This window comes from Schistocerca gregaria, chromosome 4 (genome assembly GCF_023897955.1).
Source record: "Schistocerca gregaria isolate iqSchGreg1 chromosome 4, iqSchGreg1.2, whole genome shotgun sequence".
NCBI classification, from domain to species: domain Eukaryota; kingdom Metazoa; phylum Arthropoda; class Insecta; order Orthoptera; family Acrididae; genus Schistocerca; species Schistocerca gregaria.
The window spans coordinates 450,356,438-450,428,526 of NC_064923.1; the positions used below are offsets into that span (position 1 = coordinate 450,356,438).

Here is a 72,089-nt window from a genome sequence, read left to right on the forward strand (position 1 = left end):
AAGTCAGCACAGTTGGCGCGTTGGGCCGTCAACATCCCGAGCTGGTTGGAGGGCCTTGTTCATAATACACTACTGGCCATTAAAATTGCTACACCAAGAAGAAATGCAGATGATAAACGGGTATTCATTGGACAAATATATTACACTAGAACTGATATGTGATTACATTTTCACGCAATTTGGGTACATAGATCCTGAGAAATCAGTACCCAGAACAACCACCTCTGGCCGTAATAACGGCCTCGATACGTCTCGGCATTGAGTCAAAAAGAACTTGGATGGTGTATACAGGTATAGCTGCCCATACAGCTTCAAGACAATACCACAGTTCATCGAGAGAAGTGACTGGCGTGTTGTGACGAGGCAGTTGCTCGGCCACCATTGATCAGATGTTTTCAGTTGGTGAGAGATCTGGAGAATGTGCTGGCCAGGGCAGCAGTCGAACATTTTCTGTATCCAGAAAGGCCCCTACAGGACTTTCAACATGCGATCCTGCATTATCCTGCTGAAATGTAGGGTTTCGCAGGTATCGAATGAATGGTAGAGCCACGGGTCGTAACACATCTGTAATGTAACCTCCATCGTTCAAAGTGCCGTCAATCCGAAAAAGAGGAGAGACGTGTAACCAATGGCACCCCTTACCATCACGCCGAATGATATGCCAGTAAGGCGATGACGAATACACACTTCCAATGTGCGTTCACCGCGATATAGACAAACACTGATGCGACCATCATGATTCTGTAAACAGAACCTGTATTTATCCAGAAAAACGACTTTTTGCCATTCGTGCACCCAGGTTCGTCGTTGAGTACACCATCGCGGACGCTCCTCTCTGACGCAGCGTCAAGGGTAACCGCAGCAATGGTCTCCGAGCTGATAGTCCATGCTGCTGCAAACGTCGTCAAACTGTTCGTGCAGATGGTTGTTGTCTTGCAAACGTCCCCATCTGTTGACTCATGGATCGAGACGTGGCTTCACGATCCGTTACAGCCATGCGGATAAGATGCCTGTCATCTCGACTGCTGGTGATACGAGGCCGTTGGGATCCAGCACGGCGTTCCGTATTACCCTCCTGAACCCACCGATTCCATATTCTGTTAACAGTCATTGAATATCGACCAACGCGAGTAGCAATGTCGCGATACGATAAACCGCAATCGCGATAAGCTACAATCCGACCTTTATCAAAGTCGGAAACGTGATGGTACGCATTTCTCCTCCTTACACGAGGCATCACAACAACGTTTCACCAGGCAACGCCGGTCAACTGCTGTTTGTGTATGAGAAATCGGTTGGAAACGTTCCTCATGTCAGCACGTTGTAGGTGTCGCCACCAGCGCCAACCTGGTGTGAATGCTCTGAAAAGCTAATCATTTGCGTATCACAGCATCTTCTTCCTGTCAGTTAAATTTCGAGCCTGTAGCATGTCATCTTCGTGGAGTGCAATTTTTATGGGCGGTAGTGTACTTCGAACGTTCTCAGTTCGGTTCAAAATGGCTCTAAGCACTATGGGACTTAACATCTGAGGTCATCAGTCCCCTACAGTTAGAACTACTTAAAACTAAGTAACCTAATGGCATCACACACATCAATGCCCGAGGCAGGACTCGAACCTGCGACCTTATCAGCAGCATGGTTTCAGACTGAAGCGCCTAGAAGCGCTCGGCCACAGTGGCCGGCGTTCTGAGTTGGGGAGAGATTCGGCGACCTTCTCGGACCTGCAGCTTCGGCAAGCACGAAGACAAGCAGTAGGAACTCTTGCCGTGTACGGATGAGCGTTATCTTGTTGAAATGTAAGCCCAGAATGGCTTGCCATGGAAGGCAACAAAACTGGGCATAAAATACCATCGACTGTGCCTTAAGGGCGCCGCGAATGACAGTCAAAGACCTCCTACTATGAGACCATCACTCCAGATTGTAGGGCCGTACGGCCGATGTCATTCAGGTTGGTATCACACCACTGTCTGGGGTGTTCCAGCCACGTCTTCGGCCTGGAATCCCATTGACTTGAGTAGAATTGTCTTCAGTGATGAGTCCCGCTTCGAACTCAACCCCGATGATCTGCATAGACGCGTCTGTGACGCCCAGGACAGCGGTGGGGTACGAACCTGACTGTCGCCCGCTATACGCCGCGACCACCAGGAGTGACTGTCTGTGGTGCCATTTCCTGTCGTCGCAGGACCCCTTTGGTTGTCATACTCAGCACCATTATGGCACAGCGGTACGTCGACAATATTCTGTTCTTGTTTTGTTGCCCTTCATGGCAAGCTATCTGGGCTTACACTTCAGCAAGATAATGCCCGTCCACACACGGCTAGAGTTTCTACTTGACAAGCCCTACCTTGGCCAGAAAGGTCGCCGGATCTCTCCCCATTGAGAACGTTTGGAGCGTTATGAACGAAGCCCTCCAACCATCTCGGGATATTGACTGTCTAAAGCGCCAAATGGACATAATTCGACACGATATCCCTCAGGAGGACAAAAAACAACTTTGTCAATGAATGGCAAGCCAAATGACTGCTTGCGTAACAGCCAACGGTGTTCCAAAGCGTTACTGAGCTGCTCATTTTACGGAGCTCTTTCAGTTGAAAAAATGATCCAATTTTTCTGAAAATTGAAAATGTAATCATTTGTTTGTCTTTGCATGTACATCACATCTATCCCATTCGTCTAATTCCTTCGCGGTGCTTTGTTTTTTTGTCTTAGTGTGTATAACCCATTTATTTTTATTTTTTGTATTTCCATCCCTTTAGCAGGACGTCTCTGGGACGACGGCTGTTTACAATCGCGACAATAAGTAAAACACCTACAGCCGTCTTTATGAAGCGTCGAAACTGGTAGCGACAAAATAAAAAAAAATCATAAGGGCGGCTGTAGCGGTTTTTATTTTTTGTCACGAATTTATTTTTGTGTCTTCATGCTGACGTTTAAGGACTGTCTGTGTCGTTTTTGTAATTTCCCTCTTGGTGGAAAGAAGCACTCCGTCGTCAGGCCACGAGTGGCCTACCGGAACCATCCGACCGCCGTGTCATCCTCAGTGGAGGATGCGGATAGGAGGGGCGTCGAGTCGGTACACCGCTCTCCCAGTCGTTATGATGGTATTCTTGACCGAAGTCGCTACTATTCGGTCGAGTAGCTCCTCAATTGGCACCACGAAAAATGGGAACAGCGCACGGCGGCCTGGATGGTCACCCAGCCAAGTGCCGACCACGCCCGAAAGCGCTTAACTTCGGTGATCTCACGGGAACCGGTGTATCCACTGCGGCAAGGCGTTGGTGGAAAGAAGAAATAGATCAATTCATTTCACACTTAATTGCTGACAGTCGTCAGCTGCCTTTAGACACTGACATCTTCGCACCGTTACAGAAAACACGAAACTTCTGCGTTAGTAAATTGGCAGTTTCGCAATTCCTGGAATTGCAAGAAACTGTTGCCACTAACTTGCGGAACATACTGTACTTCTGGAAGTTGGCAATACTTTAGACTTTCTAGGGTTAGTTCCAGGTGAAGCAACCTGCAGGAGTGACTTCTAGAAGAGACTTGTGGAAGTTTACTTGCTAGTGAACACGCGTATTTACGAAGAAAAGAGTATACCAACGCCCTCAGATCTGTTAGCTGTCGACGAATGAACCTCGCGAGCGTGAATTCTCTGCCTTCGTTCGTGAATGCGACTATAGACGCTAATCGTTAGATGGCAGTGTCGTCTGCTCTGAAAACGTGCCTCTTTTTTTAAAAAAAAGAAAAGAAAAATGATAGATCGAAATTATCTCGTGACAACAGCTGAGTTCCGTCACTGGGGCTCGTCCTCACTCGCAGGGGAAGGCCGGGAACAGAGAGAGAGGAACGGAGACAGACAGACAGAGAGAGAGATGTGGAGAGGGGAGTGTCGGGGCACAGCTGCAGTGTCGAGCATACGGGCGGTCGGCGGGAAGGGAGGAAGCGGCGCAGGCACGCGCCGGAGACGTGACCGCCGCAGCGGCAGCTGGGAGAGAGCGAGGCGGTGGGAGGCGTCTGACGCTATATAGGCGGCGCGCGGCCCGGCGCCCGGCTAGTCGCTCACTGCTGCTGCTACTGCTGATAGCATGGCCGCCTGCAACGTGCATCTGCTGCTGTTTCTGCTGGTGGGAGCGCCTCTGGCGCCCGCCCAGGCCGCCCCAGAGCCAGGGCCGGAGGCGCCGCTGGACGTCGTCCTCTCGTCGACGCTGCGCGCCGGCGACGCCTCGCTGCCCGAGTACGTCGTCGTGCCGGAAGACGCCGCCTCTCAGCCGCCGCCGTCGCCGCCGGACCTGGCCGTGGAGGACGGGGACGCGGCGGCGCCGCCGCAGCTGCGCAAGCCGTCCGCCGACAAGGCGTGGAGCCTCGCCGAGCGCCGCGAGCAGCTCATGGCCGACCTCGACGACGGAGAGCCTGTCTACCCTAGAGGTGAGCTGCAGCAGTAACACTGTAAAGCAGTCTCTCTCTTGACGAAATTTTCTCGGGTTTTCTCTCAGCCGAGTCGCGTTGTCTCAGCGTTTCGACGAGTTTCCTACCCGTCATCTTCAGGCAAGTAAACTCGTCGAAACGTCGCGAAAACACCAAGTCACGTCTCGGCTGGTAACTCGGCAACATTTCATCAACTATAAAGAGTTTTTCCGTTAGTGCTGCTATAATTTGTATTTGTTCACGGACAGCCGGTTTCGTTCAACTGAGATCTCCGACTCGCGGTTTAACATCAGTTTAGAGGAGAGTTCCTTGACGTCTGCCAGAAAAAGTATCTAAAACGTTCGAAATTATGTGTAAAGCTGTTGGGAGTCGCTAAGTGTTCTCTGTCTCAGATGCTGGATTAATACAATGTGGGTAATTTGCGCGCGATGAATTGCGCTGTCTCAAAACATATACAAAGTTTCTAGATGTAATAATTGACTTATTGTGTTAAACCTTTAACGTAAGATTAATGAGTAGACCATCACAGTATTTTAAATGTTTAACTTTTACCAATAACTGTATAAAATACTGCAAACGAAATTTTTGTTGCACACCATGCCGTTAGAGCGGCACCCTGCAACTGGCAGCATAACTCAGTTTACAGGTTTAGTAATATAGATGTTATACTGAACTCAGAGAGTATTATTTTGTAACTATGAAAGTTATTACGTGGAATTGCGAGGCTTTACACACTCTATTCTGGAGGATTTAGTTTCTCCGTGTTTTCTCTTTCTCACTTTAGCTGAATGTTACAATGGTTCCTTCTGTAAGATCGTGGCTAATCTCCTTTCTCGTCCTAGCGTATCTGTCTTTTAGAGTTCCGTCTTTAATCACCTAAATGTCATGGAAACGATAAACATTATCTTCGCCTGATGTAATTTGGGGAAATTACTGAAAATGATAACAAGAGTGCAATGTCTTAAAACCAACGCCACTTTGGTTAGTACACGCGGTTATATGAATATAACCAACAAATTTTCACCATTGTTAATTGAGTGGTCTTATTTGACAAATTTAACAGACAATGTTTGTCCTTCTGACACAAGATATTTTCCAGATATCTCTCCACGACATATAGTCAACTTCTCAGTTCTCGACATGCGATTCACTAAACGTGTCTCAGAATTCGGCAGACAGAGACTTGTCCGTTGCGGACGTCCAACACCCAGCTGAACTTTTCCAACAGTGCATATGTTTCTCTGCATCGCTACATCTCATTATTGGCTACTTTTTCATTCATTCCAAAAGATTCCTGCATGGTGATGTAATTTTCACACAAATTATTGGTTATCTTTGACACAATAAAAAGTATCGTCTGCGACTCTGCCAGCTACACAATGATTAGTAAATCATAGATGCAGCCAAGGACCTAGAGCTAAGAGGTGGGAGCTAAATCTGATCTCACACTATTATATGGTAAACTCAGTACACTCATCCATTTTTTATTATTATTTTTTTTTAGTCACCAGCCTTTATCCTGCTTTGATGCTATGTACTACAACCAACGCTCCCTGCAAACCGTTGAAAAATATCTAAGCCTTGTTTTACCCTACAGTCTCTGCCTTCTGGTGATTCTACTTCTCCTTGTGCTAAGTTAACTGTTCCTTAGGCTAATGAGATGACTCACCAGTTTCTGCCAACTTTTTGCAAGAGTTTTCCATATACTTCTTCCGTAGGACATTCTTTTTCTGCATGTGCCTACATGTATACTCTACTGTGCCAGTTATTAGAGCTTCTTCTCCCTCCACTTACGTATGGAGCGCGGGATGAATGAGTGCTTAAACGCCTCTGTGTGCTCTGTAACTACCCTAATATTGTCTTCGCAACCCCTAGAAGGTTGAAGTATATTCCTAAATTCTTCCCTTGATAAAAGCGAAAGAAAGTCAACCAGCCAATTTTAACCACTAACGGTAACAATCATCCTTGAATGAATAAATAGGTTCAATAAATGATGTTGTCCGGCTCCCTATTGTTCTCAACGGACCTTTCTTTTGTGTTATTCGTCTGTATTTCGGCTCGTTTGAGCGTTTGCCTTACATCTTCCTATTCTGTGCCTATACCCTCCAGCCAAGCGCACATTACACGCGACGTGCTCTGCATTCGACTCTTCGTTTGTACGTGCCTCTACTTTTTCCAGTTCCCAGTTGTTTGTGGATACTTCCGCTCGATCACTGTATTATAGTACCCCATCGCCCTTGACGGGGATGAAAATCTTTGCATTCAGTTTCCGTGTAACTGAGGAGAGATCTGTGCTGAAACATTCACATTAATTTACAACGATCGGAAGCTGGAAGGGAAAAAAAAGTAAACCTCCTCCACTCCAGAGCCATATTCCTTCGTACGTCCTCATACAGATATACAAAAGGTTTTTGAGCGTTTGATCTTGTAAATGACCAATAAAAGCTGTGAATGTAAAGCAAATGCTATATGACGTATATAGTACTCTTAAAAATTTCCGTGGCCTTTTCTTTTCTTTTGTTCTTCCTAATAACTCTAATTTATGGTTTATCTACCCACTAAATGTTTCATATGATTCTCTAACACTTCGTCCAATACTACATTGCGCAATAGAGCTAAAGGATCACTTTTTCGAAACAGCGTAATTGCCATCAAATGCGACGTTTAAGTTTGAAATTTGGCTCAAAGGTGCGTACAATCTTTCCTTGTGCAAAAGCGCGGCACCCTGTGAACTCACCGTCGGCTTCGACGACGCTTCGTACAAGCTGTCGACGAATGCGCAGAAAGGAGGCTGTAGTTCAGGAGTACTTGTGACGCGTAAGGTGGGTTAATGATGTCACATTGTCAAACTTCACGACAGTTCTTCCCAACGGTATCGTAGACATTTCACACGATATGAAGATCGTCACACACCCTCTTACCTATATTTAACCCCTCCTTTTGAGGCCTCTGGAATGGAGGTCAGAACCGATACACCCAGCATTGAAATCACTCCGTTTTCTTATGTGTGGCCAAGGAAAACATTCCAGACACATCGTAGCTGAGAACCGGCTCGACAAGGTCGCAGGGGGTGGCATAAATTGCGCCAATGAAACCATCCCTTTCCCTTGGCCGCTGATACCCACACTTTTCGCCGTCGAAAACGACAGTTCGCAGAGCGATGAGTAACACGAAGACGTTCTTCACAACCTTTGACACTGGTAACATCCCCGGGCTTTTCAGACCTTCTCTAAGCACACTTCGGAGCTGCATCCCCATCGAACACCATCGTTTGGAGCGCAGCATGACCAAATTTTTGCTCTCGCGTACTGGTTGTAACCATGAGGGACAGTTAAAAACCATTCGACGAAATTTCAAGGTGATCCGAAGCTAAGGGTGCTTATGCTAAGGTTGCTCCAAAGGGGTCAGATCGTGTTTAACAGGAATGCAGCGCTAAAGTGCATTCGGGAGAGCGACTGTTCAAACCCGCGTCCACATTTAGGTTTCCGCGATTCCTCTAAATCGCTTCAGGTAACTGCCAGGATGGTTCTTTTGAAGGGGCTTGGCTGCTTTCCTTCCCCCTCCTCCCCTAATCCGAGCTTGCTCCGTCTCTAATGACCTTGCTGTCGACGGGACATTAATCTCTCCCTCCTGCTCCAGTGCCGCAGCGTCCTCAGAGAAGCGTTGAAACGTCCAAGGGTGTCAGCAGTGTCAAACGTTATCAAGAAACGTTGTGAATAATCACAACAAAAACCACCTGAGATTGCAAGAAAACTTTCACATACAAAGAGCCATTGCAACGGGAAAGAAGGTATTCAGCGACCAAATCCATTTAAGCAATAACTCTCTGACCTTGCTAGCCACCAAAATAATAACAAACTGAAATGTACCCAGGATAAAGAACTAAGGAATCTCCTCCTACCTCTCTCTCTCTCTCTCTCTCTCTCTCTCTCTCTCTCTCTCTCTCTTTGGGCGGCCGCTGTGGAAGAGCTGTTCTAGGCGCTTCAGTCCGGAACCGCGAGACTGCTACGGTCGTACCGTCGCAGGTTCGAATCATGCCTCGGGCATGGATGTGTGTAATGTCCTTAGGTTAGTTAGGTTTAAGTAGTTGTAGGGGACTGATGACCTCAGATGTTAAGTCCCATAGTGCTCAGAGCCATCTCTCTCTCTCTCTCTCTCTCTCTCTCTCTCTCTCTCTCTCTCTCTCTCTCTCTCTCTCCTCCCCCTGACACACGCACACACATAAACACACACATTTACACACAGAAAAATATACACACCCACCCATACATCCACAAAAAATCACTCTCTCAGGAAATAATTACACAGTCACACACAGGAAATACACACACACACACACACAACACAAACACACAACAAATGAAAAATATCAAACGGCAACACAACACAAACAAAACGCAGACAAACACACAACAACAGTTGGCAACACTACACACCGAAAACACACATATGTTGATCACAAAAATGGAAAGTGCAAGTGATATATGCGATGTGACAAATGTAGGTGAAAGAACGCCACAAACCGGCCAGCTGGAGAATAGAAACTAACGAATACATGTTCATGACGACACACATATCAGCGCTGGAAATAGTAAATAAAACCGACCAATAATTTCCATTAAGAACTTTGTGCCACAAAAGTTGATTTTAACCTAAAAACAAGAGAAAGACAGAACAAAATGTAATACAACAGCATATTATATCTCCCACATAATACGTCTATTTTGTCTACAAAAGGAAACTTGTATTACAGGCCACTGACGATGCTTCACAAATAAAAGAAGCGTAACGCGTATGGCAACAAACCAAACTGCCTTCAATTAGTTGCATAGACGGTACATACCTCCACGAAGTTGTCAAGAACGTCTTCCTGTTACCCATCGCACTGCCAACTGTCGTTTTCGGCCGCGAAATGTGAGGCAATAAAGCCTCCGGTAAAGGAATGGTTTAATTGACATCCTTTATGCCACACCCTGAGGCCTTTTCGTGCCGATTCTGAGCAGAAGTGTGTCTGGAATGTTTTTCTCGGCCACCAATGAGAGAGCAGCGTTGACTTCAACACTGGGGTTATAGGTTCCGACCTCCATCGCAGAGGTGTCAAAAAAAAAGGGGGGGGGGAGGAGAAATGTGAGTGACAGGGTTTGTGACGACTTTCCCATCGTGTGACAAGTCCACAGTGGCACTGGACAGAATTGCGGCGAAATTTGGTGCCAATGTGACATCAATAACCCACCTAAACACGTCACATGATCTACTGAGCTATTGTTCGAAGCGTCGGCGAGCCCGAGGAGCTGTCGCGGGGCCCCATGCTTTTGTAACATTACTGGGGAACGAGTGCACACCTTTGAGTCAAATTTCAGACTTAAGCATCGTTATGTGTGGGAACTGCAAGGTTTCTAAAATGTGATTCTTCAGTTCTGTTCCACAGTGTAGAAGGAAGCTACTGTATACTTTAGAAGCTGCGTGTATTTGACAGCAGCGCCTGACGTTATCGCCGCAGTGAGACGCCTAGCTTACTGTCTGCTCTTGGCCCGTGTGTTTATAACGCGTGAATCACGCGAGTGGCAGTTCCTTTGTTGTCCTAGAATACCGGCCGTCCCCGCCTAACCGTGGAAGACTTGAGGAAACGGAGGCTCCAGCCGCTTATAGCGGCGGCCGCCTGCTGCACCGCCCTTGGGCTATATATAGCACCCTCCCGGCCTCATCTGCTGTTTGCAAAGCGTGCGTTCCTCCTCTTTGTTCCAATCAGTCTATAGTGGACGCCAGAGACTTAACAGCCAAAATAAACAGATTTTCTATATGTTTAACTACTCGCTTCTTTTCCCTCAGATGTTCATTACTCAGTTTCAATGTTCTCGATTTTTTTTAGTTACCTCACCGTGGCTGGACTTTTTATAGGGTTCCAGCCAATCTTCGAACACATGATGCAAGCCATTCTTTGTCAGGTCCTCATTTTTCTCGAACACTGCTTCGGAGTTCTCAGATCAAAGGCTTTGCTTTTAGTGATGGGCATAAGAAAAAATCATAGGGTGCAAGACGAGCTATAAGTCGCATAGGGAACACAGGTATGTTCAACTGAACCAGAAACAGAATGACTTGATATAGAACATGATGCCACGCATTGTCATGATGAAGTAGCCACCCATTCGGGAAAAGGTTTGGTCGTTTCCCTGCAATGTGGTTCCTCAGTTTAGCCAATACTGAGGTGCAATCTGCTGCAGCAGTAGTGAGAAACTAGCTGCATGCTGGTAAATCATTGCATGCCAGTCAAAAAATGTGATCACCATCACTTTCCCTGCAGATGGAAAAACTTTCGCCTTTTTTATGTTGGAGAACCTGGCGATTTCCACACTGTGCTGGCTCGTTTTCCTTCAGGATGATAATGATGCAGTCATGACTCATCACCGGTGATAATCGATTCCAGAAACACATCCCCTCATCGACAGAGAGACGCAGTACCTCACGGCTTATCTACATTCGCAAAGCCTTTTTTCGAGTCAACAGACTTGGCACCCAACCGGGCACTAACATGAGTCATAAGGTGATGATCGTGCATAATAGTAAAGACGCTGCCATATGAAATTCTCAACACTTCGGTGAGGTTACGTACACCAGGTATGTTGATGTTGACTTCGATCACAGCATAAGTCAAAAAACCAGGCCCACCCTGCTTAACACAGACAAGTCGGCCGTCTTTGAAGTCCTTGAACCACCTAAACACAGATGTCCGAGATAGTGCATCTTCAATGTAAGCTTGCTGCAGCTTTTTGTAAGATCCAGTGGCTGTATGGTTTAAACGAAAACAATTTTACTGCGCCGTACTGGTCCCCTCACGTCATTTCCATTGTTTGGTATGTGTAATGCAAAGAGCAGAGCATTACTACCAACTTACCGGTACGAGAGTGGTGCCGCCTGAGGTCATTATACACAAAACCCACTCCTTGTAAATATTCACGGGACAGACACAAAACTATCGCGCGTCTCAGTCTCTGTTGGTCAGCCCTCGTACAAGGGAACATTTTGTGGTTACAAGTTCTGTATACAATAACTACGGCTTAGTCTATATCAACGTCCAGCCTCTAATGATCACACAACTGAAGGAAGTATGACTGATTCTTCCTGTCGACCTCCGAGAGCAGTGGTAAGAGACTGGACTCGTATTCTGGAAGACGGCGATTCAAAACCCGGTCTGGCCATGTGACTGGATTTTCTGTGGTCTCCCGAAAACGCCTAAGGTAAATGCCGGACAAATGGACAAGGCTGATTTCCTTCTCAACTTGATCTTGTCATTGACAACACTTAAATCTTAATCTTCCTTTCTTGTTGTTACTCTCACTTCCCTACATCAGTTCCAAATAGGGACACAAATTTCATAACCTCGCCTTATGCTTGCATTCCTGCATTTATTTCTTTCAGAATGAAGCTTTAAGAATGCAGAGATGGATAGTCTGCAAAAATTGACATAATTTTCCCGGGGAAACATGGTTGTAAAACAGCTCTTGTTTATCCTGTGATGTACCATGCAGATTTTGGTGATGGTTTGGACAGGTTACTCTTGTAACCGACACAATCAGCTATGGGGATTGTTCTTGCTGAATCTAAACCGGTCTTTCAGAAGAACTAAAGAAATCAATACGGACAATCAAATATCTGTCTAATGAATTTTTGGTCAAATTAAAACAAATCAAGCCTACTATGAAATTATTCAGTGGAAGTCCTTTTCCGCCAAAGATAATATCTGCTGACAAGCAGTAGTCTAAAACATACCGTCGGGTGTGTTATGAACGATTTTCAGCATCCATAGCATCCACCTTTCTCTTCGGCCCGTTAACAGTTATAATGTAGGGGGAAATAACTGTACCTGTTTCCTTCTTTTACCTCTATATTGCGAGTTTCCATTAGTGTTTATTTCTGAATTTTGTTAGTACGTTATGGCTGGGAAGAATGGCGCTATTAATAGAGGAAAGAATAAACGACAGATGTATCTCCACAACACCAATCTGTCTCTAGAAAGAGCTAAATGATTCCTGTCCCAGTCTCTCTATGGGCTTGCCTAGAGTATGTCGTAGATCAGCAAGTACACAGTGTGGCGAATAGCCCACTTGATGTTTTTGATGGAAAGTGAATGTTCGACTATTGGTTCAGGTGGACTGACTTAAGCTTCTACTCAGTAACCCCTGAAGTCGAGATTCTTGCTCTTTTCTGAAAGCCATTCGACTTTTCCCACCTGTTACGCCCGAAACTTCTTTTCATCTTCAATACGGCCCAGGTCGCCTGTTTCTCTTCGTACATTCCCATTCCAGTCGTACAAGGAGTTCTACGTAATGCAGACATTCATAATATCACAAACGATATAAGGCATCCAAAGGAAGTTCCCAACACCTCCGCCAAATCGTGCGTATCTAGATACACAGCTAATTATCTTGTTCTTAAATGGGACGCTGCACTGTCTTCAAAGCTATTTAAGTCCTCTTCGAAAAATAATGCCATGTCTCAACGCTGGATAATGTTTGCATTTAAACCTTAAGGGAAATTAATCGGGAGAGCTTATATTTATTAGGCCCAAGCGATCTGTCCAAGTCCCAATACGAGATTAATGCCTACCAATGGAGGAGAATTTGCACTATGCCGCCCGTCTTGGTTCTCGCATTTCTACCGACTGTCCACAACTTTATCTAGGTTCACCGTTTGCTCCGGAGAAGTATAAAGTCAGTACACTTTGAAACGTACCCTTTGTAAAATTATTACACGACTGTGCTTAAACTGACACACAATAGTTTTTAGCGCAAGGCAATCTGACTTCCAAAAGTCCCTACGAAAGAATGGCCCTGACTAGCATTAAGCTATACGTTTCACAAATCACTTACCTCACAAAAATCTTCGTTACTCAAGCTACTGCAATACAGCGAGCGCCCCACTACTGCCAGCTAAATAAAAGATTCAAACTACTGAAGGCACTAACTACTGATAGGCATAGTTAGCAAATGAAAGATTTTAATAGAGAACAAACAATGTATTTACCTCACTAGTCATAATATATATAGCAGTTCATGACACCAATTCTTACAAATTTCAAAACTCCGCCATCTCTCTCCCCACGTCCACCACTGCTGGCGGCTCACCTCCAACTGCGCAACGCTACGCGCTGTTAGCATCCAGCTGCTGCTGCCCAACACTACAATGGCAGACAACAATGCAGACTAAACACAGACTGCACATGGCACAGCCAGTGATTTTTTCATACCGAGCGCTATGTGGCGTTACCAACAAGAAAACCTAAACAGCCTACTTTCAACTTTCCTTTAGTAAGGTGGCCTCTTCCCACATAACAAGCTTCTTCATTAATTATTCGTCGCCCACACACTCCTACGCACACACGCTAACACGCTCCTAACAAATTGTAGATACAAAATGGACGCTCTACTCACGTATTTCTTAGTCACTGTTTGTTTCTTCAGAACAGAGATATCCAATTTTATAGGCTTTTGTTGCAACAACGGACATTATGGTCAACAACATTATTTATTATTTCCTTTTTCCCTTCTGTAAGTACGAAATCATCAGAATTAATTCCGATATTGATTATTTCCCCGTTCTGATTCTTCAGTTAATTCCCATTTGGAAAGTTCAATTAACGTCCAGTTTCATTTAGCAGCGTTTCTTTCGTATTGAAAAAGGAATTATCTTCCATTGATACCATTCGCGTTATTTCACCAGAGCAATTAAACCTTGCACAACAGTCTCTCAGATATACCCGTCTCCGAATGCGAAAATTCGAGAGACAGCGGGGTCTCACAAGAGATTCATATATTCAAGGAAGAAGTCGCGTTGTAATTCACAGTAAAGCGCCCTATAGGCACTGCCTTGAAGCATCATATGGGCCAGCTACTCGGTGCTTAGCATTTGCGCGTCTTCTTCGGGGCAGAGCACGAGTGGTTCTTCCTCGACCTTCCGCACGTCAAGTTCTCTAGATGGAAGTAGCGCTAGTCATGCCCCCAAGCCGACGAGAGGCTCCAACACCTGCGCTGTGAACAATAACTGTGCTGCCGGACGCTCTAGTTGTCAAAAGGAGAGCTAACTGTCCACAATGCCCTGCGTTGGGTCATGAATCGGAGGTTCTTGTGAATTTTTAATTCCAGGTGGTGCTTGGTTGTCACATCACTCGACATCAATAGTTCCAAAAAAGTTCACTGTCGTCACCTAAGTGCATTTGGACTTTCATAATTTAAATTGTGCAATACATTACAGAAAAATATATTTTAATATATAATATAAATCTGAATTAGTACAGAAAGACTTAAATCGAAATGAGACCCGTGGAGTAGACTACATACCGTCAGAACTACTGAAACCGTTGGAAGAGCTGACCACAACAAAAGTATTCCACCTGGTATGCAAGATACATGAAATGTGTGAAATACCCTAAGACTGCAAGAGTAACGTAATAATTCCAGTTGCAATGAAAGCATCAATTTGGATCCAGAGAAATGTGGAAACACACGAAGCACCAGGCTAAGGAGAGGTAAATCCGAGTCTATGACTTTTACAGATTGGAGAATGCTTTTGACAATGTCGACTGGGATACTATCTTCGATATTCTGAAGGTAGCGGGGCTAAACTATAGGGAGCGAAAGATTGTTTACAACTTGTACGGGAACCAGATGGCAGTCATAACAGTCGAGGGGCATGAAAGGGAAGCACTGGTTGAGATGGGAGTGAGACAGGATTTTAGGCTATTCCAAATGTTATTCAATTTGTACATCGAGTAAGCAGTTAAGGATGTGAAAGAAAAATTTGGAGAAGGAAATAAATGGCAGAAAGAAAAGATAAAAACTTTGACATTGTAATTCTGTCAAAGGCAGTAGATGACTTGGAGGGATGAGAAAACTGAACCCTCCCATAGTGCTTAGAGTCATTTGAACCATTTGAACTGTACCCTGTGTGGAAAGTCTGTCACTAGTAAGCCCTGCACATGCTGTAAATGATAAGAGTAGTAACAATTATCATGGAGAATGTTTCATACGGACGTCTGGCTTACCCTGTACTGGCGAGCCATCTGCCTGGCACTGACACGGCAGTCACCTTCCGCAATGTTAAACACATTTTCTTCCAAGTCTGACGTCTGAACATTTCGGGTACGTCCTTCATCATTTCCTGCTTCCTGAAACGACCCTGTCTAAGACAGACGGTCAAACACTGTTGCCAACATTGAATGCTGCCGTTGTTGTCGGCGGGGACAGGTCTCCTGATACAACCTTGCTGCGCCCCGCCAGCTGCCATTTGCCTTTCTGTAAGTAAGCACCATGTTGGCAAGCTCTCGATTCGAAAACGGAATCAGTGTGTACATCGCTGTATAACATCCGCTACAAAGTGAGTCATCAAGAGAAGTAAATCGGACACAACATTACCATATGCCATGGCAGGAGAGGGCGCTAGGGCATGACATATGAGGAACATTACCACCCCCTAGGAGGATACCATGCATAGTGTAAATGTGACTGCACGGTATAGCGCATATTAGGCCGCAGTCTCTGTAACGAGCACTCCGTCTTCAGGCCACGAATGGCCTACCGGGACCATCCGACCGCCGTGTCATCCTCGGTGGAGGATGCGGATAGGAGGGGCTGGGGTCAGCACACTGCTTTCCCGGTCGTAAGATGGTATTCTTGACCGAAGCCGCTACTATTCGATCGAGTAGCTCCTCAATTGGCATCACGAGGCCGAGTGCACCCCGAAAAATGTCACCCATCCAAGCGCCGACAACGCCCGACAGCGCTTAGCTTCGGTGATCTCACAGTAAGCGGTGTATCCACTGCGGCAAAGCCGTTGCCCCTCTATAACGAGGTATGGTTGAATAAGTGGTCTCTAGCATGGAAACCGTGCATTTCCGGACATACGTTCATTAGATCTTTTTTTTCGTATTCTCTCATCGATCAGTCCCTACAGTTTGTAAACAGAGGAGAAAATCGCCCCGCATACACATACATAGTATGTACGGAACCGCCCGTTGCGCGAGTCCTACTCGGACTTTGCTAGAGTGCTGCCGTACGGTGTGTGACGAGACGGCTGTGTGTGTTGGCAGTGGCGACCCCGCGGCTGGTGGCCCACGCGCGCGTCGCCGGCCCGGGTACGAGCCTGCGCGCCGACTCCGCGGAGCGCTGCCTGCAGCTGTGCCGGCTGCGGCCGCACTCGTGCGACGCCGCCAACTACCACGCGGCCACCCACAAGTGCCGCCTGCTGGCGCGCTGCGCGCCCACCAAGGTCGCCTACGAGCACCACGACTACCACCACTTCGCCGCCAGGCCGCACGGTGAGTCTCCTGCACTACCGACACTGTGCCTCCGTGTTCACACGCCCAGGGGAACTCGTAACGCTTCTAGTTTGCGACACACTTTTTGTTGACCCTGCGTTTATGAATCTCTTCATCCACTAGCCTTTAACTCACAGCACTACGCAGTGTTGCCCTCGTCACCATGTACAGACACTTCACTTCGTCGCCCATTTTTCTTGACCACCGCAAATAAGCTTCCGTGGGGGTAAAAAATACACTACTGACCACTAAAATTGCTACATCACGAATATGATGTGCTACAGACGCGAAATTTAACCGACAGGAAGAACATACTGCGATTAGCATTACATGATTAGCTTTTCAGAGCATTCACACAAGGTTGCCGCCGATGGCGACACCTACAACGTCCTGAAATGAGGGAAGTTTTCAACCAAATGTTCTAATGTGTGTGAAATCTTATGAGACTTAACTGCTAAGGTCATCAGTCCCTAAGCTTACACACTACTTCTAGATTTCCGGAAAGCTTTTGACACCGTTCCTCACAAGCGACTTCTAATCAAGCTGCGGAGCTATGGGGTATCGTCTCAATTGTGCGACTGGATTCGTGATTTCCTGTCAGGAAGGTCGCAGTTCGTAGTAATAGACGGCAAATCATCGAGTAAAACTGAAGTGATATCAGGTGTTCCCCAGGGAAGCGTCCTGGGACCTCTACTGTTCCTGATCTATATAAATGACCTGGGTGACAATCTGAGCAGTTCTCTTAGGTTGTTCGCAGATGATGCTGTAATTTACCGTCTAGTAAGGTCATCCGAAGACCAGTATCAGCTGCAAAGCGATTTAGAAAAGATTGCTGTATGGTGTGTCAGGTGGCAGTTGACGCTAAATAACGAAAAGTGTGAGATGATCCACAAGAGTTCCAAACGAAATACGTTGGAATTCGATTACTCGATAAATAGTACAATTCTCAAGGCTGTCAATTCAACTAAGTACCTGGGTGTTAAAATTACAAACAACTTCAGTTGGAAGGACCACATAGATAATATTGTCGGGAAGGCGAGCCAAAGGTTGCGTTTCATTGGCAGGACACTTAGAAGATGCAACAAGTCCACTAAAGAGACAGCTTACACTACACTCGTTCGTCCTCTGTTAGAATATTGCTGCGCGGTGTGGGATCCTTACCAGGTGGGATTGACGGAGGACATCGAGAGGGTGCAAAGAAGGGCAGCTCGTTTTGTATTATCGCGTTATAGGGGAGAGAGTGTGGCAGATATGATACACGAGTTGGGATGGAAGTCATTACAGCATAGACGTTTTTCGTCGCGGCGAGACCTTTTTACGAAATTTCAGTCACCAACTTTCTCTTCCGAATGTGAAAATATTTTGTTGAGCCCAACCTACATAGGTAGGAATGATCATCAAAATAAAATAAGAGAAATCAGAGCTCGAACAGAAAGGTTTAGGTGTTCGTTTTTCCCGCTCGCTGTTCGGGAGTGGAATAGTAGAGAGATAGTATGATTGTGGTTCGATGAACCCTCTGCCAAGCACTTAAATGTGAATTGCAGAGTAGTCATGTAGATGTAGATGTAGATGTAAGCTAGGGAGGGGAGGACTCGAACCTCCGCCGGGGCCAGCCGCTCAGTCCATGACTGCAGCGCACCAGACCGCTCGGCTAATACCGCGCGGCAAAGTTTCCAACCGATTTCTCATACACAAACAGCAGTTCACCGGCGTTTCCTGGTGAAACGTTGTTGTGATGCGTACTATCACGTTTCCGACTTTGGTAAAGGTCGCATTGTAGCCTATCGCGATAGCGGTTTATCGTATCGCGACATTGCTGCTCGCGTTGCTCGAGATCCAATCACTGTTAGCAGAATATGGAATCGGTGAGTTCAGGAGGGTAATACGGAACGCCGTGCTGGATCCCAACGGTCTCGTATCACTAGCAGTCGAGATGACAGGCACCTTATCCGCATGGTTGTAACGGATCGTGCAGCCACGTCACGATCCCTGAGTCAACAGATAGGGACGTTTGCAAGACAACAACCATCTCCACGAACAGTTCGACGACGTTTGCAGCAGCATGGACTATCAGCTCGGAGACTATGGCTGCGATTACCTTTGACGCTGCATCACAGACAGGAGCGCCTGCGATGGTGTACTCAACGAAGAATCAGGGTTCACGAATGGCAAATCGTCACTTTTTTTCGGATGAATCCGGGTTCTGTTTACAGCATAATGATGGTCGCATCCGTATTTGGCGACATCGGGGTGAACGCACATTGGAAGCGTGTATTCGTCATCGCCATACTGGCGTATCACTCGGCGTTATGGTACGGGGTGCCATTGGTTACACGTCTCGGTCACCTCTTGTTCGCAATGACGGAACTTTGAACAGTGGACGTTACATTTCAGATGTGTTACGACCCCTGGCTCTACCCTTCGTTCGATCCCTGCGAAACCCTACATTTCAGCAGGATAATGCACGACCACGTGTTGCAGGTCCTGTACAGGCCTTTCTGGATATAGAAAATGTTCGACTGCTGCCTTGGCCAGCACATTCTCCAGATTTCTCACCAACTGAAAACGTCTGGTCAATGGTGGCCGAGCAACTGGCTCTTCACAATACGCCAGTCACTACTCCTGATGAACTGTGGTATCGTGTTGAAGCTGCATGGGCAGCTGTACCTATACACGCCATCCAAGCTCTGTTTGACTCAATGCCCAGGCGTATCAAGGCCGTTATTACGGCCGTAGGTGGTTGTTGTGGGTACCGATTTCTCAGTATCTATGGACCCAAATTACGTGAAAATGTAATCACATGTCAATTCTAGTATAACATATTTGTCCAATGAATACCCGTTTATCATATGCATTTCTTCTTGGTGTAGCAATTTTAATGGCCAGTAGTGTCAAACAAAAACATTCCAGTGTTGCTGAATGACTTCTGTTCTCTGGGGCGCCGCGCGGAGTGGCCGCGAGGTTAAAGACGACATGTCACGGATTGCGCATCTGCCCCCCCCCCCCCCCCTCGCTGAAGGTTCGAGTCCTCTCTTCGGACATGGGTGGGTGTATGTGTTGTTCGTAGCATAAATTAGGTTAAGTTAGTTCAAGTAGAGTGTAAGTCTAGGGAGCGATGACATCAGCAGTTTCGTTCCTTAGGAATTCACACACATTCTTTGGGGCCCACAGTGCAAACTATGTCATTCAATGACATGATTGTAACGAATATCAGTCAGCTACGCTGCTCTTCAAATGGCTTTTATTTTTTATAAATCGTCCACGAAGAACTAGTGCTTCGTGACGACAAATTTGTCTAGGAAACATGTAACACAAAATTAACAACTTACTCAAAAAAAGCGACATCGCCTTTGCATATCAAAACACACACAACCTCAGACACATAATCCACAAAACCACCTGGAAAATTTCCATACACAACAACCCTGGCATTTACAAAATTTCATGTAACACATGTCACAAATTCTACATAGGACAAACTGGTAGGAACTTCAAAATTAGATATAAACAGCACACCAGCGAAAGTGAAAACCACCCACCCACATGTTTTCAACATCCACAAACAGAAAAACACGACTTAAAACCTATAAACGAAGCTCTATGAATCTTCCATATTACGCAGAAGGTAGAATTCATGAACATTCTTGAGGAAATAGAGATACAAGGGCTAGTCGGAAACGGAAACAACAGTGAAAATCCGATGAAGCTTTGCACAAATGTGTTGGGCAGTGTCTCTAGTATGCCCTTCGATCGCGTCACGTCGCTCTTTTCAGTTCTGAGTGAACAGTAAGCACGCAGAGAAGCTTAGAACAATAGTGTCTCCCACCAAAGGCCTGGTGTGAGATTGCGCCTGATATCATGCAGCCCACGTAATATAGCTGTCATACGTTTCCTTCTGCATGACAATTCTCAGGCGCTCTCTGAAGCGTCAATGAAGATGCTCTTGCAGCGTTTTCGATGGGATGCGTTTGATCACCCACAATAGAGCCCATAATTGCCTCTCTACTTACAAGAACCGATGGCTATGAAAACAACATTTTGGCACAGACAACGAGCTGTAGATCAGCTTAGAGGATTGGTGGAAAGCACAGGTGGATTCCTTCTATGACGAGGGTATAGGAAAGTTGGTACAACGCTACGATAAATATCAAAATCGGAGGGGCATAAACATTTTTGATTTTCACAGTGGTTTCCATTTTGCGACCGATCCAACCAGCTCGGCTGGATTTTGGCGATCTAACGCGCTAACTGGATAGAATTTGGCACGATATCCATCAGGAAGACACCCAAAATTCTATAAATCAATGTTAAGCCGAATAACTGCTTGCATGAGGGCCAGAGATGGACCAACGTGCTCTTGATTTGCTCAATTTGTGAACCTATTTCTCTTGAATAAATCATCCAGTTTTTCTGAAATTGTAATCATTTGTTCGTCTGTACATGTACATCACATCTGCCGATTTCCGTCCCACTCGGATAATGTCTTCTTTCTGAGGTGTGTCTGGGCTATGACACCAGTTATTATTAGGCTGATAGTAAAGGTGAAAAACTGCACATGTTTTAAGCAGTTTATGGAGTAATAAATAAAATCCTACACACAAAACTTGAAAATATACAAAAATTAAATTTGATAAGTTAATTTGAAAAAAACTATGGTGACACAATTACTGCTGTAGAGGATCGGGAATTATATAAATAAAAAGAAATTATAATGAAATGAAAACCCAAAGCTGCTTACAGGCGCCGACATACGTCAATGGGGACAGATGAAAATGTATGCCTCGGACATGTCCGAAAGAAGAAATACCATCTTAGTATATAAATAAAAAGAAAGACGACAGAAAAATCCAAGAGCAGACAGCGCTTCATGAGGAGAGTGAAGTGCTGCACAAGAAGAGATTTAACACAAAATCAGGATGTTCGAAATGAGTACCAATTTACTTCCTGCTAATGAGGTTCAAAATGTTTCAAATGGCTCTAATCACTATAGGACTTAACACCTGAGGTCATCAGTTCCCTAGACTTAGAACTACTTAAACCTAACTAACCTAAGGACACCGCACATCCATGCCCGAGGCAGGATTCGAACCTGGACAGTAGCAGCAGCGTGGTTAGGGACTGAAGCGCCTAGAACCGCTTGGCCACAGAGGCCGGCTGCTAATGAGGAAATAGTTAAATACAGAGAGAGCTGAAAGCAGAATGAGGTGGTAGACTAGCCGAGACAAGTTTGAATCACAGTCCGAAAGAAAGGAGAGATATAAGTCGACCAAGGAAACTATTGACAAAAACTTTGTGAATACTAAACGTCTCCCCACGTAAGACGACGACAACATTATCACCAAGTTATCGATGACGACATCCGTCCGATTCTTACTGACATGTTCTCATACTATCATATTACAAAAGTGCTGTTAGCAAATCACCGTAAATGTGGTTGAAGAAAAGTGAAAACTGAGTGTTTGGCCTTTGTGTTTTCTCTTATTTATGTCGTAACTAGTGGAAGTGGCAATGCTACTAAAAGGTTACTGGTGGTACGAAACATATAACGAGACCGCTAGCGCTAAGCGGTAAGCGCAGAGGAATGCGTGCCGGTGTCCTGAGTCTCGGAGAAAGTACAGTGGCACTTTTTGTACGCCCTGCTCCCAGCAGCTACTTCTACTGCTGAATTACATCCCTACTAGAACTCAATAGACGCACGACTCGGCCTCTGCAAGGAGAGTCACACTGGTGATACCTCAAATCGAAGTTCTAGAATGTCGTAGTAGCAACCTCAGGACAAATATTCTGACTCCAAAATGCAGTAGAACACAGTTCGGAAGTGTTTCCCGTAATATACTGTATTGTTCGTTATATTTCCAACTGACATTGTAATATTAATTCTACAGTTGAGATAGATGTAACGAATCGAAATGGTTACGAGGATCTGCTATATTGGTGTTAATCTAATGAAGCTGAAGCAATGCGATATTTTACTGCTTTATTATCTTAACGGAGTGTGTCGCAATTAATAGCGAAAACTGACACGGCTGAAAGCATACCATAACAAATTACTCTGAGCACTATGGGACTTAACATCCATGGTCATCAGTCCCCTAGAACTTAGAACTACTTAAACCTAACTAACCTAAGGACACCACACAACACCCAGTCATCACGAGGCTACACTATAACAAAGCATAAATATTCCAGTAAACACAGGTGCGAAAACGAACCATCTGCTAAATGACTGTGAATGAGTGAAGACACAAAGCAATTACAGGCACTGGCTGCGAGCTGACATTAAATTAAATCAATAGGCAAAGTGTAAAATTTCAGCCGTACCGGGATACGAATCCGGGTCTTCTATTCACTAGGCAGATGCTATGACCACTAAAGCGTCCAGACACAATGGTCATCGCAGCTATTACCCTAGCATGCCTCCCGTCAGGTTAAAATTCTCAACTTATCCACACACTAGTTCATAGTGGCTGTTAGAATAGAAGCTGGTCGCCCTGGTCGAGCGGTTCTAGGCGCTTCAAACCATAAACACGCTGCTGCTACGGTCGCAGGTTCGAATCCTGCCTCGGCATGGATGTGTGTGATGTCCTTAGTTTACTTAGGTTTAAGTAGTTCGAAGTCTAGGGGACTGATGACCTCAGATGTTAAGTCTCATAGTGCTTAGAGCCATTTCAACCACTTTTTTTGCTAGAACAGACACCACATATGTGTGAATTTGTAGGTACGAGCCTTCACCCACTTCAGAACAAATGTATTTAAAATGTAAACTTTTTGAAATGTAGCTTTTCCTCATGTAATTGCATGACAAAAAGTACAGTAATGCTTCATCTCGTCACATATTATATTTAGAAATATTATTATGTTGTAGGTATAGCTATGGGAGAGCTGGGTTGTCACAGAAAATAGGTTGGATTTTGTGGGGTGGCTGGGCTCTCCAGGGAGTTAAGCTGAGTAGCAGTAGAACGAAATGCATAGAAATTAGTGATTATAATCTGCTACAAATGAAGCAAAATATCACAGAGAGTAAGTAACGCAGGATCAAATTAAGTACTTTAAACATTTCAGTTTCCACAAAGAAGCAAAATGGCCACTTACTATTAAACTTAAAAATAAGGGATAAAAAACTGTTTAAACAAAGAAATCAATATATTTTATTGTAAATTATGATTCGAGTTAAATTGTTTCCACTTTTCACAAATAAAAATCAAACTGTCTTGGATGTGTGTCATGTCCTTAGGTTAAGTAGTTCTAAGTCTAGGGGACTGATGACCTCAGATGTTAAGTCTTATAATGCTCAGAGCTATTTGAGCCATTTGAACAAATAATAAGTTAAAAAATTATGCCTGATGCTGAACAACGAAAATTAGTCCTTTCACAATTGAGTGGGTGGTGTCAGCGAGAAATAATTTCGTAAAGGCTTGAAATTAAATGTATAATTTGTTGCTAGTCGCTAAATATTCTTAGTCTCAACTGCTGGACGAATGTAGTTCGGTTGTGCTGCCTCAAGACACGTACTCAGTTTCCAACTGTAATACCCGTCTAACTGTGATAAACCGTTAATGTAATATTACATCTCTTGACGAGCAGAATGTGACATGTCTTTAAATTCGGTCAGTAATAACATGTAATTCTAAAAATGACATTTTTGTTACCCGTGGAAGCAGTTAGATAGGTAGCCTGCATACTGGACTGCGCACCGTGGATGTGCACGTTAGCCGTTTAGCAATACATATATCATAGCAAGAGAAATGCATTTGACGATGCCACTATGGCTCCAGTACTTTTGGACCTGTTTTTATGGTTCAGATGGCTGTAAGCACTTAGGGACTTAACATCTGAGGTCATCAGTCCTCTAGACAGAACTACTTACACCTAACTAACCTAAGGATATCACACACACACACATGCCCGTGGCAGGATTCGAACCTGCGACTGTAGCAGCAGCGCTGTGTCCGGACTGGACATGTTTTTATAAAACAGGTTTGCCTCATCATATTTAAAGTGCAGAAATGCACATGGATGTCAGTAATGCTTCTCATCATGGTCTATTTTATTGTTTTAAACTGTAGACAATCTGGTAGTTGTATTTGTGTTTTTCCCATATTTTGCTGCAGATCTGAAGATGGCCATTATAGAGCGAAACCACTAGCCTTATGACATAAAAATTAGTGTCCATAGACGTGAAGTAAAGGAAATTTACTCTATTTTCGGGTCACTGTACAATATGCGACCGTGTCGCAGCTCGGGAATATCCCCCAATAACTATGCCGACCCTGTCTAGGCGCGGAAGAAAGGCAATAGGAAAAGTGGTGTAGAAATGGTAAGAAGCCGCTGAGAACCCGTAGCGGATGAGCTGAAGGCGGGCAGAGCGGCGGCTCCTGGGGCCCTGGAAGGTTCGTTAACCAGGAGATTGCCCAACGGCGCCAGAGCCGCCTCCAGTGGAGCGCGCCGCTGCGCTGCGGGTTGCGCCACGGCGCCTGCCCGTTCGACCGTGACCGGCGACCGCCCGCTGCTCCTCCGGAAGGCGACGCGAGGCTGCCCGGCGTTCCGCGGCGGCCGTTTCTCCACGCGACGCCGCCCCGGTTTCCAACCCGCATTCGCGATTACCGCGCCGGAGGCGGACGCCCGCTCCGCTGCTGCCGACTCGCCAATTTTCACATCCGCTACAACTCCCCGTCCAGCGGCTGCACACGTACAGCTACTGTTGTGCACTACCTCGCACAGCGCTAAGGAGAGGTGGGCAACAGCTGGCGTCGTAGGGAAACTGGACAGCACCAGGAATTATTAGTGAACATATAAACATAAGTTTTCCTTAAGTTCTACCTTTCTTCAAGCGTTGCAAACAAAAGACCAGACAACACTAAAGAGTGTCGTGCAGCCTGAGCTCCTGCTTCCGCCACTAACGCACGAGCGTTAACCCCCGAATTAACTTTACATCTGTCGATTTTGATCCGTTAAGAGCGACTTGTTGAGTTCTATCTGCAAGGAAGCCTTGAATCCAGTCGCAAATCTGGTAAGCTCGTAAACGGCAGTGCGGGTTAGTGTCAAACGCCTTTGTGAAGTTAAGGAAGAACGGCATAACCTGAGCGTCGTAGTCCACAGAGCTGTGGATCTTCGGTTACACGACAAAACAGTCAAATATTAAGGCCGTAAATTCAACTAAATACCTAGGAATTACAATTACGAACAAATGAAATTGGAAGGAACACATAGAAAATTTTGTGGCGAATGCTAACAGAAGACTGCGTTTTATTGGCAGGACACTTAGAGAATGTAACAGGTGTACTAAGGAGACTGCCTACATTAAGCTTGTCCGTCCCTTCAAAATACTGCTGCGCAGGGTGGAATCCTTACCAGATAGGACTGACGGAGTACATCGAAAAAGTTCAAAGAATGGCAGCACGTTTTATATTATCGCGAAATATGGGAGAGAGTGTCACTGAAATGATACAGGATTTGGGCTGGACATCATTAAAAGAAAGACTTTTCCGTTGCGACGGAATCTTCTCACGAAATTCCAATTACCAACTTTCTCCTCTGAATGCGAAAATATTTTGTTGACACCGACATACACAGGGAGAAACGATCACCACGATAAAATAAGGGAAATCAGAGCTCGTACGGAAAGATATAGGTGTTCGTTCTTTCTGCGCGCTACACGAGACTGGAATAGTAGAGAATTGTGAAGGTGGTTCGATGAAATGTGATTTGCAGAGTATCCATGAACAGAGAGAGCTGAGTTTCACAAGATCTCAGTTGGGGAATCAGTGTTGATTTTCATGAAGGAGATTTTCATTCTGATAAGACGTAACAATACATGTGCATATAACATGTTCCATAATTCTACAACAGACTGACGTCAACGATATAGACCTATAATTATTTGCATCTGCCCTTCGACCCTTCATCGAAACGGGAAAGACGTGTGCTTTTTTCCAGTCAGGTGCAATACGCTGCTTGAGCGATCTACAGTAAACTGCTGATAGGAGGGGGGGGGGGGGGGGGGGGGAGGGGAATCTCTATAGAACATTACCGCGCATTTCTACCGCGTTGTTATCACAATATGAATTTGAAAGATTGCTGTAAACGGCCTACCTTCATTCACCTCGTCCTCTTGCAGTTCACAATTGACACCTAGTAACCTGCACACAAAAACACTACCTGATCAAAAGTACCCGGATACCCCACGTAATTGCGGAATTGACCACTAGATGTCACGAGTGGCGGACCCAACAGTATGAAATGAGGCGGGGAGGATTATGTTGTCACTAGAGAAGCACTAACAGCAGAATGTGTCGGTCAGTGACTTCGAACATGGATCACTCACTGCATGTCACCTGAGTGCGCATCATCCCTTCCACTGATGCCTAATGAAGTGAAAACGTAAAGGTATAACCACAGCTAAACCACGATCAGGCAGAGCTCATGTACTGCCAGACAGAGACTGTCGGTCGAAGTTAGTGGCAGGTGTTTGTAGAAGCTCGCATAAAATAATAAGTCCTCTAGACTTAGAACTACTTAAACCTAACTAACCTAAGGACATCACACATATCCATGCCCGACCTGCGACCGTAGCAGCAGGCGCCTAGAACCGCTCGGTCACAGCGGCCGGCTGCATAAAATAAGAGGAAGAAACGACTCGTAAGTTCCAAAGTGCCACCAGCAATTCTGATGGCCCAGTGACCGTGCGTAGTTAAAACGAATGGGGTACAGTTGTCGAACACCACCTCATAACTCACACATTCCTGTAGGCAGTGCTAAACGACGTTTGAGGTGTTGTAAAGAGAAACGCCACTGGACAGTGCACGACTGGAAACGAGTGACATGGAGCTATGGATCACGCTATATCCTGTAACAATCCCATGGTACGGTTAAAATTTAGCGAATTCTTGGAAAACATTACGCGCCCTTATGTGTACTGCCAACACTGTAGTACAGAGGAGGTGGTGCAATGATGTGCAGGTGTTTTTCACAGTTAGTATTTGACCCATGCTATTAAGAAAACATTAACTGCTGAAGTATATGGGCACCTTTACAGAGCTTGTATTGCGTACAGTCCAGAAACGATGATTATTGTATCAGCACGACAATGTATTCTATAGCTCTGCTCGCACACTTGTTTTCTGTCTGAAATAACGCTACCCGCTCTGCGCAGCGCTGGAGACGGCTGCTTCCGCAGCGACAGTGGTAGTCGGTGTCTGTGGCATCAGCAGCTGCTGCAGAGGGAAAGCCCGCCTGCCTGCAACTAGGCGCCAATGCGGCGATTTTACGCCAGCATCCGCGTCTGCGGTTCGTTTTCTCCGATCTCATCGCGGCGCATTTCTGTGAAACTTCCGCCCACCGTAGACATGCCAATGTGGTTCCGTATAACGAGATATACCAGTAAACACTCAGTTCTTTAAACAATCCAAGTCCCGTGCATAAAACGTTTTCAGACGTCTTATTACTTTACAGATGAGTTAATGTGTCAAATATAGGACGTTAGGCATGTACACGAGAAAAAGTTCATAAAAGATTTGAAACGATGTTAAAAATCTGCTGGGAGTCGCTAAGCGATCTCCTTATGGAACCCTGGATGAGTGCGGTTTGAATAATTTTAAGCTAGTTTTCACATATCTCAATGTTTATGACGTCATATCTCTTGAACCTTGTGTCGTTCAATGATCTAATTTTTGTAGGCGCTTCAAGGGTATATCTGGAAAACGTCTGCAGACTGTGTTGCGGATATGGTTCAAATGGCTCTAAGCGCAATGGGACTTAACATCTGAGGTCATCAGTCCCCTAGACCCAGAACTACTTAAACCAAACTAACCTTAAGACATCACACACATCCACGCCCGAGGCAGGATTCGAACCTGCGACCGTAGCAGCAGCGTAGTTCCGTACTGAAGCGTCTAGAACCGCTCGGCCACAGCGGCCGGCTGTTGTGAATAAAGTCGGTAGTAAAGAAGTAACAAATTGAAACGTCATGTGTAATGCTAAAGTTTTAGTGCAAGAGCAGTGTAAATGTAGTAAGTGATAAACGTTTTCCTCTCATCATTTTTTGGGGTGTTTGAAATTATGTGAAAGTTTGTTGGAAGTCGCAAAGTGCCTCATTCTCAAATACTGGATGAATTAAGTTCGGGTAATTGCTTGCAGACAGTTATGCTGCCACAAAACAAACACAGTTTCTAACCGTAATACTCGTGTTGATGTGTTAAAGTTTTAACGTAAATTTATATCTCTTGATGCGAATATTACAACATTTTAAATTCTTAAATTGCGTTAATAATTACCGCGATATGTTGAATAGCAAATTTTTTTTGCCTCTGGGAGCCGTTGGTTAGGCAATCTGCAACTTTAATTTGTTCCATGAGGAGACTAGTGTTTAAAGTTCCGTCGACAACGAGATCATTAAAGACAGAGCACATGTTCGGATTACGGAAGGATGGGGAAGGAAATCGACAGTGCCCTTTCAAAGGAACCATCCCGGTATTTGCCGGAAGCGATTTAGGGAAATGACGGCAAACTGGAAGCGTGTTTCAACCGTCGTCCTCCCGAATACGAGTCCAGTGTACTAACCATGGCGCCAATTCTCTCGGTCTGAGTTCCAAGATAATCTCTTAGTAAAATACAGGGTGTTTCACAGTTCATGTTACACACTTCTAGATGTTATAGAGAGGACTTACTTGAGCAAGTTTTGCATGAGAACCCATATCTGGAAACGCCATCCAACGACGCTACAGAGAATCAAAATTACAGGCGCCGGCACCTGTACTTCCTATGCATATATACACGATGATTCCATCACGATATTGTAAACATATTAGGAGGATAAATGTATGAATTTGAGGTAAGGGACCCTGTACCGGAAACGAGTGAATCAGCGAAGTAAGCCTCTGACAGTGGAATACATGCATCGGTACTGTCGTTGCTAACGAGGCAACCCCCCGCCCCCGGATTTAGTAGTAAGATGGCCCACTGGACAGCCCGTGAAAAGCCAAACACAGATCAAGCATGAAAACAGGAAGAAGATATGCTTAACTGTGCAAAAAGAAGCAAAACAGAAACAGTGAAAGAACCAAGGTCTATATGTGCAACATCAAGCTAAGTAGTAGACGCGCCATGGCGTTGTGGTTTTATGGTTATGGTATTGGAGTGCGACGCACATGATCCGTTTTCAAAAATCCCTCGTACCTTTTTTTTCAGAAATTATGAACAGCCCGTTCGTCACTGACGAATGTGTTCGCTGTATTCAAATTTGTATGTGTGTGTCGTGGTTGTACGCTCGTTTGCAGCAGCGTAAGGGAACTCGAATGGAAATTAATTTCGCGCAACTACTCTATTAGCAGCCGAAAGGAAGTGGCTCTCGAAATGGAATCCCAAACATTTGATGACAAGGCTATATGTCAACCGAATCCTCCGCCGGAAAACACGTCTGGTGTGTAATATAGGACATTGGTGATAGTATGTATGTCATACGATAGGAAACTCTTATCGATGCATTTAACTTGTACTCCTAGTGAATGAATTGTAGATTTAGATTTTCCTATGAATGTGAATGTGACCAGTCACAAAGAAATAATGAAAACATAATAGTTCGTCACATAAGGTGCAACAAACGAACGCAATTTTCATAATCATACAGTTTTCCCTGTGCTCTATCAAAAGATACGTTTATAACGTTTTTTTAAGTTTTGACTCTTGAGTTCCTTTGTTGAAACATAATTCGCGCCCGTTTATCTGTGGTTTTCATTTCTGTGACAGGTCTATGCGGCATCTCGCCTGCTCTCATTATTCGTCACATTTACTTGCAACGGTAATATATTCTTACCACATGACTAATATTTTGTAACTTCTTCATCTTCTTCTTCTTCTTCTTCTTCTTGCGTTACGGCCTCTGCAGAACCATGGATAGCCTCTTCGTGGACTGCATTTTCCTCTTATTCTCCCAGAACATCTTCATTATTTCTCTTCTTCTCTCCCGCTCTTCTTCCGAGATCTTCAGTTTCCGTTTCTCCTGTCGGCTCCACTGGTGACGCTCTAATCTTTTCCTGCATTCTTCTCTGTCATTGATCTCCTGCTTATTTGTTGGTGTATATTTGTTCCTCCAATTTTCCTTTTCTTCGACCTTGATCCCCAATTCCAACCAGTCCTTCCGAAGTTCAACAACCCACTTGGTTCCTGTCTTTCCCCTTGTCCTCCCTGTTCTTTCCCACACTCTCTTCGTCACTCTGTCCATACTCATCCTAACTACGTGTCCAGCAAACCTTGCCCTTTTGAGTCTGATTTCCCCGGATATTGTTCCCATGTTCTGGTACAGTTCTTCCCTAGGTTTTCACATCCACCTCTTTTGGGACGTAATATTTTCCTCAGTATTTTTCTCTCTTCTTTCTCTAGTTGTTCTGCCCCATTTCTTCCTAGTGTCATCGTCTCAGCAGCATATAATACTGCATTCCTCAGCGTTGCCTTGTAGTGGCTTATCTTTGCCTCTGTAGATATATTCTTTTTATTGTATATCTCTCTCGTCATGCAGAAGGCTAACCTCATCTTCTTTATCCTCTCTGTTATTCCCTCCTTGCTCCTATTCCTTCCTGTTATAAAGACTACAGAAAGAGAACACACACATCAATGACCGGACGGACAGTTCATAAGTTTGTGGGGAAAAAAATGGGGCCACAAGGGAGTTTTGAACACAGATCTCATACACTTCGCAGTCCAACACCGTATCCATAGCACCACGACGCTGGGCATTTTCAGTTCGCCCGATGTTGCATTTATTGACCTTGGATCGTTCGTTGATTAAATTTTGCTTCTTTTTTCACAGTTTAGTACATCTTCTTCCTGTTTTCATGCTTGATCTGTGTTCAGTTTTTGACTGGTTATCCAGAGGGCCATCACACTACTAAATCTGAGGGGATGCGATGGGGAGTTCCCTTGTCAGATTGCAGGATAGGCAACTTCCATATGTGATGACTTTCCTTTATCAATCGGCTGCGTTGTTTTGTTTCGACTCGTCTAGCGCCATGCCACGGTACGGGTATTCTATCGTTTTTTGTTTTTTTCTGGACGGCAGACATGGACCGGCGTACAAACTAAAAATTAATTATGTAATTTATCGTTTTTGAAGTTATAATAATAACTTCATGATCACCTCTCGTACTTTATAATCGTCGCCTTGTTGACGCAGAGCGTAAGAGGTGCCAACGTTTTGTTGCAGTGCGCGGTGACGGCTTCTCCCACGAGCCCAACTCCGGCTCCTGCATGAAGGTGGTGTCACAGCAGGCCGACTACGCGGGCGCCGACCGGCTGTGCGAGTTGCAGGGCGGCCGCCTGGCGGCGCTGACGTCGCCGGCGCTCAACGAATATGCCGCGTCGCTGCTGCGGCAGGCGGGCGCACAGTACGCCTGGATCGGCTTGCGTGACGTCTACGGCCGCGAGGGAGACCCCACGCACAGTGACGGTACGTGTGTCTTTCGCGCAGTTTAAATTAAATTTAAAAAACCTCAAGGCATTGCTAAGTAATCCAGAATTTAGAATTTGAACTGGCCAACGTGATCACGCAGACCTTTTATGTGACTGTACTTAATGGGTAGCTTACATGTCAGAGAAACACAGGACGTCTCTCCTAAGAGACTCTTGTGTTTCGGTGGACATTTACAGTTTTATCTTGTAGATGGAGTCACGCCAAATAAATACTCCTCATTCTATGCTACGCCCAGTGTCAACATCAAACATCAGTTTGAGTCTTCGTACAATGAAATGTATTTGAAAATTAATTTTGCACACCAGTTTTGTAGAGAGGTCCCAAATCAGTGCTATGCAAAATTTGGTTTAACGATGTGTATTAACGCATCAAAATGTTTGCATCGACAGGGTTGTATCAGAAATCTGAATAGCAAACAAGGCTGAAAGGATGCCTTTGACTGGGCTTCTCTTCCTTGAGCTTCCGCGGAGGTCCGCGTTTCTTCTAGAAATTTGGTCACCATTTGTGAAAATCAATAATTCTTCCATATATTTTACAATCGGGATTCCCTGCTGAATTGCCCGTTCTCCAGGAGAAGGAGTAGTTCGGAAATAATTAAAAATATTGTTGGCATGCTGCATCAACAAAAACTACCAGAGACAGACCTCTTTGGCACAGCGTACTGCACCCTTCCCTAGTAAAAGATAGACTGCAGTAAAATAATTTTACCAAAAACAGTGAGATAAAACCTCTTAGAAATGACTGATTCAGTTTATATTTACTCTACATTTTGATTTAAAAAAATTGTTCCGTCCACAGCATGTACAAAGTCATACTCATAGCATATTGATGTACTGCTGTATCACTTGTTTTGGAACTTCGGCGTCAATGTAATTAAGTTGGACATTAAAATTGCAACACAGGGAAGGGTATCAAATAACGAAACTTTGTTTATTAAAGATCTTTCTTTTGCAAGGGACCACAGACACATAGAATTTTTCTGAAGAAATTTCCGCCATTTGACTGTCCATTGACAATAAATGAACAATTAGCACTCACGTGGTGGAAATATCTTGCAAAAAATTTTATTTATTGTGTGTGTAGCATAATAGGAAAAAAGCATGATTCAATTTGCAGGTGGTTTGGGGCACACAGTATGCGATATTTAGCAGACAAAGCTGCTGCCTCTGGCAGCAATAATGGCTCTCACCTGGTTGGGTATCGAGTTGAAATGAGCTTGGATGACAGGCACAGGTGCTGTTCGCCAATTGCACAGGCAGCCAAGTGGCGGCATTTCAGTCTCTTGGTAACCTATGACCAGGTGTTTTCACTGGTTCAGACGTCTGGAGAACATGCCTGCCAGGGCAACAGTCGAAAAGCCTCCATATCGAGATATGTTACGACTTTTTCTGAAAATAAATAACATACGTTCAAAAAGAAGAAATTCCGATCTCTGCTGCATTCAAGCAATGAAAGACTTCATTCGCGACAAGTTACAATTTCTACCATGCGCAAGTTTCGAACCCAGGTCTCCTGCTTACTAGGCAGATGGGTTAACCATCAACACCACATTGACACAGCGGGTAGACGCAACTGCACGGACTATCGAAGCACACCACCCCACTCAAATTCCCATTTGCCGCACACTACTAGAGCATTGTCCCATAGCCCATTCTCCTCTTTTTTTGCTCTTCACATCAAGCGAAGTCTCGCACGAGTTCGGGCGAAAAGTGCTCTGCACTGTATGATCATATTAGCCTTCACAGTGCATATACATCTGCATGAGTGGTGTCTGTTCTTTCAGACATATCCGAAAAAAAGTTTGCGTTCGTGAACAACATAATGATGAACACAGCATAGTGGTGTGGTGCTCTTTATATCCTTCATGGAGATGAGTATGATCGTACTGAACACACCGATTCTATATTCGTCAGATCCCAACCAATGTGAGAAAAACTGGAGTCTTGATAGGCCATCATCCTGCTGCTGTTGAATTCCGACGCTCGTTGCCAGATCTTTCTCCCTTTTAATGAGGCATAACACCATTTTCTTCCCAACATCTAAAGGTGATCTAGGATTGCCGGCCACTGTGGCCGAGCGGTTCTAGGTGCTTCAGTCCGGCACCGCGCTGCTGCTACTGTCGCAGGTTTCAATCCTGCCTCGGGCATGGATGTGTGTGATGTCCTTAGGTTAGTTAGGTTTAAGTAGTTCTAAGTCTTAGGGGACTGATTACCTCAGATGTTAAGTCCCATAGTGCTTAGAGCCATTGGAACCATTTGATTTCGCAATGATAAACCAACTGTGTGCCAATGTCCTTGCCGCAATGGTAACACCGGTTCCCGTCAGATCACCGAAGTTAAGCGCTGTTGGGCTGGTCTAGCACTTGGATGGGTGACCATCCGGTTTGCCGAGCGCTGTTGGCAAACGGGGTGCACTCAACCCTTGTGAGGCAAACTGAGGAGTTACTTGATTGAAAAGTAGCGGCTCCGGTCTCGGAAACTGACAAACGGCCGTGAGAGAGGTGTGCTGAACACATAACCCTCCGTATCCGCATCCAATGACGCCTGTGGGCTGAGGATGACACGGCGGCCGGTCAGTACCGTTGGGCCTTCTTGGTCTGTTCGGGAGGAGTTTAGTTCAGTTTTTTTAAACCAGCTATGTAATCTTTACTTGTATATAGAATGTACAGTGGTTGGACAAAAATATGGAAATACCAGAACCAATTACTATGATTAATACAGTGTAGGAAAACCATTGGCATTCAGACCAGCTTCCAGTCGTCTTGGAATGAATCAGTACAGGTCCTGTACGGCTTACAAGAGAAACCTATACCATTCTTCCTGCAAAATAGTGGTAAGTTTAGGTAGTGATGATGGAAGTGGGTAGTGATCATGCACTCACCTCTCCAAGTAGACAACAAAGACACAATCAGCATTCAAATCCTTGGCTGTGATAGACATTGGAGAGCACTCATAGATTCTGAGGCAACGGCCTTGCCGCAGTGGATACACTGATTCCCGTGAGATCACCGAAGTTAAGCGCTGTCGGGCGTGGCCGGTGCTTGGATAGGTGACCATCCGGCCGCCATGCGCTGTTGCCATTTTTTGGGATGCACTCAGCCTCTTGATGCCAATTGAGGAGCTGCCGCGAGGGATTAGCCGAGCGGTCTCAGGCGCTGCAGTCATGGACTGTGCGGCTGGTCCCGGCGGAGATTCGAGTCCTCCCTTGGGCATGACTGTGTGTGTTTGTCCTTAGGATAATTTACGTTAAGTAGTGTGTAAGCTTAGGGGCTGATGACCTTAGCAGTTAAGTCCTATAAGATTTCACACATAGTTGAACAGTTGAGGAGCTATTCGACCGAATAGTAGCGGCTCCGGTCAAAGAATGCCATCATAACGACCGGGAGAGCGGTGTGCTGACCACGTGCCCCTCCTATCCGCATCCTCAAATGAGGATGACACGGCGGTCGGATGGTCCCGATGGGCCACTTGTTGCCTGAAGACGGAGTGCATAGATCCCGAGGAATACGACAATATAACTGCCCAAATCATCACTGAACCCTCGCCATGTTTCACTCTTGGGATACAAACGCGGCCAGTAACTGGAAACAGTGTACTGCAAGACTCATCTTACCAAACGACTTTCTCCAATTGCTCCAATGTCTAGGTGTTGTGGCTTCGGCACTGCGTTTTCCTGCTACAGGAATTTGCATCACTGATGAGTGGTTTTGGAATTCTAGTTCGCATCGCAATTCACTGCTTCTGGAGCTCCCTTCGTGTCGTTTTGGTGCTGACCAGTTTCGCAAAAGAGACATTCAGTTCTGCAGTGACTTTTGCAGCTGTAATTCTCTTACTTTTCGTGACACTCCTCTTCAATGAACGTCTATCCTCATCACGCAACACACATTTTCGTCCGCGTTGTTACTTATCGGGTGATGTTTTTCCGCTTTTCCTGTATGTGGTATAAATCTTTGATATGCAGACTCTTGAAATACCCAACACTTCGGGTACGTTGGTTACGGTAGACCACACCATACGAGCACCAACAATTTGCCCAGGTTCGAATTCACTTGGCTCCGAAAAAAATGCATTGGCAACTACACAGAACACTGTTCTGCCCACGACTGACACTTCAAACTTATTGAGGACGTTGCACAGGCGTGTTCGTGGTCAGATACAACAGCGCAACCAGCAGGCTCGGCGAGAGGGCGCGTTTACGCTCAAGCACACATTCCTCCCGATGTTCTCATATTTTTGTCCAACCTCTGTAACTACTTTGTTGGTTACGAAGAAATGTAAGTTATTTGCGTATCCAGGCATGTAATGCACTGATAAACCTCTGCCCACCGCGACGTTGGATGACTGTGGTGGCATTGCGGGCGCGTGACGCGGTAACAAAAGCATGCAAGTGTAGCAGACATGGACGGGGTCATTCTAGCGAAGATATGGGGTGCAATCGGGGAAATCCATTGAGATAAGCGACTTTGACAAAGGGCAGATTGTTATCATGCAGAGCCTGTGAACGAGTATCTCGAAAACGGCGAACTGTTCGAATGTTGAAGCGCTACAGTCGTGAGTACCTATGGAAAGAGGTAAAAGGACAGTGGAACTACCACTAGTCGCTAAATGGTTGGACGTCCACGGCTCTTCACAAAACGTGGACTTTGGAGGCTTGTCTGCACTGTGGAGTAGGAGAGATGGTGATCTGGGGCATCTCTGCTGAAAGAGCATAATGCTGGTGCACGCACAAGTGTTTCGGAGGAAACTGTTCTCCATACATTGGTTGAACAAGGAGCTCTGCAGCAGACCACCCCCATATGTTCACATGTTGACCCAACGACATCGTGAGCTACGATTGCAGTGGGCACAGGACCATCGAGATTCGACCGACGATGAACAGAAACTTGTCGGCTCTTCTGGTGAATCGAGCTATGACTGCAGTGGGCACAGGACCATCGAGATTCGACCGACGATGAACGGAAACTTGTCGGCTCTTCTGGTGAATCACATTTTTGCTGCACTAGGCAGATGATTGTCTTTACAAACGCCGTCATCGAGGTGAACGGCGGCTCGAAACGTGCAGTGCTCCACGGACGCAGGCTAGTGGGAGCAGTGTTACACAATGGGAGACCTGATACACTTGTGTGGTAGTAATTGAAGACACGCTGACAGCTGCAAACCACCCGCATCCCTTCATGCTTGTTTTCTTCCCCAAAGGCGACGTCATCTTTCCACAGTATAACTGTCCGTATCTCGGAGCCATTGGTTTTAGGAGCGTCATAGCAACCTCACGCTGATGTCTCGGGGACCAAATTCACCTGATGTAAAACCTATGGAACCCATCTGGGTCACTATCGATAGAACACGAATCAGCGGCCCGTTATCTACGCGAAAGACATGACCGGTCGTAGACATCTAATGCCACAGACCTACACGAACCTACCAACAAACCGTTGTGTCCCTGATATGCAGAACGAGTGTATTTCGTTCCAAAGACAGACAAACAAGCTATTAAACACGTGGTCATAATGTTTTGGCTCATCAGTGTACAATTTTATGCCAGTTTTACGTTTGTTGCATGCCACTTTCGCAGTGGTCAGCTGTGTAGTAGACAATAGCGAGAAAAGTTGAGAGACATTAGCTATAGCGACGGTGTGGCTACTTGCAGGTACTTCTGTGTCGGAACGCCGCTTCTTCAAGCCAGCGCCGCAACACTGGAGGAACGCCACGGACAAGAACTGCTGGGCGCTGCGCGACGACGGGCACTGGGCCGAGCTGTCGTGCAAAACGCGCCGCCTCTACGGCGTCTGCGAGGTGCCGCTCTTCTGAGGCGCCGCAGTGGCGCCAGCACGCCGCGCCACTGCTGCCGGGCGCGGGCGATACATCGCAACTGCTACCGATCGATCAAAATAACCTTGTGATCGACACATGACTGAGTCGAGTGTGACTGAAGCTAACCTCCAGTAGGAGCGCACGCGTTACCTGTCCTGCACAGACACGGATGACCTTGAGAACGTGAGACAACTACCATCATTTGCTCATACCGACATCGCCCCCTTACCTCCCCCGTCTCCACTTGCCGTTACCAGCAGAGACTTTAAAAATAGTGTAGCTGCAGAAGTACTGAATGCAATAAATGTCTTAGCAGTGTGATTTTCTGCTTATTAAAACATTTTATTTTCTGAAATAAAAAATCTCAGATTCTCCCATTACTATCAGAAACTAGGCTACACTATATAGTGTTTCTCAGTTTTTGTTGTCTCACATAGTAGTTTCATAAAATTACAATCGTAAAATTATGAACTCAGATACCCAATAAAAGCTTGCTAAGATCCATTTCTTACTTTACAGCATTTAAAGTGTGTAATGTGCAATGTCTACATGAAAGTGCCTTTCTCATCCATTAATCTCATGTCAACAATAAAACAGTCAATCTCACATAAGTGGTGCCTAGTGCTGACAAGTGTAGTTTCTAGGCAAAAAAATATATAAAATAAAATTGAAGCATTACAGTGATATATCAGTGCCTTACTCACCTATGAATGTCAAAACATGAACCGTCCAGCAAAATAAGTTTATGAAACTCTTGCTTTTGAATAAAATATTTTGGGTGGCAGAACACTGTTGATTTTTGCTGAGGAAAGTACATAAAATGCTGTTCTTATTTGTAACAGGCAGTAACATTTCAAACCTCTGTTGTTTTCTGGGCCATTAGATATAATGTGTTTTATGTTAGGTGACAGACCTTTTATTGATAAAGATTGCTTTCCTTTCCATGCTCACTGCTTTAAAACTGCAAGACAGCACAAGTCGCCTAACATGAATGAACTGTTATGTTCCTGGAGCCATCTTTGGCTCTTTTAATAACATATTTATGTGGGAAGTAGCATAGATTTACTTTAGTTGTAATACTAACACGTCCTTATTTATAATTTTGCAGCTTATGTTGCAAGTAAAAGTACAAATGTGTTATCCTTAATGTGAAATTATGATAGAAACATATCTTGTTACCAATATTATCTCTTTATTTTTTAAGAAAGACTTGTAATAATTAATGTATGTTTCTGTATGTCTTAAGTTACTGTATGCCTGATTGTAGTTTTACAGCTTATTTATAACAAACATGTAAGACAGTATTATGTTTTTTTCTCCTTTAGTAATGTTATGTGTTGTGTGCAAATAAATTTCAGACTTACACATAAAATCTAAATGAGAATTATGAAAATCATATCACCCTTCCTCAGTTCCTTTAACTGGAATATCTTCAATAAATTTTCAACAGTCAGTTTAAGCTTTTGATGATCAGAGGAAATATGCATAAAAACCAAAGAAGCAATAAATAACGCCTGTGGATAAAGTCTAAAATTTGGTGGTTTTGATGAAATTGCAATAGGTATGTTAGTTTTCTATGTGAGCTCAGGGAAATAAGGAATGATTTAAGAGTTCTACAGAAGGTTTCAGCTGATAGTAAGGAAGACTCACATTCAAAATGACAAGAGAAGATTGTGTAATTTTTTTGAAAAAAAGTCTGTAGGAACATATCATGTGGACTACATCATCATTTGAAAAATTAATAGCAGCTGGAGCTAGGTTTGAGTACAGATTCATCTCATAACTTGTTAGTGAACAGTGCAGGACTGAAATCCAAAAGAATAAAAAATGGAGCATGTATTAAAGCATTAAACTTCAAGATAACATTCAACAGAATGTAGAAAGAGAGCCTTGCACAGGTCAAAATTAAAAAGCATAAAGTTGCATAGGAGACTTAAGTGAAATTTGATTCAAGATATGATGAACACAATAAAAAAATTATACTGTTCTTTGTGACAATGAAGTACTGTTTCATGTGCCACTGGGTGCAGTTATTACTGAATAATTATTTCAGGGAGGAAGTATTACTGTAGGTATGAAGAACCCAGTAACAGCTCACAAAATACTCCAACTTATTGACAATAGAATTAAGTACAATAATGCGAAGGACAAAATGGAAAGCTATGGTTAATCATTGCTGAGTAAATAAATAGAACTGAAAAGAAAAAAAATGTATAAAGCATAGCTATCAGTCACTATAGGTGATTTATCCACATTGCTCATCTATGGGCCAGACCTGAGAAAAATTTATTCAAATAATACTACAGACAAAAATTATTACAGCATTATGTTAACAGAATCTTCTGTTGGTTCTTGGTAAAACAACATTATAATAAATGAAAATCATCAGTTTGCTTTTCATTTATTATTACAGTATTCGTTACCTGTGAATAAAAAAGACACATTTCTCAAAAATATTCGTTTATATGAACAAAACATTTATTCACCTTTTGTAATAAAAGGGTTATAAATAATACACAGGTAAGTTTGAGATCCACAAACCTTTCTTGCTCCAATTTTTTTGTCATTTAGATGTATAAAGTAAATGTACTTTTTGGTGCTTTTAAATTTGTTTTCTGAACAATTTTTTGTTCAAATATCTTGTCAGAAAGTTTATTTGATTTTGAAAGATTTGCCATTGTGATATATACAAAATATGTTCTACACATGTCAAAGAGTGTAGTGACACCTTACATCACCTGAAAATCATTTTGCTTCAGGACAGCGATAGAATACTTAAATTCTTGGGTGAATATTAGAGAAATTACTAATTTCACTCTAGTTATTGGGGAATAATTTCGTTGTGATTCCACATCAACTCCAGATCTCTATTCTCAATAAAAAATGAACAATAAATTTTATTTTTCTATAACAACTTCTGCTGAAACTCGTCACCAGATTTCTTCAACATTTATTTGGCCCTTGTACTTCTGCAGTTCAGTGTAAACTTCCACTAGTCATGGAAAGCAATATAGAATATCTATTTGTTTTTAAATCATTTATAAGACTATGCTACAGTTTCTATGTTGGAAACCAAAAGAAGTCTTCAAATCACCTGTTTATACTATCTCCATAGGTAGCTGCCAGTACGCTGCAATATGTCTCTTATGAAATTTTTCAATCCCAAAGCTTTATGTAACTGCATACATGTATGTCATCTTGTATTGCAAAGCTTAGTCAGAGTTATTCGTAAAACAATTTCGATTAATTCAGTCGAGTTTGTATGTCCAGTAGCTTCACACAAAGCGTTACATTTTTGTGTAGTTGTGCTGTGAACTATGGATAATGCTGTCTTAGGATATTTTAGATTCAAAGTCTGTTCATGTTAATCAGTACCCCTAAACATTCATGGTGGTGTCTGTTTGTTCTATATCGTGTCTCCCTACCACTTGCGTGCAACGATGCTCTGAGCGTGTTTTTTAGGGAATTGACTAGTTTGAACCTGGGACCTGTGGCTGGTAAGGAGACGCCAGACCACACATGACATGTAGAATTAAGAAGAGTTCAGTGATACTAGCGATGATATAACCAAATACTAAATGATCTCAGCGTCAACTCCACTGCACTCCCTGTAAAAGAATCTTAATACTAACTAAATTTAGTGGAAGGGGTTCAGGCTCTCCTATTCTTAGTTAGATGGTAAAATAACGTCGAAAAAGCAGTTAATTTTACCATTGGAAATTTTATTCTACTCACAAAACATCGTTTATAAATTGCACTATTGATAAAAGGAAATGTTTTAATACAGGATGGTAAAAACCAACTGTGTTCAACAAAAATGTGAACGAATAATCCCTGAATGGGTTTCCAAGTTCTACAATGGATCGAAGGTAGACCTATGCCATATCACATCTATAATCTAGGTTTAAATTAAGTTTCACAAAAGAGAAAACTATCAAAATGGTCTACAGTGACCCTCAATTATCTTTAATTACTTATCTAACTTGTCATAAATTACAGTGACTGATGTGGCTTCCCAATAACTATATAACATAGAAATCATCGCGTTTCAGAATTTTTACTTCAAGTGGCAAATGTGAACACCATGAGTTTTAATTAACGATCGACACTAGTATTATGCAAAAAAGGGGGTGTAACAGATGAGACTTCTGCAGTTCTGAGTGAAGCCTTATGCGCTCAAAAATGCGGCATTGCATGCGTTCATTACCTTGTCGGTGTTCGTCAGGGGGGCGGCGGCCAGCGCAGCAGCCATCCAGCTCGCCGTCTCGGAACTAACTCTCTCCTAACTTCTCCTTACTACCATTTACCAAAGTTGGTGTAAAAAACCTATCTGGCTGTGTTTTCATCTGACCAATAAGGGTCTCAGTGTTAACCTTTAGCTCCGCCATTCTGTCTATCCAATGAGAAACGTTATACTTTTTGTGGTGGGGCAATGTTTTTAAAGTTTGCAACGTAACAGAGACGCGAGAAAGTCTCACGCTAAAACCTGCAGCTGGTGTGGTCCTTTTAGCGTTATCGTAAGATCTATACTGTTCTTCTGGAGGGCTCTATCTTTTAACATGGGCTGGGGGGTGGTCCTTGACGTAACACAGACACAAAAAAGTCTCACGCTAAAACGTGCGGGTGGTAGACTTAGCAGTAGGCTGGCGACGTGGGTGTCCAGTCCGTCCCTTATCGTAGGGCCTTCTAGCTTAACACGGTTCTGCTCTCGGCTTCTGTTCTCCTTTCTCCCCTCGGAACTGCGTCGGTCTCACGGTGGGAAGGCACGACATGCATTTAGGCATTCTTGTGTTAGTCTGTGGTATTCCATTTGCTCACTCGTTACTTGTATTGCTTTGGTTAATTTAATGTCACGATTTATTTGGAGCTATGTGACATACTACTGGATTTGCTTATCATGTCAGGGTTTTCATGGAAGGTGTTGGATTTGCCTGACACCTTACATACCAATAGCTCATTCCTAATTTTATTCCCATATTCTGTACTGTATTTTATTTCTAATTGGTCCAGTAACTCTAGTGTGTACAGTGCAAGACATTAGATATCTGAGAAGTCAATATTTATAACTACGCTGAACTTCAATAGATAATTACAGTTGAATATCTGTTACCATAAATGTTATGAGTAAACTGTAACATTGACAGCAGTTTAGCACTACAAAAAACAGAGAGCTGTGTGATTATATCAAGGAGACATCTAAGTGCAACAGTAGTGGAAATTGTTTACGTATTTGGCATTGTATGCATTTTCTGCGAACAGTTTACAATAAAGCAAACTAAAATACATTCGCATTTCACAATCATAATTAGGCCGAGTACTTAAAAACTGAAAAAGTAGTCTTTCAGGTAGGAAGGGGCGGCAGCCGATATAAAGATAGGTTCGCTAGATGACCCACACAGTGGTGAATGTTAAATGTTCGCTGCAGTTAGAGTTTGGAGGCGTGTCTGCTAATGCCGTACGGCAGTTATTGTGATAATACAGCGTGGGAAACCTCTATCAGGTAATTAATAAGCGAGTACTAAGGCGTACAAAGAAATGGCCCTGTTGAATCACTAGATTGCTAAGAAATTGGGGTGTTCCGGCCTTGTTACTGACAATTTTGTCAGACTGGGTGCACAGTATGACAAAAATGGCAAATTTAGCCGGACACGAAAATTGTCAGCATCAGATACGCGTTTGATTCTGCGTAAAGCAAGAGTTAAGGGCTTCCGTTCCTATCAAATCGTGGTTAATTTGCAGTTAACAGTCACTTCCACGTGCGTTACAGAAATCCTGTCTCAGGATGCGAATCTGGTATTCAAGAAATGGCTCCATAAGCCACTTTTAAACAGTATGCTGGAGGAGGCCCGACTGAAGTTTTCGCAAGAACATATGTCGTGGACCATAGAACGGAACAAAGTAATTTTCAGTGATGACAAGAAGTTTGCTGGACTACATGGTTGTCGCAGTATTACTGGCATAATCTCTGTACAGAAGAACATGTCCGGATGAATAGAAACTTTGAAAGTGACTGCGTTACGACCTGGCTAGCATTTTGTGCTAAAGGCACGTCCAACATAACATAGCTGCACTATAAAATGAAGTCTCATGATTACACAGGAATGCTGAAATTTAATTGGATCATAGGTATGAGAGATTTGACGATGATAATTTACTACTCCAGCACGAAATCCCTAGGATTCACAGAACTGACAAGAGAAAGTCATGGTTTCAAGATGAAAGAATTCCATTTCTGAGCTGGTCATCGAGAAGTGCGGATTTAAATCCCATGGAGAATCTATGGGGGGAGGGGGAGGGGAATCTTCGCACGACGTGTTTATCGCGGTGGAGGACAGTTTGTGGAAGAGCTGAAAACTGCAGTTCGAATGGAGTGGACCTCAGTCTTGGAAGAAGAGATCACTTCCCTTGTACCTGTACAATCAGTGCCTAAGAGCATTTTTGCAGTAATTAAGAACAGTGAAAGTTCGACTAAATACTAGGTCATAGTCGTGATCTATTTACCGTAAACGTTAGGGTAGCCTGACAGCAATTCTTAAGTGACTTTATATCAAATTCCACCCCTAACGTTGTCTTGTTTCTTTAAGTTTCCTAAGTACCAATGCTAATAGAAAAGTACGTGCAGACCAAAATCGTAAATAAACATCTTTTTCCACAAATAATCACGTACCTTTGTATTGATTTCCACCATTGTAGGTGGTAGCAGTCTTGCTGCACTTGAGGATAGTATCACAGATTAGTCTCTATTGGCCGCAGTCCTATCTTCGTCGGGTTAGCTGGGGCAATGAGAGGAGGAAGACCTGGCAAGTGCAGTCAGTTGAACCACACTGCATCGACTAAGTGAACTACTATGGCTATTCACCTAGCTAGGACTTTCATGTTACATTTGTTATGGTGTAAACCAAGCAAAGCTGTGCTTCAGCTTTGTAGTCGGCAACACCGACACAGTATGATCAAATGTGTCCGGACACCTGTTTGTGGAGATTAATATTAGGAGTGTTCACCTTGCGCCTTTATGATGGCTTGAACTCTGGACACTTTCAGTGAGGTATCTGCATGCCTGTGGAGGAATGGCAGCCCATTCTTCCTCAAGAGCCGAACCAGAGAAGGTAGTGATGCTGGACTCTGCAGTCTGGGAGACGTCGATATTCTAACTAATCCGGAAGGTGTTTGATTGGGTTCTTATTGGGACTCTGGACAGGACAGCCCATTTCAGGAATGTTATTATCCACAAACCACTATATCAATGACGCTACTTGAAGACTGTGCATTTCGTGCTAGTACCAACAATCATCGTCTCCAAACAGTTCCATTGTTGTACACAGTACACAATAACTTAAAATGGATTTTGGGTCTTCTTAGGCATAATAAGAGGACCGTACATTAACCACAATAAACAGCCCAGCACTGTACTCCACCTTCTCTGCAGTTCACTGTTGGTACTGTACATAATGGCTGATGAAGTTTGTAAGGTGTCAGGCAAATCCAACACCTTCCATGAAAACCCTGACATGATAAACAAATCCAGTGGTATGTCACATAGCTCCAAATAAATCGTGACAGTAAATTAACCAAAGTAATACGAGTAAAGAGTGAGCAAATGGAATACCACAGACTAACACAAGAATGCCTAAATGCATGTCGTACCTTCCCACCATGTGACCGACGCAGTTCCGAGGGGAGAAACGAGAACAGAAGCCGAGAGCAGAACCGTGTTAAGCTAGAAGGCCCTACGATAAGGGATGGACTGGACACCCACGTCGCCAGCCTACCGCTAAGACTACCACCCGCACGTTTTAGCGTGAGACTTTTTCGCGTCTCTGTTACGTCAAGGATCACCCTCCAGCCCATGTTAAAAGCTAGAAAAATGGTTCAAATGGCTCTGAGCACTATGGGACTTAACATCGATGGTCATCAGTCCCATAGAACTTAGAACTACTTAAACCTAACTAACCTAAGGACATCACACAACACCCAGCCATCACGTGGCACAGAAAATCCCTGACCCCACCGGGAATCAAACCCGGGAACCCGGGAGTGGGAAGAGAGGACGCTACCGCACGACCACGAGATGCGGGCTGTTAAAAGCTAGAGCCCTCCAGAAAAACAGTATAGATCTTACGATAACACAAAAAGGGCCACTACCACCCACAAGTTTTAGCGTGAGACTTTTTCGCGTCTCTGTTACATTAGGACCACCCTCCAGCCCATGTTAAAAGATAGAACCCTCCAGAAGAACAGTATAGATCTCACGATAATGCTAAAAGGACCACACCAGCTGCAGGTTTTAGCGTGAGACTATACGTGTGTCTGTTACGTAGCAAACTATAAAAACATTGCCCCACCACGAAAAGTATAACGTTTCTCATTGAATAGACAGAATTTTTGTAGGCGGAGCTTAAGGTTAACATTAAGACCCTGATTGGTCAGATGAAAACATAGCCAGATAGTTTTTTTTAAACCAACTTCGGTAAATTGTAGTAAGGAGACGTTAGAGGAGGAGTTAGTTCTGAGACGCGCGAGCTGGATGGCTGCTGCGCCGGCCGCTGCCGCCCTGACGCTGCCTAAACACAGACAAGGTAATGAACGCACGCGATGCCGCATCTTTGAGCGTATAAGGCTTCACTCAGAACTGCAGAAGTCTCATCTGTTACACCTCCTTTTTTGCATAATACTAGTGTCGATCGTTAATTAAAACTCATGGTGTTCACATTTGCCACTTGAAGTAAAAATTCTGAAACGCGATGATTTCTATGTTATATAGTTATTGGGAAGCCAAATCAGCCACTGTAATTTATGACAAGTTAGATAAGTAATTAAAGATAATTGAGGGTCACTGTAGACCATTTTGATAGTTTTCTCTTTTGTGAAACTTAATTTAAACCTAGATTATAGATGTGATATGGCATAGGTCATCCTTCGATCCATTGTAGAACTTGGAAACGCATTCAGGGAATATTCGTTCACATTTTTGTTGAACACAGTTGGTTTTTACCATCCTGTATTAAAACACGTCCTTTTATCAATAGCGCAGTTTATAAACAATGTTTTGTGAGTAGAATAAAATTTCCAGTGGTAAACTTAACTGCTTTTTCGACGTTATTTTACCAGCAAACAAAAAATAGGAAAGCCTGAACCCCTTCCACTAAATTTAGTTAGTATTAAGATTCTTTTACAGGGAGTGCAGTGGAGCTGACGCTGAGATCATTTAGTATTTGGTTATATCATCGCTAGTATCACTGAACTCTTCTTAATTCTACATGTCATGTGTGGTCTGGCATCTCCTTACCAGGTCCCAGGTTCAAACTAGTCAATTCCCTAAAAAACACGCTCAGAGCGTCATTGCACGAAAGTGGTAGGGAGACACAATATAGAACAATCAGACATCACCATGAATGTTTAAAAAATGGCGACCCTGCTAGGATGGTAAAATACCATGATTGAAGGTCGACCACATGCCTAACTAGGTCAGAAAAATATTATGCTGTAAAATTTTCGTAGAAAAAATTTTTTTCTAAAGTTGTACATAGTCGAAAACAGTAGCTGCAGCGATAGATAGTAAAAGTGTTTAAGAAAAAGTGAGAAGTCTGGCAGAGACAATAGCAGAATTAGGTTATGAATTTTAATATTCTTAGAAGTGAGTTTTCTCTCCAATGCAAGCGCACAGGTGGCGGATACATCGTTGACAAGTTGGTTCTTACCCAACAAGTAAGTGAATGGATTTTCAGTCTTGGGTATAATAAGTGTCATTTCGTGTGAACAAAAAGTTTATGAAACGCATGAGATCATATGAGCGCATCTTGACGCGAAGTAGTGCACGTGAATTGCTTTTAAAACAAAAAATAAGGGATTCGGAAAGATTAGCAATGGCAGATCGAGACCTTGATCGAATTGAGGTAGAGACCCAGCATGAAAATGGACAGAGAATAGAGGACAGTACAACAGACGATGCAGTATCGCGAGAAATAGAACATATAACGCACCATAACGAGGATCATGTACGCCAAGGCACAGAAAACCTAGGTCAGCATACGACAGAGGAGCAGAAAAGTAGAGAGACAGTCGATGAGGATTCTAACTTGCGTCTTGTATACGTAGAACCCATAGTACAAGTAATCAGAGCTCCCTCACCACAGAGTACAAGGAATGCGAGCAGAAACATGTCACCGCACAGTTCAATGCAATAGGTTGCGAACCAACACTTGGGCGAAAACACAGAGCGTAGGACGTCGAAAGAAAACGCAATAGGACCCACTAATCTGGCAGAATTATTACAACAAATGACGGAAACCATGACAAGACAAAATACAGAAATTGCGAACCAAATTAAAATTCAGAATTCAGAAATGAAGAAACAAAATGCATAAACCACGAGAAAAGTGGGCGCGATTAAAGAACAAAACAAAAAAATTCTGTTACACCTAAGTCATATTGAAGACGAGGCAAAAGAATCTCGAGAAGTGATATGAAACTTAATAACAGGTTACAATCAATTGAGAACAGACATTGACAAGGTACAAGTTGACGTACAAACATTGCGTAATGACACTCAGGACGAGATCAAAACATTACGTAACGACACCCAGGGAGCAGTCAAGAAACTAAAGAAACAGATAAACGTAATTACTAGACAAGCAGCAGGTACAGCGCGTGAAATTGTTGAAAACAGTGTGTTACAAAAACGTATCACAAAAGCAGCGCTGAAATGATATAATAACCGCATACTCAAAATAGAAGCGCAAACGAAGCGACAATTTCAGAAATTGCGAACAGAGTTGTTGCAAACCATTGAAGAGCGTAGTGAACAGGATCGAACAAGCACAGAGTCTGCAACCACATCCGTATCTGTAACAGCACCGGAAAAACAAGCAATTAACGAAGATATTACGCATTTGCGATTCCAATCACAGGCGGAAAGTAACATACGTGAAACCAGACAGCCTGCACAGCAACAAACACGTTTCGAAATTCTTGATGAACAAACGTCATCACAAACACATGCGGAACCACAAATGTATGTTTCAAGACAGTTTGGATCGTGCAATGAAGCAGCAAGGTTAGCCAGACAAGATGCCCAACCAACACGTGACAATGGAAAGCCAGGTCGCGAAGAGTACAGTGCAATGCATTCAGCTACACGTTCACAACCGATAGAAGAAAATTATTGCGTACCACTCCAACGATACTACGCAAGGGTAGGCGAAAGTTACAGTGGACAATATCCAATGGATCTACCACAACCGGAAGGAAAGACGAGAGAAATGATCAGAAACAAAAGAGGCGAAGAATCGCGAATTGCATATGGAACTATGACGAAGTACGACAACGATCATTTCCTCACAGTCAGAAAATTTCAACACTTTCGAGAAGGAAACTCATTACATCCACGAACCTTTATTAATAAATTCCGAGTAGGATTACCAGAACACTGTACACTAGCACACAAATTAGACTTTATATGTGCACACATGTCAGGAACAGTCGCAGAAACCATGCAGAATGTTGCAGCGACACGCCGATTGTACGAAGATTTCAGAGAGAAGTTTCTCTCACGACATTGGTCCAGCGAATCACAGAACAGAGTGAAGTACGAATTATTACAGAACCCATATTTTGAAAATTCAGGAGAGAAGAGTCCCGTAAAATTTTTTGAAGTAATGGCAAACAAAAATCAATGCTTAGATGTACCATACAGTGACGCCGAGGTGATTAAATTATGCGCGATGAAGCTACCATTGAAATACCAGCAATCATTAGTAGGTCGCGGAGGCAATGACGTCGAAGCATTTAAAGGTACTCTAAGGGAACTAGAGTTCATATTTTCGGAAGATGACGCAAGAAAAAGACGAAGCGCACGTGAAAACAAAGGCGAAAATCAGCGGAATCCACAAGACACAGTACGAATAAACAATAATTACGAACCACGTGATAACTTCGCACCAAGAAACGACAATAGATTTCAACAAAGAACCGGTTATGGATTTAGAAGAGAACATGCAATAACTATAATTCACCCAGGAACGGCAACAACTATTACAGAGGGAATAACAACAACTGGAACGGGTACTGGAGAACCAATAGACCGACAAATTATCAACAAAGAAACCACTATCAACAAGCTGAACAAGAAAAGCGAATACAGATAGAAGACGTGGAGATAAGACCACCAAACCCCAATAAAAGTTTGAGTTGACAGCTAAGCGCCCATGCCAAAGAGAATGACGCACCGGCCCAGGACAATTGCAGCACCTTGAACAGAGAAGTAAAAATCTTATCACGAGAAGGGAAGAAGGAAGAAACAAATCCGCAGGGACCAGATGAAAACGAAGACAAGAAAATAAGAATATCGTGTTGGGACGAAATTAATTGGGAGAATGCTGACGAGGAAGATGAATTACCAGAGGCATGCACAACGAATGTAGGAGGAAAGGACGAAGTAATGAGTATTGCAGAGCTATTTGAAATGGAAACCAGGGAAAGCGAATTCAATGAGGATAATGCACAGTCGACAGAAGTTGTAAATAAATTACGAGTGGGCACACAACCCAACGTATATAATGAAGGAAGTTATGAAGCGATAATTAGAGCATTTAGATGCGATTATGTGGAAGTAGCGACGAAGAAGGAGAAGATAGACGAGGATGAGGAAAAAGTAGAGGATGTAGAAGAAAGCGTAAATGAAGGAAGAAATAGAGAAGATGAAATAAAAGAGACAGAAGTAGCAGTCGAAGCTTATCCTACAGAAAGTTTGAATTCACAAGGGAAATTCCTAAAAAGACTCATGTATGATTCAGTGGAGGATTCGTTGATGCTAGAAGAAGAAGAAGAGAACCAACCCTTTCAAAATCAACCAACTGTGAAGGCCATGGTAAAGCATATCCCAGTCAATATTGTAATTGATAGCTGAAGTGAACTGACTGCGATCTCAGAAAATTTATTCATGCAGTGTAATGCCAATGAGGAATTGCCAGTTCTGAAAACAAGTAAGATTAAAGTAAGAGGTCCTATTACAAACAATGCTGCGGAAGTTACGAGACAAACAAGGTTAACTCTTTCGTGCCAAGGTCAAAAGATCGAAGCCAACTTCGTGATTATACCTAAACTAACTGTAGATTTGATTATAGGTGCAGATTTTTTAAATGAGAGACGAGCGATAGTAGATATGGGGAAAGGTAGCGTAAAATTCGGGAAAGTCACACTTCTCTTTGAGCAAAAGCTAAAATTAGAAGAAATATCAGTTATAAACAAACAATTAAGAATGACACGAGATAAAGAGGATGAAATCGCCTCAACTCATGTTAGAAGTCCATAAAGAAATCGACGAAAAATTGCAAGAAGTTAAAGGTATTGCGGAACACAGTAAAAGAGAATTAGAGGGTATTTTAAGAGATAAAGCAGAGGTATTTTTACCTAAGACTGGCAGTATTAAACACTTTCAGTACAAGTTTGAAGTAAAACAGAACAAACCATTTAGAGTGCCACCCTATACAATCCCATTAAGCTACAGGAATAAAGTATTCCAGAAGATATCTAAAATGTTAGATGACGATATTATTGAACCAGCTACCTCAACATATAACAGCCCGCTCCATATTGTACAAAAACGAGATGGGAGCATCAGGTTAGTGCTTGATTCCAGACAGATCAACACAATCATAATCACTGAGACAGATCGCTCAGAAAAATTAGAGGAACTGATACAAAACTTCCACAGTGCTAAGATATTTTCATCAATTGATTTACGGAGTAGTTTCTGGCAAATAAAATTGGCCCCATAATATAGAAAATTTACAGCATTTATCGTATTCGCTAGATGTTACCAGTTTAAACGATTGCCATTTGGTTTAAACATATCATCAGCAGCGTTTATTAGGGGATTTAATACTATACTCAGTCCCGAAATTTTACAAAAAAATTACTTGTTATGTTGATGATGTGATTATAGCAGAACCCTCTTGGGAACATCACAAGGACACATTAAATCAGTTTTTACAGATCATGAAAGAGCATGGGGTCACAGTAAATATAACAAAATCCAAATTTGGAAGGCGAGAGCTCAAATTTCTAGGACACATAATTTCCGAGAAAGGGGTAATGACCGACCCAGAAAAACTAACGGCAATCAAAGAATTCTGTACTCCATATAATAAGAAAACTCTCAGAAGAATTTCTAGGTCCCACTGGATTCTATAAAAAAATTGATTTGGATCAACTCTCTCGCAACACCACGCCTATGTGCATTGACTGGAAAAAACACGCCATGGGTATGAGATCAACAAGCCAATGAAGAATTTTTAAAAGTGAAAAACGCTCCAACAACAGCACCGATTTTAGCACACCCTGATCTAACACATATTTTTTGTATGGTCACAGGTTTAAGAGTTTTGTTATTCCAAGAATACGAACAGGCAAGGCTAAGATCATATAGAACAATTGCCTTTGCCAGTCGGGTACTCACAAAAAGCGAGAAAAACTATTCAGTCACGGAGCTGGAAGCATTGGCCATTGTATGGAGCTTCCAACGTTTTCGATACTTCCTATTCGGAAGAAAAACAAAAGTATATACTGATCACAAAGCATTAGAATTTCTGTTATCCGCCAAATAAACTCATGGGAGGTTAGCCAGATGGATGATAATACTACAAGAATTTGACTTCACTATTAGGCACATACCAGGACCAGCGAATGTATTAGCAGATGCTTTATCACGATGTCCACAGGGTGCATCCAATAACATAGGTTTGGAAGCAGCAGAAGATCAGTTTGCAATGTATTATATGAAACAAGTACCTTTCGAAAACTACATTCGACAGCATTGAAAAACATAGGCAAAGAACAGGACAAGGATCCCGAAATACTAGGAATCAAACACAAATGGAGAAGTAAGTATTTTCCAGACATTTGACAGCACTATCTTGTAAAAAACAATGTTTTATTTTTTAGACGAAATGTTGCAATGAATGAATGGTTAATTTAAATCCCAAATGAACTAATTAATAAGTACATATGGTATACACATGTAAGTAATGGCCACTTTGGACCAAAGAAATGCTTTTTAAAAATAAAACAAACAAGCCATTTTTCTAATATGGAAAGACAAATTAGAACAGTATTAGTCAAATGCAAAAAATGTATGAGGGCTAAACAGGTCACTTTCCAAACCAAACCACCTATATTTAAAATAATCCCTAAAAGATTAAAACAAATAGTTGCAACAGATTTGATGGGACCCCTCCCACACACAAAAAATGGATATATTTTCATATTTGTCATTTTGGAACTTACTTCTAAATATGTTACCTTGACACCATTAAAACGGGCAACAGGTCTTGCAATAAGTAAAGCATTTAGACAAGATTTTCTCAGACAAATAGGTAGAGTGGAACGAATAATTTCCAATAATGGCCCACAATACAAATCAGTGCAATGGCAGAACACGTTAAAACAACACAAAATAAAACCCGTCTACATATCTAAGTACAAACCTAGCGTAAATCCAGCAGAACGATCTATGAAGGACATAGGCACTTTATGCCGATTATATGCAGGCAAAAGACACAACACTTGGGATATATACCTTAAAGATTTTCAAGAAGTAATAAATGAAATGCCACATAGCACTACACTATTACCTCCAGTTACTGTACTTAAAAATATTGAACCCCCAAACATAACCAGAGAAAATGTTAGATTTCCTATTGTACCACGTAGACAGCACAAACAAATCATAGCAACAGCACTCTCCAACATCAGAAAGGCAGCCATTAAAAGAAAAGAAAGAGGAGATAGAACAGCAATTAAAAGAACATTCTCAGTAGGCCAGAAAGTATTTGTAAAAACACACCATCTCTCCAGCAAACAGAAACACAAAATACATAAGTTTTACGCTGCATACAAAGGACCTGTCATAATTAGCCGAATTGCTCATGATAATGCTGTGGAACTAATGACCCCGAAAACAGGCAAAAACTTAGGACTTCACCACGTGAGCTGTATCAAAAAGTTTTAAGATTAATTTTATTACTGGTAAATAATCAGCACAATATTTCAAGATTATGTTGCAGATAAGATCGTCAGGAGAAAGAAGAATGAAGAGAGAGGAAGGTGGGAAAAAGAAAGTAGTTTCAGTAATAACAACAATAGTACCATAGATTAAGGTGAATGGATAAAGCATAGATAGTCTAACAGCATGAAATACTAAAATGCTATACACCACGACACTACACAAAAATAAAAAACGAATTTGAGGATTTTTGAGTAGATGTTAAGACTCCAAAAATATCTTAGAATTGTAACATGGAAAGGGCGCCGAAATTTGTAAAGCTTTTTTTTAAAAAAGGCGCAAAACAATGTAGGTACTAGACATATGTTGGATGATTATAAGTAAAACTTTTTGTAAGAACCATTGTAAAAATTCCAACAAAGACCTGATGCAACGGCCCACAAGTTGCAATGCGAGAAGTAAAGAAAAGGACGTAATTAGCAAGACACGAGGACAGCAAGACCAACAGAGTGACCTTCTTGTAGCAAAAGTGGGCAACAAATTTGCCCGCTAGGGGGTACCCTGCTGAGACGCGACGGAACGCTGAACGTCAGAAGGGACTGGTGCAGAGACACCCGACTTTCACTGCTCGTAGACCCCAAGGCGCCCCCGACACAGCGGAGCGAGCAAAAAACGGCCGGACGAGAATACCGCTTGGGTAAGCCACCACTGGCAAAAAATATGTGTAAAAGTCACACTACTGCTATTAAAGAGCATGCTGATGCACGAAACTGAAGAAAACTTCCACAAAGTAAAAATGACACACTCAAACAATTTATCAAACTGTTGCTAGGAGGAGAACTTCAAAGGGACTAGTTATCAATAAATATTTCCATATCCTGCCCAGAGAAGAACCAAGAAGCAAGTAAGAAACAGAGAAAAAGCAAGAAGAACAGAAGTTGAAGATTCGCAAGATTAAGACCAAGAAAGAAGATGGGTGAAGAATAGACGACATCCCTTACCAAATCCCTATCCTATTGTAAACTAGTCGTCTGTGAAGTACTACAACGAAAAACGACCGCTTTCAGCGACACATAACGATGACTTTCACGCATACAAAGCCAGTAAACCAGGAGTTTCTGCACTCACAGCTCCATTCCATTATGGGACCTCCACAACAGCAACACACACTTGCAAAGCCAACAAGGAACGACGAATGAAGCTGTACATCAAATACTTGCCCACATCCATCTCGCTCAAGTCCATCACCTTCATGCAAAAACATTCGCCAACCTCATGCTTAAACATTCATAGGATTGTCTGAATGTGTGAAATCAAATTATGTGATGTAGAAATTGTGCAAAAGAAACGTGTGAAAAACTAAATACATTAAGCACACCAGACAGCTAATAAACTACAAAATAACAGTCATTGACTATGGACTTAAGTAAAAAATAGACTGTTGATAAAAATAAGTCATTAGTTCTGAAATGGACAGTATATAAAGAAACAATCTGCCACTTATTTTCTCCTTATAAAAACAAGGAATAAAAAATTATCTTGTTGGATGTTTCCCTTTTTTTAACATTTGTACCATTTATTAGGATAATATCTCAATACTTGTGTATGTATATTTCTTTGTCAAAGCAATTCATGGAAATAATTCTTATTTGTTAGTGTAACAATGTTGAAATGAGTGTCTAGAAACAAAAACATTTTACTCGTACATGATACTTAGAAAATATGTTAGGAATAGATTGTACTTAACTACTACATTTATAAAAGCAATATTTCTAAGAAAATCGATGTGAAAGACTCCTGACTTTCGATAAAAAACTTCTTAAAAAACAAACTACACACTTAAATAAAGAAAGAAAATAATTAAAAATTAATAATAGCATGAAAATATTCTTCTCTTGTCATTTTTAATTACAGTGTGGATGAATATAAAAATGTAAATTAGTAATACAAACTAGCATAGAACAGAATAACGTGGCAGAACAGTAGGCAACAACATTTAGATATCGGAATAATTTTTGACTGACTTAGACAACGATTCAATCATTGCCTAACTTCAGTGCAAAAATGAAGTTCGAAGGGTGGTGATATGCAAGCTGTCAGGCAAATCCAACACCTTCCATGAAAACCCTGACATGATAAACAAATCCAGTAGTATGTCACATGGCTCCGAATAAATCGTGACAGTAAATTAACCAAAGTAATACGAGTAAAGAGTGAGCAAATGGAAGACCACAGACTAACACACGAATGCCTAAATGCATGTCGTATCTTCCCACCATGAGACCGACGCAGTTCCGAGGGGAGAAACGAGAACAGAAGCTGTGAGCAGAACCGTGTTAAGCTAGAAGGCCCTACGATAAGGGACAGACTGGACACCCACGTCGCCAGCCTACCGCTAAGACTACCACCCGCACGTTTTAGCGTGAGACTTTTGAGCGTCTCTGTTACATCAAGGACCACCCGCCAGCCCATGTTAAAAGCTAGAAAAATGGTTCAAATGGCTCTGAGCACTATAGGACTTAACATTGACGGTCATCAGTCCCCTAGAACTTAGAACTACTTAAACCTAACTAACCTAAGAACATCACACAACACCCAGCCATCACGAGGCACAGAAAATCCCTGACCCCACCGGGAATCGAACCCGGGAACCCGGGCGTGGGAAGCAAGGACGCTACCGCACGACCACGAGATGCGGGCTGTTAAAAGCTAGAGCCCTCCAGAAAAACAGTATATATCTTACGATAACACAAAAAGGGCCACTACCACCCACAAGTTTTAGCGTGAGACTTTTTCGCGTCTCTGTTACGTTGCAAACTATAAAAACATTGCCCCACCACGAAAAGTATAACGTTTCTCATTGGATAGACAGAATTTTTGTAGGTGGAGCTTAAGGTTAACACTGAGACCCTGATTGGTCAGATGAAAACACAGCCAGATAGGTTTTTTACACCAACTTTGGTAAATGGTAGTAAGGAGAAGTTAGGAGAGAGTTATTTCCGAGACGGCGAGCTGGATGGCTGCTGCACCGGCCGCCGCCCCCCTGACGAACACCGTCAAGGTAATGAACGCATGCAATGCCGCATTTTTGAGCGCATAAGGCTTCACTCAGAACTGCAGAAGTCTTATCTGTTACACCTCCTTTTTTGCGTAATACTAGTGTCGATCGTAAATTAAAGGTCATGGTGTTCACATTTGCCACTTGAAGTAAAAATCTGAAACGCGATAATTTCTCTGTTATATAATTATTGAGATGTTACATCAGCCACTGTAATTTATGACAAGTTAGATAAGTAATTAAAGATAATTGAGGGTCACTGTAGACCATTTTGATAGTTTTCTCTTTTGTGAAACTTAATTTAAACCTCGATTATAGATGTGATATGGCATAGGTCATCCTTCGATCCATTGTAGAACTTGGAAACCCATTCAGGGAATATTCGTTCACATTTTTGTTGAACACAGTTGGTTTTTACCATCCTGTTTTAAAACACTTCCTTTTATCAATAGCGCAATTTATAAACAATGTTTTGTGAGTAGAATAAAATTTCCAATGGTAAACTTAACTGCTTTTCCGATGTTATTTTACCAGCTAACTAAAAATAGGAAAGCCTTGAACTCCTTCCACTAAATTTAGTTAGTATTAAGATTCTTTTACTGGGAGTGCAGTGGAGCTGACGCTGAGATCATTTAGTATTTGGTTATATCATCGCTAGTATCACTGAACTCTTCTGAATTCTACATGTCATGTGTGGTCTGGCGTCTCCTTACCAGCAACAGGTCCCAGGTTCAAACTAGTCAAGTCCCTAAAAAAACACGCTCAGAGCGTCGTTGCGCGAAAGTGGTAGGGAGACACGATATAGAACAATCAGACACCACCATGAATGTTTAGAAGTTCTCCAGAAATTCACTGAACCCAACTCCTTCCATCAAACTGCCATGGGGTATAGAGTGATTCGTCATTTCACATCACTTGTTTCTATTTCAGCACTGTCCAGTGGCATGGCTCTTTACACCACCTCAAATGTCAGTATTGACTTCAGAAATGGATGGCTTATGACCATCTGTTTGACCCTTGTACCCTAGTCTTTTTAACTCCTTACACAAAGTCATTGTGCTAACTGGACTCGTGATATCACTTTGGAACTCATCGGTGATTTCTTCCGCTGATTACATGTGCATTTTTATAACCATCTCTCCTGTAATACTCGATGGTTCCCGTCCATCAGTACATGAGGTCTACCTAGCCTTGGTTTAGGTTGACTGTTCTTTCGCGTTTCCACTTCAAAATCGCGTCACCAAGGGTGGCTTGGACGGTTTTAGATGCATTGATATGTCCGTGATGGATCTATTACTCAGGTGACATCCAGCGAAGAGTCCGCATTCGAATTCACTGAGCTCTCCTGACAGACTCACTCAGCTGTTACTGTTCAACTAACCACAACACAGTACGCCACACCTCCTTTTGTACTGGTGTGTCCTCTTTCGTGGCGTCTACTGGTCAATTCTGCATTACAAATGGTACTCGGATACTTTTAATCATATAGTGTAATTTATAATCAAGTTCGAGACAGTCTGTAAAAGTCGGCACTTGCAATAGCGTGCAGTTATCATTTCTGCTTGTGGGTAATTCGAATGATGGTAAAAACTCGAAAAAGTCGCGCTTTACTCTTCACACCTAGTAAAAACACCGTGTTCGCTTGGTCAGTTATACTATATACATAGCACAAGAAGGGAGCCCTCCGACAATTTTATTATAATTTGATGATGGAGGGACTTTCTATCTATAAAAGTCTATCTGAATGAACATTCCGGACTTGCTGCATAGTTGCGAGCGTTGGCTGAAAAGTAATGCTCCACCTTCGTAACTCTTCAACAGTTGGCAGCATTGTTATGCGGCAGGTACTGGCTTGTTCCGTAGCCTCTTCTCTACAGTTCCATTTGGCGGGAAGCCTTAGCATTGAATGGTTGTGTTGTTACAGTGTAAAGATGGGACCCAGCGCAGACGGTCGGTCAGTGCGATTTAAGCAACGTGCAGTCATTGAATTCTTGACAGCAGAAGGTGTCACCCAAAAGGAGATTAATCAGAGAATGAAAGCAGTTTATGGTGACTGTGTTGATGTGAGTACTATACGTCGTTGGGCGAGTAAGTTTAAAAACGCTGAGGTGGGAACATCTCACCTGCGTGACGAACAGAGAGTTGGGCGTCCTGTGACAGCAAAATGTTGACAGATTGATTCAGGACGATTGTCGTATCATTCAGAGAGAAATTGCAAGCACAATCGGCATTTCAGAAGAACGCGTGGGTCACATTATTGCTTTGCTTGGCATACCACACATTTCACGTTCACCGCCCGCGGTGGCCGAGAGGTTCTAGGCGCTTCAGTTCGGACCCGCGCGACTCACAGTCGCAGGTTCGAATCTTGCTCAGCTGTGGATCTGTGTGATGCCCTTAGGTTAGTTAGGTTTAAGTAGTTCTAAGTTCTAGAGGAATTATGACCTCAGCTGTTAAGTCCCATAGTGCTGAAAGCCATTTGAGCCACTTCACGTGGCACCACAGCAGAACTTGAGAGACTAAATCTCACCACCGTACGGCATCCTCCATACAGTCCATATTTAGCACCATCTGACTTCCATTTGTTCCCGATAATGAAAGACCATCTGCAGGGTCATCATTATACCTCTGATGAAGGCCTGAGAGAACTGTGAGACTGTGGTTGCGGAAACAGAGTATCGACTTCTTCCATGACCGCTTCAGAAAACTTGTTCATCGTTGGCAGAGATGTATCCGATTGGCTGGTGATTATGTATAAAAGTGAATATTGGTAATTAAAGATAGCATTGCAATGATTATTTCTGCGTTTGATTTATTAAAGTATTCCCATCCAAACACACTTAAAGATGGTGGAGGCATTACTTTTCATTTATTTATTTATTGTTCTGTGGGACCAAATCAAGGAGAAGTCTTCATGGTCATGGAACGAGTCAATACATGAAATTATAACACGATAGAAACGTATTCAGGCGACAATTCGTAAGTTTAAATAAAAAAAATCAACAATGTAACACTGGAATTTGCTTAATTTTTCAGCTCTTCCAGGAGCTCCTCGACAGAATAGAAGGAGTGAGCCATGAGGAAACTCTTCAGTTTAGACTTAAAAGCGTTTGGGCTACTGCTAAGATTTTTGAGTTCTTGTGGTAGCTTATTGAAAACGGATGCAGCAGAATAGTGCACCCCTTTCTTCACAAGAATCAAGGAAGTGCATTCCACATGTAGATTTGATTTCTGCCTAGTATTAACTGAGTGAAAGCTGCTAACTCTTGGGAATAAGCTAATATTGCTAACAACAAACGACATTAAAGAAAATATATACTGTGAGGGCATTGTCAGAATTCCCAGACTATTGAATAGGGGTCGACAAGAGGTTCTCGAACTTACACCACATATAGCTCGAACAGCCCGTTTTTGAGCCATAAATACCCTTTTTGAATCAGAAGAATTACCTCAAAAAATAATACCATACGATATAAGCGTATGAAAATATGCGAAGTAGACTACTTTTCGTGTTGAAATGTCACTTATTTCAGATATTGTTCTAATGGTAAATAAAGCAGCATTTAGTTTCTGAACAAGATCCTGAACATGGGCTTTCCACAACAGCTTACTATCTATCCGAACGCCTAGGAACTTGAACTGTTCCGTCTCGCTTATAATATGCCCATTCTGTCTGATCAAATTATCGGTTCTTTTTGAATTGTGAGTTGGAAAAAGTAAAAACTGAGTCTTACTGTGATTTAGCAACAAATTATTTTCCAAAAGCCACAAACCTATTTCATGACCTACATTATTTGACACTGTTTCAATATTACACACAAGATCCTTCACTATCAAGCTGGTGTCATCAGCAAACAGAAATAATTTTGAATCACCTGTAATACTAGAGGGCATATCACTTATATAAATAAGAAACAGCAGTGTCCCCAGCACCGACCATTGGGGAACGGTCCAATTGGGACTGAACATCACTACCACTCTCAATATTGCGGAAAATTACCTTCTGCTTTCTGTTCTTAAAGTAAGAGGCGAACCAATTGTAAGCTACTCCCCTTACTACATAATGGTCCAACTTCTGCAGTAATATTTTGTGGTCAACACTGTCAAAAGCCTTCGTTAAATCAAAGAAAACACCTAGCGTTCGCAACCTTCTATTTAATCCGTCCAAAACCTCACAGAGAAAAGAATATATAGAATTTTCAGTTGTTAAACCATTTCTAAAACCAAACTGTAAATTTGACAGCAAATTATGTGAATTTAGATGCTCCAGGAAGCTTGTGTATACAACCTTTTCGATAACTTTAGCAAACACCGATGGCATAGAAATAGGTCTATAATTGTCAACATTATCCCTGTCTCCCTTTTTATAAAGTGGCAGGAGACCGACCACTCCTATAGGAAAAGTTATAGGTATAGCTAAGTAATGGGCTAACATACATAGAACAATACTTCAGTATTCTGCTAGATACCCTGTCATATCCATGAGAGTTCTTGGTCTTTAGTGATTTAACTATTAACTCAGTCTCCCTCTTGTCAGTATCATGGAGGAACATTTCAGGTAACAGTCTCGGAACACTTTTTTCTACGAGCGCTATATGATTCCCCTTTGGGACTAGGTTTCTATTTAGTTCACCTGCTATATTCAGAAAGTGATTATTAAATACTGTACATATATGCGACTTATCAGTAACACGGACATTCCCATTACGCACTGATTCTATATCCTCGACCTGTCTCTGCAGACCAGCCACTTCCTTTACGACTGACCATACGGTTTTAATTTTATCCTGAGACTTAGCTATTCTATCTGCATACCACATACTTTTTACCTTCCTAATAACTTTTTTAAGCACCTTACAATATTGTTTGTAATGGGCTGCTGCATTTAGATTTTGACTTTTTCTAACGTTTTGATATAATTGCCACTTTGTTCTACAGGATATTCTTATCCCTCTAGTCAGCCACCCAGCCTGCCTGTTTGTGCTAGTACCCTGTTTTTAACGTTCTACCACAAAGCAACTTTCAAAGAGCACGAGAAAAGTCTTGATGAAAGCATTTATATTTATTGTCTACTGTTTCAGCACTATAAACATCTTGCCACTCTTGTTTCTTGGTAATGTTTATAAAGGTCTCTACAGCAACCTTCCTCAGGGCAAGATTGGGGTGGGGGAGAGGTGCCTCCATTTATGATCGGTGTCAATAGTAATATTTATGATTTATTGGCCCTAAAATACAGGGTGTTCGGAAATTCCCGTTACAAACTTCTAGGACCTTTAGAGGGGAGTGAGCATATAATATTTTGAGTAGGAACCCTCGTCTGGAAACGTACCATTTCTGTTCTACGACGGTTTCAGTTCAGGTTTTTAACTCACCCACTTCAGCTAGAGGAATTGAATTAGGTGTGACACTTCATGTAATGTGAATAACAATAGCAGTTCTCTTCAGTTTAAATGTCAGGATTTAAAAAAAGTCACCCATTAATTCTTTTGTGCAGTGCATATATTCATCAAGAATATTAAAATCGCTTCCTAAAGTGCTACAGAGAATCTAAAGATAGAACTCAAATCGACATAAACGAACGATGCCTATAAAATTATTACCAGGTTTTTACAATTAATATTAGCAAGATATTAACATTGGTGTGGAAAATTGTTTGTAACAGCAGTAACCAAAACTACAGACATGCTACAAATGCATATGATACGTCATCTACCAGCGCTTGAAATTAGCCATAAAACGACGTACAGACAAAACATACTATGTATTTATTATAGATAAAATATTTATTATAATTATTGAGTACCAAAATAAATAGTTCTGCACAGTTACTCGAAGAGGCTACCCACTGAATCAGTTTTATACAATATTTTTCATTGCTTATGTTCATTTCATTTAATAAGTAATTTGTGGATTAACTATTATAAGGAAGTTATCTGAACAACATACTCATAGTGCGCAAGCAGCAAAAAATAAGAAAGACTGTCAGTTTACTAGCAATTGCTGTTCTGCTTTGTGCAGCATACAAACTGTAAGTCTATGGTAGTTAATTAACAATGTGTAACAAAAAGCAAATGTCTGTCTACTTAGCTGGATGGTAACATGCTTGCCTCCCCTGCAGAGGACCTGGGTTCGAGTCCCACCTAGGTTGGCGATGTTCTCCGCTCGTGGACTGGGTGTTATGTTGTCTTCAAGATCATTTCATCCTTATCACCGGCGCACAAGTCGCCCATTGTGGCATCGACTGAAATAAGACTTGCACTTGGCGGCCGAACTTTCCCAGATAGTGCCTCCTGGCAAATGATGCTATACGTTCATTTCAGTTTTTTAAAAGCAAATGGCTTCATTTATATTTGTGTGTGTGTGTGTGTGTGTGTGTGTGTGTGTTTGAAAACCTGTATAACATAATATAGTACAGTAGCTCTGAGGATGTCAGTTCAGTCACATGAGATAGCTAAAGAGGGAGCAAGCAAAGCATTATCAGGGTCTTTTGGTCGCTATTGTTAAAGTATTTGTTTGGAACGCAGCAATTTTGGACACAGTCATTTTAGCGCCTCAGTTTGCAGCTTGGCATTGTGTATTCATTGTGAGCTAACATAGAATTTTGATACTCAATGTTGTTGGTGGTCATTTGGAATTCAGATAGACTTCAGAAGACTGTTAAATGTACTGAATTTGTTCAGGTTAACCGTCTGGTGCACTGCACAATATCGTAGGCACATGTTACCCGTTGCCTGTGTATGCTCTGCTTGCTTTGAATATGCTGCTGCCAGCCGCTGTGGCCAAGCATATATATATATATATATATATATATATATATATATATATATATATATATATATATATATGCTATTTTAAATTAATTTGTTTTATTTACAGTGGAACCTCTCATAGCGAGCATAATTCGTTCCAGAATCTTACTCGTAGTGCGAAGCTGTAATTAATAGAAATAATTTATCCTGTAAAAATTAAAGTAAAATACGATAATGCAGAAAAAGTACTAAAAGTATTTCATACGATTTATTCAAAGAAACTCATACACTACATTTTATGGACTTTATTATTCACGACACATAACTAATTCTTTTTTACTAGGAAACTATCTACTGTCATTTGCTTCCGCCAGCACTTCAACACTTGGTGAAAATGCGATATAGCATTATCGTCAAATAAATTTGTGGCACGCATAGCCACCATATTATTGGGATAATGACCTTCAGTGTACGATACAACCGATTCCCGTGCTTCCAGCATTTCAGTTATTGCATCAGAATTTGCTGCTTTGCTGTTACCACCTCTTCCTCCTCTGAAGAACTCCTGTCCACAACTTACTGCTGTGAAACACACTGCAACTCCATACGCTCTTCAGTGCTCATTTCTTCGTTGTGGTTTCCACAGGCTCATCGATATCATTGTTATTCACTCCTAGATCCATGCTCTTGGCCAAAGGCGCAATCTCATTGACTTCAGCCTCCAAGGATACTGATTCAAATTCCTCAGAGTCACATTCGACAACGCACTCCAGTCAAAGCTTCTTCTGAGCAGATGTGAGAGTTCCCTTATTAACCCCTTCCCACGACTTTTCGATGTCTTGACACAGGCATTTATGTTGTAGTAATACTTCCAAATTCCATCGGACTAAGATTGGTAGCTTTAGTCAATTCAAAACGAGGCTCAAAAACTATTTTAGTGTAGAACTTCTTAAATTTAAAAATACTCCGCTGGTCCATAGGCTGGAGTAACAGAGTGGTGTTGGGAGACAGAAACTGGATTCTAATGAATTGAATTTCTTCAACTAGGTGGCTTTGTAGGCGTGGAGAATGGGCAGGAGGGTTGTCCACAACTAGCAAGACATGTAGTGCCAAATTCATCTCAAGTAAATATTTTTTTACTAAAAGACCAAACACTTATTTGATCCAATCTCGAAAAAGATCACGTCACCCGAGCCTTGTTGTTGGACCTCCAAATCACATTTAACCTGCTCTTCTGGGCTTTACGTTTCATGAAGGCTTGTGGAGTTTCTTAGTGGTAAACAAGCAGCGGTTTAATTTTTAAATCGCTGCCTGCATTGGAACAGACTAGCAGTGTGAGAAAATCTTTCATTGGTTTGTGACTGGCAAAGCACTCTCCTCTGCTGTTACAAAGCACGGTTCGACGTATTTTTTCAGAATAGACCCGTCTCGTTGCAGCAGATAACCCACATATTCCACAAGCATCTTGAAGTTGCTGATGAAGTTCTCTGCTGACTTTGTGTTGGAGCTGGCTGCTTCGCCATGCCTCACAATGCTGCGGATGTTGGATCTTCTCTTAAACTTCTCGAACCACCCACGGCTTCCCTTAAACACTTCTTCGGCCGCTGATGGTCCTGGCGCCTTCTGAACGAGGTTGGAGAAAATCATTGTCGTCTTCTCACAAATGATGTTCTCGTTATTAGTGTCACTTTGCAGTTGCTTTTCACTTATCCATATAAGGAGCAACCTTTCGACATCGTCCAGAATACGAAACCGTTGTTTAGATACGCTTGTCAGTCCATTTGTAGCATCCATCACCTTAATATAGTCCTTGTTCTTGAGGAAAGTATGAATAGTTGATGGAGACCGATTGTATGTGAGTGCTAAATCAGCGACGCTCACACCACTTTCGCGTTTTTCTGTGATTTTACGTTTCATTTCTAAGGTCATTTCCTTTCTCTCATTGTCGTCTTCTTGCTCCTTCATCATCGGAGGCATTTGAACGAAGGTTATTAAAATTTGCACACAAAGAAACATTGTGTGAACACGTTTAGAAAAATGTGTTATCACAAGCTGCACTAAGATGGCAGCAGAAAGAGCACTAAATCCAGATTGCAGTACTTACTAAAGACATTGTTCATAAGCCGCTGCCAACAATGAAGGGTGTTCATATTGCTGAACGTTTCCCCGCCGCGCTCGAATGGGTGCTGACATCACACTACATCGTCGTCACTCGTCATTCGAAACATCGCTCGTTAAGCGCGTCTTTTTCTTTTCAATTTGTTTTGATCGTTATGCGAATTGCGTATTATGGTAGGTGCTCGTTAAGCTAGGTTCCACTGTATCTTGAAATTTATTCATTGAATGTTCCTTAGGATGGGGCTTTATGATTCAAAAGATTTCATTAGGTAACAATGAAAGAGTGTAGAAGCAGATCATTAGATCAAAAGACAAGCCCTTAAGTTGGTATATGGTTATCAAAATATCCACGGGTGTACTGCCGGTCTTCAGTGTCCAACAGGCACAATATTTCGGCGATCATACACGTCGCCATCATCATGTGAACTGACGAACTGAGCTCCTGTGAACGTGCCGGCACGGAGATCCGTACGCTATGGCTGCTCAGAGGGAACTGGACTCGGTCGCGGCGGCGGCAGATTTAAATACCCTCCGGCCGCGGCGCGCTTCCGACGCTGTCGGAGTTTTCCAGTCGATAGACTCCTACGCCTTGATGAAGTCGACAAAGGTAATGATCAGGTTCTGTTCGTGTTGTAAAATCATTTTCAGATTCCAAATGTGTTCTGCACAAGACCGCCCCTTACGGGAACCTGCTTGGTATTCCCCAATCAAGTGGCCAGTCTGCCATTCTCGTCTGTTTAGTAAAGCTTTAGAGAGGATCTTGTATGTGATTGCTAGTAGGGATATTCCTCTATATTTGTTTGGGCCAGTCTTGTCACCTTATTTGTGTAGTGGATGTATCAGAGCAGTTTTCCAGTCGTCAGGTATTTTCATGGTCTCCCAGATATCTTCCAAGATCATGTGGATGTCTTTGGTGAGTTTTGGGTCTTGTAATTTCCAGATTTCCGCGATGATGCCGTCTTTCCCTGGTGCTGTACGATTCTTGAGTGTTTTGATTATTTCTTTAACTTCTTCTAGAGTTGGAGGTTAACTATCTGGATTGTACTTACTTGTTTTTGTCACCAATTCTCCCATAGGAGGGTCTGTGTTGAGGAATTTTTCAAAGTACCTGCCCAGAATGTCACAACTGTTTTTGGTATTGGTTTCTAGGGTTCCATCTGGTCTTCTGAAGCACACGTTCCGTGGTTGATATCCAGTCATATTTTCTCTGAACGTTCTATAGAAGTTTCTTGTATTGTTCTTCGTGAAGTCCGATTCGATCTTTGTCAGTGGCCATTTATCGCACTGTCGTTTTGCACTGCGAATAATTTTGTTTGATTGTTTCTGTGTTTATAGGAAGTTCATCCAATTCTCTGGAGATTTATGGCTACTAAATTTTTTCCGTGCACTGACTCATTGGTCAATTCCTTGGTCACATGTGTGGTTCCACCAACAGTGTTTCCTTGTGTGTGGTGCTTATGCTAGTTTCATGACATCTCGTATTCTTCCTGAAAGTTGTGTCCAGTCTGTCGTTTTCTCCATTTTAATTTTGTCTAATATTTGTGTCTGGTTTAAAGTAAGGTATTCTGAATCTGTTCTAACAATTTTGTTCTTCTGGAGCTTTTTCTTGGGCAAAAGACGAATCCTGATCTGTAGTAGGTGGTGGTCTGAGTTGAAGTAGCCTTTGAATGTGTCTATGTTCAAAATTTCTTTTTGTGAGCCTTTCTGGACTATTACGTGATCGATTTGTAATTCTTGCTTTCTGCTGGGGAATTTTCATGTGGTAAGTTTCTGTGTTGGCTTCTTGAATTTTGTTGGCATAATGGTGAGATTGTGGCTATTGCAAAAGTTTATCAGGTGTTTTCCACTTTCGTTCGTGTCCTTGTGTGGAGTATATTTTCCTGTGGCATGTCTGTATTCCCTTTCCTTTATGAGTTTAGCGTTGAAGTCTCCTAGCATTATTTTGATTCTATGTGCAGGAATTTTCCTGATAGTTTCTTCCATTGCTGTCCAGAAGTCATCAATTTTGTCCTGGTTTTTCCTCTTGTAGTCAATAGTCGATGCATGTCCGATAATTATTGTGCAGGATTTGTTGGCTGACTTCACAGTGATGGTGATGATTCTATCGTTTGGTGACGAAAAGTCGATTATGTTGTCCGTGTGTACCGCAAATCCTGAGCCGAAACGCTGTAGGTTTTTCAGTTGTCTCGATGGTTTTCCTTTGTATATTCTAAAGTTCTCCATGTTGAAATGGTCTTTGTCTGTGAATCGTGTTTCTTGAAGAGAACATATTTTGATTTGAAATTTTTCAAGAGTGTCTGTGAGTTGTTTCATCATTCCTGTCTTCACCAGTGTGTTCATGTTAATGAGTTCAGTATAATTATACTGAACATGTTTACATGTAGCTGGTGTCGTCAAATGTCTTATAGCTACATCATTACTGTTATTGTACAATAATACTTTCCTTATTATGTTGCAAGGAGGGTTTTACAATAAGTAACTACTTCAGAAAGTACATTGTAACAACAATTTTGCAAACCAAATACAGTATGCCACAATTAATCAGCATATCATGTTAGTCTCATTGTATCTAAATAATCTGTATACAAGTATAATAATAATTATATATACAATGAACAGAAAGGGCCCAAGAACAGAGCCCTGTGGCACTCCTTTCTTAACAGGCAAAGGATCTGATTTTTGATTATTGACACACACTAACTGCTTTTTTATTACTTAGGTATGACTGCAGTAGGAGGAGGGCCTTCTCCTCAATTCCATAGTCCTACACAGTCGTGTTCAAATTATTAGACTAAAGACATTTTTTCCAAAACTTTAGATTTAATACACATTTACATCCACATGCAGATTATATTGGTACATTAAATACTTTTTATGCATGCCTCGTTCTTAATCAACATGTTTATCCTCTTTGGTATAATTTTTATTAAATTTTCACATGACACTGTAACATCATTGTCAGCATACCAGACGTCCTCTCGTTTCTCCATAAGATCTTGTTTGGTGGTTATTGTAAATTTCCTTATTCTCTATTTCACAGTAGCCCATAAATTTTCAATTGGGTTCCTATCAGGGCTATTTCCTGGAAAGGGCAAAACTTTCAGTTTCTTTTCTTTCAAGCATTTGGAAACAATTTTGGCTTTGTGGTAAGGTGCCCCATGAAGTATAAAAATGGCATCTTTATTAGGAAACCACTCATTTATTTGGGGAAAAGTTCCTTTTCAAGGATTTCTTTGTATTGTTCTTGTCTCATTGTCCCTTCAACAATGTGTAATCTGTCATGACCTTTCACAGACATCACACTCCAGACCATAATGGAAGTTGGATGCTTCACACATTGCTGTACACACTCAGCTTTGAACTGTTCTCCAGGTCTGCGATGAACATACTGGCTACTTTCTTCCATCACAGTAAATACAGATTCATCACTGAAGCATACCTGAAACATGTGTACAAATTTGCAAGTTAGAAAAGTTGGGAATAGTGATATAAGAGACCTCAACATTCCCAAAATTCAAATGTGCATTTCTTCAGTATCAATAAACCATCACAATTTCAAGCCAAAACTCCTAACTTTAGAGATCAGACCTACTTAATTTACCATATCATTGCACATATCTTAGCCCAGTCCTCATTTGTCCACTCCTGAGTTGTTTAACCCACTGCAATCTTTAGGTTTTCATGGCAGGAGTAATTTTCTGTTTTTTCCTTGGTCGGCATGCCTTTAAACCACATTCAATCAGCCTTCTCCTCACTGTCACAGGTGAAACTTCAACATCCAAACCTTTCCACTGATGGCTCACGTCTGTAGAAGTAAGTTTATGGTTCATAGTTGCCATGTTTGTAAGTCTTCTCATTGTTCTAGAAATGATTTTTCTTTTATGTCCACATTTTCCATTCCTGTTTGGCTTGTATTCAGAACCTTTCTGCACTGAAAGTTTGATTCCGCTGACAGTCTTTTGTGACATTCTCATTCTGTCAGCAATTTCTTGCTGTCTTTAACGATTTTCAGCAAGAAGTGCAACCACAACCGAAACTTTCCGAGGTGAAACTTCTTTTATCTTCCCCATAACCTCAATTTCTTTGGAAACTACACGATTTATACCTATAGCAAAAAGCATGCAAGTTCACAATTTATATAATGTCTTGTTAAAGTAGCAAGAAGTTGATAGAATAAATAACAAGCTCAAGTACACCACAGAAACATAAAACATTACTGTAAACACAGTTACAAAGCGTGTACACATACAACTAACACCAATACGATTTGGAGGGAAAATGACTAATGTCAATAACTGAAAAATTCAGTGATCTATAAGTTGCTTGGAAGAGAAATTTTGTGGGCTCTGTCAAACCATTAAAACAAATCAATTATTGCACCTTTCTCTCCTTTTTTACACCATAAAACTTAATAGTATCAAAAATAATTGTTTTGTCTAATAATTTGAACATGTTTGTAGCTTTCTTATTAGGATAACATGGGACACTGTATCAAAGGCTTTCTTTAAGCGCAGTAGTGTTGCACAATGAACTGACTCATTTTCAGTGCATTCATTTAGTTTTGTTATAACACCTTCACCTGCTTTCACAATAGTGAGGGTAGATCTAAAGCCATATTGTGCAGGACAGATTAGTTTATTATGTTCAAAATATTGTTCATCTGCTGGTGCATACAGTGCTCTGTTATTTTGGATATAATTGGGACTAGTGAAATGGGTTGGTAATTTTCACATAGTTATGTGCTACCATTCTTATGGACTGGCTTGATAATGAATATTTTTAGACATTCTGGGTACAATCGCTCTGTTAATATTTCGTTAATTAATTTTATTGAGGGTATTATTATCTCTTTTCTTCTCTCTTAGAAAAGCCATAGTAGTCTTCTGTTCGGGAATCACTGAGTTTAGCTATTGCTTCAATGACATATCAGCAAGTTACAAGACTCCATTCAAAACATTCATTTGATGTATTGTGTAATGGTGGCAGCAGTGCTTCGACCTTGCTTACATCTTCCTTGATGTTAGTTTCTGGTATAGGATTGGCAAAGCATTTATTTAGTGTATGGAGGCATGGAGGTATTGGAATACTGTAATCTTTCTTTTGACAATTTATTTCAGTTTTGATAACTTCCCATGTCACTTCACATTTATTTGAAGAGTTAAGAATGTATCCATCATTGGCCTTGCATTTTGCTGTCTCGATTACAGTTCTGTAGTGTTTTTTATGATCTTCTATTTATCCCTATCTGTTTTATTGTGTTGTGATCTACCATAATACAGGAGGATCAAGTTTCATAAGTTACTTATTTGTGGTGTATATCAGTGTTTTAAACTTCCTGGCTTAGAATGGGAGTTATGCTTGTAATCTTTCTTATAATGTCTAGGGCATACTTCTTCAAAGATCTTAGTTACCACTTCCAAAAATCTTTTGGCCGACTCATTAACATCCATATCATGAGTAAGTGTTTCATTCCAGTCTACTAATGTTAATCTAGATTTTAGATTGTTTAGCTTCTCTTCATTAATAGGTCTGATTGTTCTTATCTGGCAGCTATCTTCCTTATGATCTAGGGCAATTCTTAGCCACAATCCTTCATGGTCAGAAATACCTAATTTTATTGTATTGTACTGACAACCACTCATGTGAAAATTATAGATAATGTTATTCAAACATGCATTCAGTCTAATGGGCTTGTCATTTATGTAGTAAAAATTTAGTGACTTTAGTGTACTAAATAAATTGCTTTCACTTTTACTCCTAATCCTAATGTCTATATTAATATCACAAAATATTAAAACTCTGCAATTTTTATACTTAAATAACAAGAGTATAAGTTTCTGAAGACTTTCTATAAACAAATAATCATTGTGATTGGGAGGGCGATACACAGACACTGCTATAGTTTTAAAATTTGGCAACAGTATTGCTGAAACTTCAAAGTTAGAGTCTACACTATGTGCATCTATAATTTTATAGTTTAGTTTTAGAGTTTCATTAATATAGAGAGACACGCCACCATGTTTCATATTTGTCCTGGTGTAGCCTGTAAGTAATTCGTAGTCATTTGGTACACTTAACTCTAGTTCTCTACATAATAACCAGTGTTCATTTATCATAAGTATGCTACAGTTTAACTTTACCAGCCAATATTGAAGACCC

General features: G+C 42.2%; 1 protein-coding gene and 1 pseudogene across 1 annotated transcript; both read left to right on the plus strand.

Annotated features, from left to right (window-relative positions):
- Positions 1-3,913: 3,913 nt before the first annotated feature.
- On the plus strand, positions 3,914-38,348 carry LOC126266604 (uncharacterized). The gene is made up of 4 exons (XM_049970927.1): positions 3,914-4,425; positions 16,508-16,735; positions 31,932-32,174; positions 37,845-38,348. The coding sequence occupies exons 1-4, from the start codon at positions 4,086-4,088 to the stop codon at positions 38,003-38,005; spliced, it is 972 nt and encodes a 323-aa protein (XP_049826884.1). The 5' UTR covers positions 3,914-4,085; the 3' UTR covers positions 38,006-38,348.
- LOC126268365 (5S ribosomal RNA) lies at positions 34,483-34,600 on the plus strand (annotated as a pseudogene).
- Positions 38,349-72,089: the final 33,741 nt, after the last annotated feature.

What these genes read in the sequence shown, in the direction of transcription:
- LOC126266604 (XM_049970927.1), top strand. Translation starts at nt 4,086, where the DNA reads ATGGCCGCCTGCAACGTGCATCTGCTGCTGTTTCTGCTGGTGGGAGCG. An exon ending in CTTCGCCGCCAGGCCGCACG is followed by an intron (nt 16,736 to 31,931) that starts GTGAGTCTCCTG and finishes GTTTTGTTGCAG; the next exon opens with TGCGCGGTGACGGCTTCTCC. An exon ending in AGACCCCACGCACAGTGACG is followed by an intron (nt 32,175 to 37,844) that starts GTACGTGTGTCT and finishes GGCTACTTGCAG; the next exon opens with GTACTTCTGTGTCGGAACGC.